The following is a 72,089-nucleotide window of genomic DNA, read 5'->3' as shown; positions in this document are numbered from 1 at the left end:
TGTGATTGGATGGTTAGGAGGACAATGGTATCCCCAGCCCACTGGGGTTCAACTCCTAGACTTTACATTGGTGCTCACATTTTTCTGGATTTATTCCAGGCCTTCCGACGGTGTGCGTTTAATGGGAGGAGACGTTCCCGTCGACTACGAAGGTGTCTGTGGCAACTTCATCAATCTAAAGATGATGTGTTGGCTTAGTCCCTCGGGTGCTCATAAGAGTAGGGTGTGCGTGCGTGTGTTGATGGTGGTGAGCGTATGTGCATATGTATGAGTGTTTGTGTCTCTGTGCCGTGTTCAAATAGGGGAAACCGTGGAACAATTCCTCTACGGAGTTGGATGATGGCGAGGAAGATGATGGTGATGGAGAGGAAAGGGTGGTTAAAAGTCCCACTCCACGTATGGTGTGGGTTGGACCGATGGAAGGAAGGGGTTGGAGGAGATGATAATTGATACGTCTCCGATGTATCTATAATTTTTGATTGTTCCATGCTATTATATTACCTGTTTTGGATGTTTATTGGCTTTATTTTACATATTTATATCATTTTTGGGACTAACCTACTAACCGGAGGCCCAGCCCATATTGCTGGTTTTTTTGCCTATTTCAGTATTCGAAGAAAAGGAATATCAAACAGAGTCCAAACGGAATGAAACCTTCGGGAACGTGATTTTTGGAACGAACAAGATCCGGAGAGCTTGGAGTGCAAGTCAAGAAACAACCGGAGCCTCCACGAGATAGGAGGGCGCCCCCCCTGTAGGGCGCGCCCCCTGTCTCGTGGGCCCCTCGGGCATCCACCGACATACTTCTTCCTACTATATATACCTACGTACCCCGAAAACATCCAGGAGCACCACGAAACACAATTTCCACCGTCGTAACCTTCTGTATCCGTGAGATCCTATATTGGAGCCTTCGCCGGCACTCTGCCGGAGGGGGAATCAACCACGGAGGGCTTCTACATCAACATCATAGCCCCTCCGATGAGTTGTGAGTAGTTTACCACAGACCTACGGGTCCATAGTTATTAGCTAGATGGCTTCTTATCTCTTTTTGGATCTCAATACAATGTTCTCCCCCTCTCTTGTGGAGATCTATTCGATGTAATCTTTTTTTACGGTGTGTTTGTCGAGATCCGATGAATTGTGGGTTTATGATCAAGTTTATCTATGAATAATATTTGAATCTTCTCTGAATTCTTTTATGTATGATTGAGTTATCTTTGCAAGTCTCTTTGAAATATCAGTTTGGTTTGGCCTACTAGATTGATCTTTCTTGCCATGGGAGAAGTGCTTAGCTTTGGGTTCAATCTTGCGGTGTTCTTACCCAGTGACAGAAAGGGTTGCAAGACACGTATTGTATTGTTGCCATCGAGGATAACAAGATGGGGTTTATATCATATTGCATGTGTTTATCCCTCTACATCATGTCATCTTGCTTAAGGCGTTACTCTGTTCTTATGAACTTAATACTCTAGATGTAGGCAGGAGTCGGTCGATGTGTGGAGTAATAGTAGTAGATGCAGGCAGGAGTCGGTCTACTTGTTATGGACGTGATGCCTATATATATGATCATGCCTAGATAATCTCATAACTATGCGCTTTTCTATGAATTGGTTGACAGTAATTTGTTCACCCACCGTAATACTTATGCTATCTCGAGAGAAGCCTCTAGTGAAACCTATGGCCCTCGGATCTATCTCTTATCATATTTGCTTTCAATCTATCTTTATTTGCATCTTTACTTTTTGCATCTATATTACAAAATACCAAAAATATATTATTATCTCTTTTTCAGATCTCACTTTCGTAAGTGGCCGTGAAGGGATTGACAACCCCTTTATTGCGTTGGTTACGAGTTCTCAGTTTGTTTGTGTAGGTGCGTGGGACTTTTGAGGAGCCTCCTACTGGATTGATACCTTCATTCTCAAAACTGAGGGAAATACTTACGCTACACTTGCTGCATCACCCTCTCCTCTTCGGAGAAAACCAATGCTAGCTCAAGACGTAGCAAGAAGGATTTCTGGCGCCATTGCCGGGGAGGTCTTCGCTCATGTCAAGACATACCAAGTACCCATCACAAACCCATCTCCCTCGCATTTACATTATTTGCCTCTCGTTTTCCTCTCCCCCACTTCACCCTTGCCGTTTTATTTGCCCTTTCTTTCCCAATCCCCTCTTCTCTTTTTCGCTCGCTTTCTTCCGCCTTGCTTTTTGTTGGCCGTTATGTCTGAAATTGGGAAGATTATCGTCGATATGGACAATAATGATAACATGGAAAATCCCGAGGCTCCGGCCGATGAACCCCCTATCTTGCATACTAAAAAGTTTCGAATCGGAAGTGGTAACATCATTGGCAAAGGCGTTATTCAAGATTTCTTTACTTGTGCCGGTGCTTTACCTTCCATGGGTTGTTCTATTCTTCATAGAACTAGTAGTCTTGCGGATGCTATCGCTATGCTTGTAGTTGAACTTGAAAGACAATTTATGCATATGCATCCTTGCATACCAAGGATTTTCCTAGAATTCTCTAATATTGAGCATTCTTCTATTAAGCGCGCTGTTACTATCTTTTTGGCTCACGAGTTTAGATTTATCATAAGAGAGGCCAAAGAAATATTTGCGCACTATAGGGTGGACGCCGATCGTCCTCCCATAGAGGCAATCCTCTATGATCAAGAGGAATTTAGGCGTTTTTAATCTTTGGACTACGTTTCTTTTAATGAAAACCTTAGAAAAAAGGTTCCCACCAATGTATTGGTTAATTGCATTAACGAACTTAATAATGATTTTGCTCTTCGAAACAATGAGCTAGGATACTCTCTTGAGTATAGGCTCACAAGATTTTGCCAAAAGAATTCTCTTAGTGATGAAATAGTTGTGCACTATGAAGGGCCAAAGGAAGAACCCGTTCCTCCTGTGATTGATCTTGGGGACATTTGTCCCACTAAATTTATCCCTTTTGATTACTTTTGCTTGCCTCAAAGAAAACTTGCCGCCGAACGTAGAGAATATGATATGAGCCTTCAAGATCTATCTTATTATTATGGCACTACCTAAATCTATCTTCGCTTTTATGCCTAGCTAGGGGCGTTAAACGATAGCGCTAGTTGGGAGGCAACCCAATTTTTCTTTATGTGTTTTGTTTTTTATCCTGTTTAGGAATAAATCTTGCATCTACTCTCTGTTTAGATGTGTTTTTATCTTTTAGTTAGTGTTTGTGCCAAGTAGAACCTATAGGATAACCTACGATGATAGTTGATTTGATTCTGCTGAAAAACAGAAACTTTGCGCTCACGAGAAAAAATTCAATAAATCACAGAAACGTGCTTTTGCATTGATTCTTTTTGCTGCTGATCAATAGACAAATTGTACAGTACGTCCTATTTTGGTAGGATTTTTGGAGTTCTAGAAGTTTGCGTTAGTTACAGATTGCTACAGACTGTTCTGTTTTTGACAGATTCTGTTTTTCGTGTGTTATATCTATGGCTAGTAAATTAGTTTATAAACCATAAGGAAATTGGAATAATATAGGTTTAACACCAAAATAAATAAAGAATGAGTTCATTGCAGTACCTTATGTGGTGGTTTTGTTTTCTTTCACTAACGGAGCTTATAAGATTTCCTGTTGAGTTTTGTGTTGTGAAGTTTTCAAGTTTTGGGTAAAGCTTTTATGGACTATGGAATAAAGGGTGGAAAGAGCCTAAGCTTGGGGATGCCCATGGCACCCCAAGATATTCAAGAATATCCAAAAGCCTAAGCTTGGGGATGCCCCGGGAAGGCATCCCCTCTTTCGTCTTCGTTCATTGGTAACTTTACTTGGAGCTATATTTTTATTCACCACATGATATGTGTTTTGCTTGGAGCGTCGTGTATTATATTAGTCTTTGCTTTTTAGTTTACCACAATCATCCTTGCTGTACACACCTTTTGGGAGAAGCCTATTTGATTAGAATTTGCTAGAATACTCTATGTGCTTCACTTATATCTTTTGAGCTTGATAGTTTTTGCTCTAGTGCTTCACTTATATCTTTTTAGAGCACGGTGGTGTCTTAATTTTGAAGAAATTGCTAGTCTCTCATGCTTCACTTATATTATTTTGAGAGTCTTTTAGAACAGTATGGTATTTGCTATTATCATAAAGTTGGTCCTAGAATGATGAGCATCCAAGTTGGGTATAATAAAAACTATCATAGGAAGTGAATTGGATACTATGATCAACTTGATACTTGATAATTGTTTTGAGATATGGAGGTAGTGATATTAAAGTTATGCTAGTTGGGTGATTATGAATTAAAAGAATGCTTGAGTCGAAGTTTGTGATTCCCGTAGCATGCACGTATGGTGAACCGCTTTGTGATGAAGTTGGAGCACAATTTTATTTATTGATTGTCTTCCTTATGAATGGCGGTCGGGGATGAGCGATGGTCTTTTCCTACCAATCTATCCCCCTAGGAGCATGCGCGTAGTGCTTTGGTTTTTGATGACTTCTAAATTTTTGCAATAAGTACATGAGTTCTCTTGTTTAATGTTGAGTCCATGGATTATACGCACCCTTTCACCCTTCTACCATTACTAGCCTCTCTTGTGCCGCGCAATTTTCGCCGGTACCATACACCCACCATATTCCTTCCTCAAAACAGCCACCATACCTACCTATTATGGCATTTTCATAGCCATTCCGAGATATATTGCCATACAACTTTCCACCGTACCGTTCATATGACACATATTACTTTTGTCATATTTCTCTTTGCATGATCATGTAGTTGAAATCGTATTTGTGGCAAAGCCACCTTCATAATTTTCATACATGTCGCTCTTGATTCATTGCATATCCCGGTACACTGCCGGATGCATTGATATAGAGTCATATCTTGTTCTAGCTTTGAGTTATAAATCCATAAAAGTGTGATGATCTTCATTATTATAGCATTGTCCTCGTGAGGAAAGGATGATGAAGGATATGATTCCCCCACAAGTCGGGATGACACTTCAGACTTTACAAAAGGAAAAAAAAGAAAAGAAGGCCAAAGAAAAAAAAGATAAAAAGAAAAAAAGAAAAAAAATATAAAATGAGAGAAAAAGAAAGAAGGGACAATGCTACTATCTCTTTTTCCACGCTTGTGCTTCAAATTAGCACCATGATCTTCATGATAGAGAGTCTCATATTTTTTCACTTTCATATACTAGTGGGAATTTTTCATTATAGAACTTGGCTTGTATATTCCAATGATGGGCTTCCTCAAAAGTGCCCTAGGTCTTCGTGAGCAAGCGAGTTAGATGCACACCCACTTAGTTTCTTTTGTTGAGCTTTCATATATTTATAGCTCTAGTGCATCCATTGCATGGAAATCCCTACTCACTCACATTGATATATATTAATGGGCATCTCCATAGTCTGTTGATACGCCTAGTTGATGTGAGACTATCTTCTCCTTTTTTGTCTTCTCCACAACCACCATTCTATTCCACATATAGTGTTATGTCCATGGCTCACGCTCATGTATTGCGTGAAAGTTGAAAGAGTTTGAGATTATTAAAGTATGAAACAATTGCTTGGCTCGTCATCGGGGTTGTGCATGATTAAATACTTTGTGTGATGAAGATAGAGCAACAGCCAGACTATATGATTTTGTAGGGATAACTTTCTTTAACCTTGTTATTTTGAGAAGACATGATTACTTTGATTAGTATGCTTGAAGTATTACTATTTCTTATGTCAATATGAACTTTTATTTTGTATTCATTTGGATCTAAACATTCATGCCACAATGAAGAAAATTACATTATGAATTATGCTAGGTAGCATTCCACATCAAAAATTCTCCTTTTATCATTTACCTACTCGAGAACGAGCAGAAATTAAGCTTGGGGATGCTTGATACGTCTTCAATGTATCTATAATTTTTTATTGTTCCATGCTATAATATTACCTGTTTTGGATGTTTATGGGCTTTATTTTACATATTAATATCATTTTTGGGACTAACCTACTAACCGGAGGCCCAACCCATATTGCTGTTTTTTTGCCTATTTCAGTATTTCGAAGAAAAGGAATATCAAACGGAGTCCAAACGGAATGAAACCTTCGGGAACGTGATTTTTGGAACGAACAAGATCCGTAGAGCTTGGAGTGCAAGTCAAGAAACAATCGGAGCCTCCACGAGATAGGAGGGCGCGCACCCTCCTGTAGGGCACGCCCCCCTATCTCGTGGGCCCCTCGGGTGTCCACCGACATACTTCTTCCTCCTATATATACCTACGTACCCTGAAAACATCCAGGAGCACCACGAAACACAATTTCCACTGCCGTAACCTTCTGTATCCGCGAGATCCCATCTTGGAGCCTTCGCCGGCACTCTGCTGGAGGGGGAATCGACCATGGAGGGCTTCTACATCAACACCATAGCCCCTTCGATGAGTTGTGAGTAGTTTACCACAGACCTACGGGTCCATCGTTATTAGCTAGATGGCTTCTTCTCTCTTTTTGGATCTCAATACAATGTTCTCCCCCTCTCTTGTGGAGATCTATTCGATGTAATCTCTTTCTGCAGTGTGTTTGTCGAGATCCGATGAATTGTGGGTTTATGATCAAGTTTATCTATGAATAATATTTGAATCTTCTCTGAATTCTTTTATGTATGATTGAGTTATCTTTGCAAGTCTTTTTGAATTATCAGTTTGGTTTGGCCTAATAGATTGATCTTTCTTGCCATGGGAGAAGTGCTTAGCTTTGGGTTCAATCTTGTGGTGTTCTTACCCAGTGACAGAAAGGGTTGCATGACACGTATTGTATTGTTGCCATCGAGGATAACAAGATGGGGTTTATATCATACTAGATCATTGATGGCGCGCGTTGCTACGCCCGTCTATTTTTATGATAGAAGGACATGATTTTCAAATATGTGGATACATGAAAAAATATAGTAAAGGATAGTAGGTTAGGACTTTTTTTCTTGGGTCTGATGGGCTTAGAATTGAACATTAAAACCGACATTGTTGCATATGAGCAGTTCACACTGCAGTGTGACATTACATGCTAGGTATGATTGATCAGAGTGCTATGTTTGATAATAGTTGGGGTTGCAATAAGGGTAGTCTAGGAAATTGTTGCAAATATGTTAGGACCATTTGAATATATAAGACATGGGAATGATGTGATAAAATAACATGGCAAAAAATTTAACCATGGTATGAGTAAAACAAGCATGGAGAAGAATGAACATGAATTCACACTGAACAAGTAGCACATAATCAAATTTTGTATTGCCTGAGAAGAGCACACCAGTTCAATACATTTAGAAATGAACAATTAATCCGCGGAAATGGTTAGGAATGTGTTCATGGTACAGTTGTTTGAGCGCTCTATTTTTATTTCCATGCATCATGGAGAGTTATGCCCTCTAATGCACAGGATTTCCTAAATAACACTAAAAGTGAACTTGGATCTGTCTTGAGACATCGAAACTGAAGTTGTACTTAAATGACAGAGTGAGACAAAATAAGAAGGACAAAGAAGTGAACATGAGGATATTAGATGCTCCCCAAGTTTCATCTTAGATGTCTATTAGATGAATTCAGGTTGATTGGGAGTTCTGGGATGGCTGGACACAGGCATCACAGCACAGGGAGTCATGGGCACAAAGGGGAGGGCTGCGTTGAGCTGCCGATCTCAAAAATCCCATACCAAGCTCGTGTTGGAAATATGCCCTAGAGGCAATAATAAATTAGTTATTATTATATTTCCTTGTTCATGATAATCGTTTATTATCCATGCTATAATTGTATTGATAGGAAACTCAGATACATGTGTGGATACATAGACAACACCATGTCCCTAGTAAGCCTCTAGTTGACTAGCTCATTGATCAATAGATGGTTACGGTTTCCTGACCATGGACATTGGATGTCGTTGATAACGGGATCACATCATCAGGAGAATGATGTGATGGACAAGACCCAATCCTAAGCCTAGCACAAAGATCGTAGTTCGTATGCTAAAGCTTTTCTAATGTCAAGTATCATTTCCTTAGACCATGAGATTGTGCAACTCCCGGATACCGTAGGAATGCTTTGGGTGTACCAAATGTCACAACGTAATTGGGTGGCTATAAAGGTGCACTACAGGTATCTCCGAAAGTGTCTGTTGGGTTGGCATGAATCGAGACTGGGATTTGTCACTCCGTGTGACGGAGAGGTATCTCTGGGCCCACTCGGTAGGACATCATCATAATGTGCACAATGTGACCAAGGGGTTGATCACGGGATGATGTGTTATGGAACGAGTAAAGAGACTTGCCGGTAACGAGATTGAACAAGGTATCGGGATACCGACGATCGAATCTCGGGCAAGTACTATACCGCTAGGCAAAGGGAATTGTATACGGGATCGATTGAGTCCTTGACATCGTGGTTCATCCAATGAGATCATCGTGGAACATGTGGGAGCCAACATGGGTATCCAGATCCCGCTGTTGGTTATTGACCGGAGAACGTCTCGGTCATGTCTGCATGGTTCCCGAACCCGTAGGGTCTACACACTTAAGGTTCGATGACGCTAGGGTTATAAAGGAAGTTTGTATGTGGTTACCGATTGTTGTTCGGAGTCCCGGATGAGATCCCGGACATCACGAGGAGTTCCGGAATGGTCCGGAGGTAAAGATTTATATATGGGAAGTCTTATTTTGGTCGCCGAAAAAGTTTCGCACTTTATCGGCATTGTACCGGGAGTGCCGAAAGGGGTCCGGGGGTCCACCGGGGGTCCACCTGCCCTGGGGGGTCACATGGGCTGTAGGGGGTGCGTCTTGGCCTATATGGGCCAAGGGCACCAGCCCCAAGAGGCCCATGCGCCAAGGAGACTTGGGGAGGGGAGAGTCCTAAAAGGGGAAGGCACCTCCGAGGTGCCTTGGGGAGGATGGACTCCTTCCCCCTTGGCCGCACCCCTTCCTTGGAGGAAGGGGCAAGGCTGCGCCCTCCCCCTCTCCCTTGCCCCTATATATAGTGGAGGGGAGGGAGGGCAGCCGCACTTGAAGCCCTGGAGCCTCCCTCCCTCCCGTGACACCTCCTCCTCTCCCGTAGGTGCTTGGCGAAGCCCTGCAGGATTGCCACGCTCCTCCACCACCACCACGCTGTTGTGCTGCTGCTGGATGGAGTCTTCCTCAACCTCTCCCTCTCTCCTTGCTGGATCAAGGCATGGGAGACGTCACCGGGCTGTACGTGTGTTGAACGCGGAGGTGCCGTCCGTTCGGCACTAGGATCTCCGGTGATTTGGATCACGACGAGTACGACTCCTTCAACCCCGTTCTCTTGAAAGCTTCCGCTTAGCGATCTACAAGGGTATGTAGATGCACTCTCCTTCCCCTCGTTGCTGGTTTCTCCATAGATAGATCTTGGTGACACGTAGGAAAATTTTGAATTTCTGCTACGTTCCCCAGCCAGTCTCTCCCACTTTAGTCGGAACGGATTCGATGAAAAGGGTCCTTATGAAGGGTAAATAGCAATTAGCATATCACGTTGTGGTTTTGCGTAGGTAAGAAATGTTCTTGCTAGAAACCCATAGCAGCCACGTAAAACATGCAAACAGCAATTAGAGGACGTCTAACTTGTTTTTGCAGGGTATGCTATGTGATGTGATATGGCCAAGAAGAATGTGATGAATGATATGTGATGTATGAGATTGATCATGTTCTTGTAATAGGAATCATGACTTGCATGTCGATGAGTATGACAACCGGCAGGAGCCATAGGAGTTGTCTTAATTTATTGTCTGACCTGCGTGTCATTAAACAACGCCATGTAATTACTTTACTTTATTGCTAACCGCTAGCCATAGTAGTAGAAATAATAGTTGGCGAGACAACTTCATGAAGACACGATGATGGAGATCATGGTGTCATGCCGGTGACGATGATGATCATGGAGCCCCGAAGATGGAGATCAAAAGGAGCAATATGATATTGGCCATATCATGTCACTATTTGATTGCATGTGATGTTTATCATGTTTATGCATCTTATTTGCTTAGAACGACGGTAGTAAATAAGATGATCCCTCATTAAAATTTCAAGAAAAGTGTTCCCCCTAATTGTGCACCGTTGCGAAAGTTCGTCGTTTCGAAGCACCACGTGATGATCAGGTGTGATAGATTCTTACGTTCACATACAACGGGTGTAAGCCAGATTTACACACGCGAAACACTTAGGTTGACTTGACGAGCCTAGCATGTACAGACATGGCCTCAGAGCACAAGAGACCGAAAGGTCGAGCATGAGTCGTATAGTAGATACGATCAACATGAAGATGTTCACCGATGATGACTAGTCCGTCTCACGTGATGATCGGACACGGCCTAGTTGACTCGGATCATGTAATCACTTAGATGACTAGAGGGATGTCTATTTGAGTGGGAGTTCATAAGATGAACTTAATTATCCTGAACATAGTAAAAAGATCTTTGCAAATTATGTCGTAAGCTCGCGCTTTAGTTCCACTATTTAGATATGTTCCTAGAGAAAATTTAGTTAAAAGTTGACAGTAGCAATTATGCGGACAGTAGAAAGCTTATGTCCTCAATGCACCGCTTGGTGTGCTGAACCCCAATCGTCGTCTGTGGATGTTGCGAACATCGGACATACACGTTTTGATAACTACGTGATAGTTCAGTTAAACGGTTTAGAGTTGAGGCACCAAAGACGTTTTTCGAAACGTCACGGAACATATGAGATGTTTCGAGAGCTGGAATTGGCATTTCAGTCTCGTGCCCACGTCAAAAGGTATAAGACCTCCGACGATTTTCTTAGCCTGCAAACTAAGGGAGAAAAGCTCAATAGTTGAGCTTGCGCTCAGATTGTCTGAGTGCAACAATCACTTGAATCGACTGGGAGTTGATCTTCCAGATGAGATAGTGATGTTTCTCCAAAGTCATTGCCACCAAGCTGCTAGAGCTTCGTGATGAACTATAACATATCAGGGATAGATATGATGATCCTTGAGGTATTCGCGATGTTTGACACCGCGAAAGTAGAAATCAAGAAGGAGCATCAATTGTTGATGGTTGGTGAAACCACTAGTTTCAAGAAGGGCAAGGGCAAGAAGGGACACTTCATGAAACGGCAAATCAGTTGCTGATCTAGTAAAGAAACCCAAGGTTTAACCCAAACCCGAGACTAAGTGCTTCCGTAATAAGGGGAACAGTCACTAGAGCAGAATTACCCTAGATACTTGGTAGATGAGAAGGCTAGCAAGGTCGATAGAAGTATATTGGATATACATTATGTTAATGTGTACTTTACTAGTACTCCTAGTAGCACCAGGGTATTAAGATACCGGTTCCGTTGCTAAGTGTTAGTAACTCGAAATAAAAGAGCTACGGAATAAACGGAGACTAGATAAAGGTGAGCTGACGATATGTGTTGGAAGTGTTTCCAAGTTTGATGTGATCAAACATCGCACGCTCCCTCTACCATCAAGATTAGTATTGAACCTGAATAATTGTCAGTTGGTGTTTGCGTTGAGCATAGACATGATTGGATTATGTCTATCGCAATACGGTTATTCATTTAAGGAGAATAATGGTTACTCTATTTATTTGAATAATACCTTCAATGGTCTTGCACCTAAAGGAATGGTTTATTGAATCTCGATCGTAGTGATACACATTTTCATGCCAAAAGATATAAGATAGTAATGATAGTACCACTTACCTATGGCACTGTCATGTAAGTCACATTGGTGTAAAACGCATGAAGAAGCTCCATGTTGATGGATCTTTGGACTCACTCATTTTTGAAAAGTTTGAGACATGCGAACCATGTCTATTGGTGTATACGCATGAAGAAACTCCATGCAGATGGATCGTTTGGACTCACTTGATTTTGAATCACTTGAGATATGCAAATCATACCACATGGGCAAGATGACTGAAAAGCCTCGTTTCCAGTACGATGGAACAAGATAGCAACCTGTTGGAAGTAACACATTTTGATGTGTGCAGTCCAATGAGTGCTGAGGCATGCAGTGAATATCGTTATGTTCTTACTTCACAGATGATTCGAGTAGATGTTGAGTATATTTACTTGATGAAACACAAGTCTGAATTATTGAATGGTTCAAGTAATTTCAGAGTGAAGTTGAAGATCATCGTGACAAGAGGATAAAATGACTATGATATGATCATAGAGATGAGTATCTGAGTTACGAGCTTTGGCACGCAATTAAGACATTGTGGAAATTGTTTCACAATTAATACCGCCTGGAACACCATAGTGTGATGGTGTGTCCGAACATCATAGTTGCACCCTATTGGATATGGTGCGTACCATGATGTCTCTTATCGAATTACCACTATCGTTCATGGGTTAGGCACTAGAGACAACCGCACTCACTTTAATAGGGTACCACGTAATTCCGTTGAGACGACACCGTTTGGAGAAACCTAAGTTATTGTTTCTTGAAAGGTTTGGGGCTGCGACGCTTATGTGAAAAAGTTTGAGGTTGATAAGCTCGAACCCAAAGCGGATAAAATGCATATTCATAGGACACCCAAAACAGTTGGGTATACCTCCTAATTCAGATCCAAAAGCAATAGGGATTGTTTCTTGAAACGGGTCCTTTCTCGAGGAAAAGTTTCTCTCGAAAGAATTGAGTGGGAGGATGGTGGAGACTTGATGAGGTTATTGAACCATCACTTCAACCATTGTGTAGCAGGGCACACGAAGTTGTTCCTGTGGCACCTACACTAATTGAAGTGGAAGCTTATGATAGTGATCATGAAGCATCGGATCAAGTCACTACCAAACCTCGTAGGACGACAAGGACGCATACTGCTTCAGAGTGGTATGGTAATCCTGTCTTGAAGGTCATGTTGCTAGACAACAATGAACCTACGAGCTATGGAGAAGCGATGGTGGGCCCAAATTCCGACAAATGGTTAGAAGCCATGAAATCCGAGATAGGATCCATGTATCAGAACAAAGCATGGACTTTGGTGGACTTGCCCGATGATCGGCAAGCCATTGAGATAAATGGATCTTTAAGAAGAAGACGGACGTGGACGGTAATGTCACCGTCTATGAAGCTCGACTTGTGGCGAAGAGTTTTTCACAAGTTCAAGGAGTTGACTACGATGAGATTTTCTCATCCGTAGCGATGCTTAAGTCCGTCGGAATCATGTTAGCATTAGCTGCATTTATGAAATCTGGCAGATGGATGTCAAGACGAGTTTCCTTACCAGTTTTCGTAAGGAAAGGTTGTATGTGATACAATCAGAAAAGTTTTGTCGATCCTAAGGATGCTAAAAGGTATGCTGGCTCCAGCGATCCTTCTAAGGACTGGAGTAAGCATCTCGGAGTTGGAATGTGCGCTTTGATGAGATGATCAAAGATTTTGGGTTTATACAAAGTTCATGAGAAACTTGTATTTCCAAAGAAGTGAGTGGGAGCACTATGGAATTTCTGATGAGTATATGTTGTTAACATATGGATGATCGGAAATGATGTAGAATTTCTTAAAAGCATACAGGGTTATTTGAAAAGTGTTTTTCAATAGAAAACCTGAATTAAGCTGTTTGAACATTGAGTATCAAGATCTATGAGGATAGATCAAAATGCTAAATGGTACTTTCAAATGAGCACATACCTTGACATGATCTTGAAGGTGTTCAAGATGGATCAGTCAAAGAAGGAGTTCTTGCCTGAGTTGTAAGGTATGAAGTTAAGAGTTAAAGCTCGACCACGGCAGAAGAGAGAGGAAGGACGAAGGTCGTCCCCTATGCTTCAGACATAGGCTCTGTAGTATGCTATGTTGTGTACCGCACCGTAAGTGTGCCTTGCCATGAGTCAGTCAAGGGGTACAAGAATGATCCAGGAATGGATCATTGGACAGCGGTCAAAATTGTCCTTGGAGTAAATAAGGACATGTTTCTCGATTATGGAGGTGATAAAGAGTTCGGCGTAAAGGGTTACGTCGATGCAAGATTTAACACCTATCCGAATGACTCTGAGTAGCAAACCGGATACGTATAGTGGAGCAACCATTTGGAATAGCTTCAAGTGGAACTCGGAAGCAGCATTTACAATATGACATAGAGAATTGCGAAGTACATACGGATCTGAATACTGCAGACCCGTTGACTAAAACTTCTCTCACAAGGAAAACATGATCAAACCCCAGAACTCATTGAGTCTTAATCACATGGTGATGTGAAATAGTTTAGTGACACTAGTAAACTCTTTGGATGTTGGTCACATGGCGATGTGACATATAAGTGTTAATCACATAGCGATGTGAACTAGATTATTGACTCTAGTGCAAGTGGGAGACTGTTGGAAATATGCCCTAGAGGCAATAATAAATTAGTTATTATTATATTTCCTTGTTCATGATAATCGTTTATTATCCATGCTATAATTGTATTGATAGGAAACTCAGATACATGTGTGGATACATAGACAACACCATGTCCCTAGTAAGCCTGTAGTTGACTAGCTCGTTGATCAATAGATGGTTACGGTTTCCTGACCATGGACATTGGATGTCGTTGATAACGGGATCACATCATTAGGAGAATGATGTGATGGACAAGACCCAATCCTAAGCCTAGCACAAAGATCGTAGTTCGTATGCTAAAGCTTTTCTAATGTCAAGTATCATTTCCTTAGACCATGAGATTGTGCAACTCCCGGATACCGTAGGAATGCTTTGGGTGTACCAAACGTCACAACGTAACTGGGTGGCTATAAAGGTGCACTACAGGTATCTCCGAAAGTGTCTGTTGGGTTGGCACCAATCGAGACTGGGATTTGTCACTCCGTGTGACGGAGAGGTATCTCTGGGCCCACTCGGTAGGACATCATCATAATGTGCACAATGTGACCAAGGGGTTGATCACGGGATGATGTGTTACGGAACGAGTAAAGAGACTTGCCGGTAACGAGATTGAACAAGGTATCGGGATACCGACGATCGAATCTCGGGCAAGTACTATACCGCTAGACAAAGGGAATTGTATACGGGATCGATTGAGTCCTTGACATCGTGGTTCATCCGATGAGATCATCGTGGAACATGTGGGAGCCAACATGGGTATCCAGATCCCGCTGTTGGTTATTGACCGGAGAACGTCTCGGTCATGTCTGCATGGTTCCCGAACCCGTAGGGTCTACACACTTAAGGTTCGATGACGCTAGGGTTATAAAGGAAGTTTGTATGTGGTTACCGATTGTTGTTCGGAGTCCTGGATGAGATCCTGGACGTCACAAGGAGTTCTGGAATGGTCCGGAGGTAAAGATTTATATATGGGAAGTCTTATTTTGGTCGCCGAAAAAGTTTCACACTTTATCGGCATTGTACCGGGAGTGCCGAAAGGGGTCCGGGGGTCCACCGGGGGTCCACCTGCCCCAGGGGCCACATGGGCTGTAGGGGGTGCGCCTTGGCCTATATGAGCCAAGGGCACCAGCCCCAAGAGGCCCATGCGCCATGGAGACTTGGGGAGGGGAGAGTCCTAAAAGGGGAAGGCACCTCCGAGGTGCCTTGGGGAGGATGGACTCCTCCCCCCCTTGGCCGCACCCCTTCCTTGGAGGAAGGGGCAAGGCTGCGCCCTCCCCCTCTCCCTTGCCCCTATATATAGTGGGGGGGAGGGAGGGCAGCCGCACCTGAAGCCCTGGCGCCTCCCTCCCTCCCGTGACACCTCCTCCTCTCCCGCAGGTGCTTGGCGAAGCCCTGCAGGATTGCCACGCTCCTCCACCACCACCACGCCGTTGTGCTGCTGCTGGATGGAGTCTTCCTCAACCTCTCCCTCTCTCCTTGCTGGATCAAGGCATGGGAGACGTCATCGGGATGTACGTGTGTTGAACGCAGAGGTGCCGTCCGTTCGGCACTAGGATCTCCGGTGATTTGGATCACAACGAGTACGACTCCTTCAACCCCGTTCTCTTGAACGCTTCCGCTTAGCGATCTACAAGGGTATGTAGATGCACTCTCCTTCCCCTCGTTGCTGGTTTCTCCATAGATAGATCTTGGTGACACATAGGAAAATTTTGAATTTCTGCTACGTTCCCCAGCAGCTCGAAGATCACAAACGACCACCACCAGCACGCGACATCACATGTATGTACAATTTTTGGAATGAGAGGATGTCAGGACAATGTAATTGCTTGGTGCAAGAATGAATCATACCACTGAAATGAATACCAAGCATCATGCTGAAGGATGTTGTGAAGTATATCCCAACGAGAGTGCTTGCAGTAAACCATGTCTTAGACCATGCAGTACAGCAGTAGGGAGAAATCCGTACTGTTTTGCAAAACAGGTTGAAAAACACCACGTTTTGTACGGTTGTACATGGCTTCAGGCAACTTTTTTTATCCCAAGAAGTTGCCCGAGGTGAAAATTTACCCTTGTGAAGAGCACAAAGTGCTTACATATGGTATCGAGATGTTTATCTTCCTTAAGCTTCACAATCATCTTAAAATGCTAAGTGCTATGTGTACATACAGCCCCTGTATTTTAAGACTGTCTAGATGCACCACAAAAGTTTAGAGGAAAGGGAATCCCTATTGTCACAACAATACATGGTCTAACAAAAATCTTGAACCAAATCAGTGTTTGTTTTTCAAGTACTCTGCCATTAAACCTAATTACCAAGCAGTTGACAAAATATAGGTTCATGGTCGGGATGGGTATTGATCTAGACCATATGGTACTCAACTTGCTTTAACGTTGCTACATCATATACGCCTCTTGACAGCGACTTCATAAACACACCTGCACAAGTACCTGCTTCAAAATTTCTTCAAATTCAGTAAGCATGGCTGAAATTCACTATGCATGTCATATAAATGAAAATCAACAGTTAGAGGCTTCGGAATTATATGTCAGTTTGTTGTTTAATAGCATGATAAACAGAAGGAGTGACTCCATGTGCCATCACTATATGAATATGACGGATACTAACCTGACCTTTAACCATTGGAGATGCAATGGAGAACCTAACCCAGCAAAAAGTTCAAACTCGTCACCTCAGAGCACATGTCTTCAGTTGGGAGTGGGAAAACATCTTCCATAAATAAAAGTTATATACTTGATGGAGGAAGAACAGAGAAGAACTAATTGAAGAACACGGATCAAACAACAACAACGCAAGGATCGACATGGTAACTGACATGCAATTATTTGTGTATTTTGATTATTTCAAACAATCATAGAGACTGAAATCATATCATACGAATAAAAGGTACATAGTACAACACACAGATATTGAGATGAGACATAATTAAAGGGGGCACAAGAGCACACTATACTGACCTGGCTGTTAGACATTGGATACCGGCAGTTTCAACTGGAAGAACGAAAGAAACCAATCAGTACATAGCTTGAATTCGTCCTTGTAGAGAACCTGCAATCATTTGAAATTCTAAATTGGACAGAGAACACATCTGTATATATAGAAAACAATTGAGAATTGGAACCAACGCATCACCTTTAACCCAGCTGAAGCAGGCTGAGCTGCGTTTCTTTAATACAAAGAATAGTACGAGGGAGAATTGGAACAATTGGAGACCTAAGCATCACCATCGCTATTGTGCTGGAGAATCGTTTCCAATTGAGCATAATGGGAAAGGAGTAGCGATAAGGTTGGGATTATATGGGTTGCATGAATTGAATGAAAAATATGAATTGCCAATGGAAACTGACCTGCCCTGAGCTAAGACAGACATTAATGGCCAATGAAACTATCAATCAATCATCCTTCGATTGAACTTCATGGTTGTTCGTCGCCGCACACCTCCTTCCATGTTGTGGAACTGAATGGATCGAGGAGCCGTTGTCCGTCGCGTCCATGCAACCGAACGGACCGAGTAGGCTATATCCGTCGCGTCGATAGAAACCCAGCGCAGTCCCCATGGCAGTCCAAGCCCCCGCATCGGTTGGCACCCAGGTCGGAGGCGCCGCCACGGCTGGGGCGAACGAAAACAGGCTACGAGAGAAAGAGACCAGGGTCGCGGGTGTTTAGTGTTTTAGGGTTCACCACTTTTGCGCTGTGCGGGATCCTTATACAGGCCCAGTAGGCCCAAATGAATTTCGGATGCCCAAAAAAACCACCGGAGCAGCGGCCCGAGAATGTTAGCGCTGTGATGAAGCCTGTACGCGCGATTTGGGTTAGATTAAGAGCAGATCGGACGGTAAGGAAGCCTAAAAGTGACTATCCAACAGCTAGAATTGCTAATGGCCTGAGAGGGCTGGAAAAGTGCTCAGTTATAATGTATCTAAATTGCATGTGTTTATCCCTCTACATCATGTCATCTTGCTTAAGGCATTACTCTATTCTTATGAACTTAATACTCTAGATGCAGGCAGGAGTCGGTCGATGTGTGGAGTAATAGTAGTAGATGCAGGCAGGAGTCGGTCTACTTGTTATGGACGTGATGCCTATATACATGATCATGCCTAGATAATCTCATAACTATGCGCTTTTCTATCAATTGGTTGACAGTAATTTGTTCACCCACCGTAATACTTATGCTATCTCGAGAGAAGCCTCTAGTGAAACCTATGGCCCCCGGGTCTATCTCTTATCATATTTGCTTTCAATCTATCTTTATTTGCATCTTTATTTTTGGCATCTATATTACAAAATACCAAAAATATATTATTATCTCTCTTTCAGATCTCACTTTCGTAAGTGGCCGTGAAGGGATTGACAACCCCTTTATTGCGTTGGTTGCGAGTTCTCAGTTTGTTTGTGTAGGTACGTGGGACTTTTGAGGAGCCTCCTACTGGATTGATACCTTGATTCCCAAAACTGAGGGAAATACTTACACTACACTTGCTGCATCACCCTCTCCTCTTCGGGGAAAACCAACGCTAGCTCAAGACGTAGCAATAATGAGATAAGAAGAGGTGGTGCCGATGAAAATCAATATCGGTGAGTTGATCAATTCAAGGATTTAGTACGCGGAGAAGAGAAATCAGGAAAAGTTGGAGATGGAGTAGAATAAATTACAAAAGAATGGGGTGGTATTGGATGCTATGCACCAGAGTACAAGGTGTAGGGAAGAGATGGATGCACGCAGGCTTAATCTTGAGGAGGACCGGTGATAGGAGAGGAAAATCGGTTCATGCTATTGGATCTGTCCGGTGGGAGATGGTAGCACGGGATATCTTCAACCGGTTTGGATGGCGGTCATGTAATAGGATAGGCGATTAGTTTTCCTATCATTGTTTTGCCAGCCGGTTGTGGCTCTGTGGCATTTTTGTCTTTGGCGTTGAGGCTCTCTGTGAGCTAGCCTTTATCTACATTTCAAGACTTTGAGACCTTGTTGAACCTATTTTATTTATAAATGTGGCCGTATGCATCGTTCTGATGCAGAGGCCGAGGAGTCCCCCCTTTTCGAAAAAAATGCTATTGGATCTAAATGCTATGCGTCTAATTGCGAGATCATTTTGGGAGTTGGCCCTAGAAAAGATCATGTGTTATAGTATGACATGGATCACCCAACAAGTCAGAAGAGGGAACACTATAAACGCAGGAGGAGGGGACAATGCACACGCCAGAGGAGGGCACGTGTTGGGGAACGTACTAATTCAAAAAAATCCAACGATCACGCAAGATCTATCTAGGAGATGCATAGCAACGAGATAGGAGAGTGTGTCGACGTACCCTCGTAGACCGAAAACGGAAGCGTTTAGTTAACGCGGTTGATGTAGTCTAACGTCTTCACGATCCAACCAATCCAAGCACCGAACGTACGGCACCTCCGCGTTCAGCACACGCTCAACCCGATGACGTCCCTCGAGCTCTTCATCCAGTTGAGGACGAGGGAGAGTTCCCTCAGCATGATGGCGTGGTGACAGTGTTCATGATCTTACCGGTGCAGGGCTTCGCCTAAGCACTACGGCGATATGACCGAGGTGTGTGACTGTGGAGGGGGGCACCGCACACGGTTAAGAGAACTTGATGTTGTGCTTTGGGTGCCCCTGCCCCTCTATATAAAGGAGGGAGGAGGAGGAGGCCGGCTAAGGGGGAGGCGTGCCAAGGGGGAGAGTCCTACTAGGACACCAAACCTAGTAGGAATCGGCCCCCCTTTCTTTTCCTAATCCAAGAGGGGGAAGGAGGGAAGGAGAGGGAGAGGGGAAGGAAAGAGGGGGCCGCGCCCCCTCTCCCTAGTCCAATTCGGACTGCAAAGGGGAGGGGCACGCACCACCTTATGGCCTTCCCTCTCCTACTCCCTTATGGCCCATGTAGGCCCATGACTTCCCCGGGGGGTTTCGGTAACCCCTCGGTTTCCCGAAAATTGCCCGAACTCTTTCGAAACCTTTCCGGTGTCCAAACATAGTCATCCAATATATCAATCTTTATGTCTCGACCATTTCCAGACTCCTCGTCATGTCCATGATCTCATCCAGGACTCAGAACAAACTTTGGTCATGAAAAACACATAATTCATAATTCAAGTCGTCATCGAATGTTAAGCGTGCGGACCCTGCGGGTTCGAGAACTATGTAGACATGATCGAGACACATCTCCGATCAATAACCAATAGTGGAACCTAGATGCTCATATTGGCTCCTACATATTCTGCGAATATCTTTCGGTCGAACCGCACAACAACATACATTGTTCCCTTTGTCATCGGTATGTTACTTGCTCGAGATTTGATCGTCGGTATCATCATACCTAGTTTAGTCTTGTTACTAGCAAGTCTCTTTACTCGCTCCGTAATGCATCATCCCGTAACTAACTCATTAGTCACATTGCTTGCAAGGCTTATAGCGATGAGCATTATCGAGAGGGCCTAGAGATGTCACACGCAACGTGATCTTTCCCTTAGGATGACTCCTGTCGGGATTAACTCCTTGAAATGTGCCAGCGATCTTTAAATCCTCTTCTGCTATCTGAAGTTTGCTGATAACCTTTGGGGAAATCAGATTCAACCTGGCCCCGCCGTCCACCAACATCTTAGTGACCTTGAGGTTGCGAATTGTCGGAGAGACCAACAATGGAAAACACCCTACCGCAGTGGTACGGTCAGGATGATCCTCTTTGTCAAAGATGATGGGCGTGCATGACCATTTGAGCGGTTTCCGGGCCTCTGGTGCTGGTTCCATGGCATTGACCTCACGTGCCCACCATTTGAGTTGGCGGTGAGAGGTGTGCAGGGATGCGCCCCCATCAATGCACAGGGCGTCAGTGGCCTTCTGAAACTCTTGCTCGCTGGTTTCCTCTTCATCCCCTCCATCACTCTCACCATCACAAACTTCCTTCTCTTGATCTCTGGTGGGTTTTCCTTTGTTCTGGAAGGGTTTGCGGGGCGATTTACTTCACCGCCTCGACACTTACTGCCAGCGACATTCTGACGCTTTTCCTTGTCACACTTCTCATACTCAGCTCTTTGTCTCTTGACGAGTTGCTCAACCTGATAACACTCTTGAAGGTCGTAGCCCTTGGTTTGATAAATCTTGCAATATCGCCCGTCCCCCTTCCCGGCCTTCTCGGCAGCCGCAGCCTCCCGGCAGTCGTCGCACACGGCAGCTTCCTTGCCCGGGGCTTCGGCCTTACCTGTCTTGCCGGTACTAGGTGTACCCGGTCCTTCAAAAATCATCACTGCCTTATCCTTGCGCCTCTTATTGCGCTTCTTGCTCTTCTTCTGACTGGTGGATTCGTCATCATCCTTTGAATCGACATTGATGCAGTCCTCCTCTCCGGGTAATTTCCTTCCTTCCTCCATTCGAGCACACTTATCCACCAAGTTGTAAAGCTCCTTCACAGTCTTGGGCAACCATACGTTCATCTTGGAAAGAATCCCGCGGTTGCACACATTGGACTGGAAGGCGGCTATCACAGCTGTCGGATGGATGTTCGGGATGTTCCTTTGGACTCTGCTGAATCTCTACAAATACTTCTGGAGAGTTTCTCTTTCTTTCTGTTGGAGAAGCTGCAAATCACTAGGCCGACCTGGTTCTTGATGGCCGCAGTGAAGGCGCCAATGAACTCATGGCACAGGTCAGCCCATGACGAGATGGAGTCCTCCGGCAGGTGCATCAGCCAAGACCTCACATTGGACTTGAGATCCAAAGGGAAGTAGTTGGCGAATACCTTCTCATCTCTTCCCCTGGCAGCCTGAACAACGATGGTGTAGATGCTCAGAAACTCTACCGGGTTTAGCCTCCCATCATGCTTCTCGGGTATCTCTGGCACGAACGGCCAACAGACTTGCCGCAGCTCACGAGTAAAGGTAGGGCACCCAACCTCGAAAGATAGGCACCCGCCAATATCGAGCTCAGGCTCGTCGATGTCAGGACCATCGCACACATCGGTCCGATGGTGGTCGCCGCGACATCGCTCAATGACAACGCGTGTGTCTTCCCTCAACCTGCCCTCCGGGGCTTGCCGCCGATCTGGACGCACTCAAGGATCAGAAGAGGCTATCGAGACGTTGTCAGGTTCTTGATTCTGCTGCGCTCACCCTGGCTGCCATGGCGGGGACCGTACTGTGGGGGTGGCCCCTCCCGTACGACCAGAAGCATGATCCGCCGTTGTCGCTTGGGGAGGCCGTGGTGGGCCAGCTTGCCGCGAGCCCCCACCCTCGATGAAACCGAGCAGGCTCTGGATGGCGGCACATCACTCATCCATTTGCTTGGCCACTGCTGGGAACCTTAGCAGCAGCTGAGCCCACGCCATGGCCTCCGTAGCCGTGCTCGGCATGGGTGATGACGATGCAGATCGTACCGTCGGTCGGCTCCTGACGGTGCCAGATGTGACAACACCACGTCCCCGATGTTGCGGGGCGGCCACTTGGATGGCATGGTGGCGTGGAGAATGCGCTTGAGGGCCAGTGGATCCGTCGGGTGTAGCGACTTGGTCGACTCGCCCCGGGGGAGGCGCACGTGCTGCGGTCGCTCCCGTGACCGGGCCGGCCGGAGGGCGGCGATTCTTCCCGGACCGAGCGCCATCGCTGCGGCTATGCCAGTTGGTGAGAGGAAGGAGTGTGGATGGAGTAATCCCGTCACTTGTACCTCGTGGAGCGTGGCCATCGGGGTGTTGCTGATGTTGCTCTCCTCCGGTATCTCTTGCTCCTGCTTCGGCCACGGGGGAAGTGGTGATGGTGCCGCCTGCTCCAACCACATCCCCAGCAGCGCCCACATCCTCACGCGCCTCCGCACCTCCCGTAGCATTGGTGACTGCGGGCAGCAGAGCCTTTGAGGTGGACGGGTGGGCCGAAGCACCAGATTTCTTCTTGGGTGCCATGGTTGATGGCACCATTGAAGACGAAGATGGCGATGAAGATGACGTGCTGCACACGCATTTAGGTTCTCACAAGCGATCCCCTTACCTGGCACGCCAAAGATGTCGTGGGAAATCACGACCACCTATGGGACCAAGGGTCCCTTGCTAGTTTGGCAGGGGGATGTCACGTTGTACAAAGAGCAGAAGAGCGTGGGGCAGCATGACAGAAATCACATGGGCAATTTTACCCAGGTTCGGGCCGTCGCGAGGCGTAAAACCCTACACCTGCTTTGGCGGATTGATGGTGGCAGAATGGTGGTGGAGCGCAGTTCACTTGCCTGGCAGGGGCGACAGTGGCTACGCGCGTATGAATGTGTGGGTATCCAACGTTCTAACCCCTTTCTAGGGTTGCCATGGGCCTCCTTTTATAGATTAAGGGGTCACCACGATGGAAAATCAGTCATTATGCACTGATAAGATAGCAAATAGTGCTATCAAACCTAACTCTATAGGCTGATAGAGCGCATTAAATGCGCCGCTCAACGTCACATCGTTGCTCGCCTGACAAGTCTTGTCGAGCTATTTTGCCAGCTTCACACCTGCTTGCTTGACACGTCGCTGGACGGCTATCATCTATAGGTATTCCTGTAGAAAGATGCTGCCATGTGGCGAATGGCTGCCACTTAATCACTTTGCGGCTTGACACCGCATTGATTGATGACGTGGGTCGTGGCGGAGTGGTTGATGAGGTGGTTTTCACCTCCGTGAGTCCTGGCAGACCCATCCGGGCCGTCTTGGATGTTCTCTTCCGGGGGCGGCCCTGCCCTCGCCGAGCTCGTCTGCCCGAAAAGGGAGGTGTTTCTCCTTGTGGTATCTTGCTTCTCGGGCTTGACATTGGTCCTCTTGATCTGCATGTTGGTCCTTCGAAGACCTTGATCTCTTGTACTCTGGCATGGCCTGGTGCCATACTCTTGTTCCCGTGCCTGTGCACAGTCTGGGCAACAGACCCAAGGTTTGTTGCACCGACATCGGAGAAGTGTCTCGATCATGTCTACATCATTCTCGAACCCGTAGGGTCCGCACGCTTAACGTTCGTTGACGATATAATATTATATGAGTTATGTGAGTTGGTGACCGAATGTTGTTCAGAATCCGGATGAGATCACAGACATGACGAGGAGTTCCAGAATGGTCCGGAGGTAAAGATTGATATATAGGACGATACTATTTGGTCTCCGCAAAGGTTTCTGAATGCACCGGAATTTTATCGGAGTGTCGGAAGGGGTTTTGGAAGGCCACCAGTGCTTGGTAGGGCGTCATGGGCCAAAGGAGGGAGGCGCACCAGCCCACTAAGGGGCTGGGCACACTCCACCTCCCCTGGCCACGTGCGAAGGAAGGAAAGGGGGCGACCAAGCCAGGGCCGCCGCTGGCCTCCCCTGTCATCTCCTCCACCCGTAAAGAAGGAAAGGGGGAGGTGCCTAGGGCAGGATCCAGGGCTGGCCGCCGCCCCCCTTGGGGCGCTCTAGGGCTGCCTCCCCTCCTCCGCCCACCTATATATATGTGAGAAGGGAGAGGGGCAACACACACCACGAACCCAAGCCGTGTCCGGCGCCTAGTTCCTCCTCTGTCCACGTCCGTTGTGCTTGGCGAAGGCCTGCGGATAGTTTCACCACCACCGTCACCATGCCGTCGTGCTGCCGGAACTCATTTACTACTTCGCCTCTCTTGCTGGATCAAGAAGGCAAGGACGTCATCGAGCTGAACGTGTGCTAAATGCGGAGGTGCCGTACGTTTGGTACTTGATCGGACGGATCGTGAAGGTGTACGACTACATCAATAGCATTGATAAATGCTTTCGCTTACTGTTCTACAAGGGTATGTAGATGTTCTCCCCCTCTCGTAGCTATGCATCTCCATGGATAGATCTTGCGTGTGCGTAGAATTTTTTTGCTTTCCATGCAACGTTACCCAACATGATCTACATAGTTTGTTTCATGTTGTATGCATAGTATGAATTTAGGGTACCACGTACAAGGATCACGGCTACGGTGATTTGAGAGGCGACCTCTGCGGACGCGTCATAGGGTTTCAGATTTGGTATGCCATGCTCTAAGAGCTCCTCCAACGTCTGACTCAAACGGACGCACGATTTGTTCGTATTTTGCCATTTAGGTCGGCGTGTCCACCGCCTTCCGCGTTTGATTTGGCAGTGCGCCCAACGCGCGGACGAATTTTCGTCCACGCGACCGGTATGCGGCCATTTTTTTGCTCTTTTTGTGTACATATCAAAAAATTGCCCCAAGTTAACATAATTCAAACAAATACAAATATCTCATAGTTTCACAACTAAATAATATATCGTAGTTTACAAGCCAAATAAAATTTAAATTTTGAAAATATAGTTGAAAGAAAAAATAGCCGATAGTTCTATTGGTTGTTAAGGTGATCCCACATATGCTCAACCAAATCATTTTGTAGTTGAATGTGAGTTTCACAACCACACATTTGATGATGAAATCCGATGAATTATGCAAACGTTGCCGCTCCTCCATGCTTAGGAACAACATTTTCAGTTGAAATTGAAATCCCTGATCATATATTTTTATGCCCACGCTCATCCTCTACGATTATGTTGTGCATGATCATAAAAGCAGTCGCTCTCACAACTTCTTGGCGCTCCAAGTTTTAGCATGATACCGAATGATGCCCCATAGAGATTGAAGAACACCGAAAGCATGCTCCACATCCTTTCTAGCACTCTCTTGTGCTTGTGAAAATCTCTGCCTCTCCTCTCCTATGGGGTTGGGGATTGTCTTGACAAGAGTAGTCCACTAAGAATAGATACCATCAGCTAGGTAGTATCTTCTGTTGTAGTGGTGGTCTTTGATCTCAACATTAACCTCTGGGCAGTTGACTTCTGCAAGCCTTGCGAACACCGGAGAGTGCTGAAAGCATGTTGATGTCATTGTAAGAGCCAGCCATGCCAAAAAAAGAGTGTCAAATCCATAGAACTTGTGAAGCCACGGCCTCAAGTATGATAGTGCAAGCTTTCACATGGCCCCTATACTGTCCCCGCCAAGCAGAAGAGAAGTTCTTCCACTCCCAGTGCATAGAATCTATGCTATCAAGCATCCCCGGAAAGCCCCTACTAGCATCGATCACCAACAAGCGGGTTGTACCTACAGGAGTTGGCTCTCTCAAGTACTCCGGGTCAAATACTGATACCACAACCTTGCAGAACTTATAAGTCTAGGCACGTGAACTCGCTCATTCGGACATATTCATCAATGAGATCATCAGGTACTTCATATGCAAGCATCCGAATAATTATAGTGTATTTTTTATAAGAGGAGAAGTCAACCTTTCCCAGAGCATCCTCCTTGCACTCGAAATAGTTATCGTACGCCACCAACCCCTCCCGGATATGGTTGAACACATGTCTAGAAATCCGGAAGCGGTGCCGGAATAGGTTGTGTTTAAAGAGCAGGTTCGTGTACTAAAAGTAGCCCTACCTGGGCAGCCGTCCTGGGCGCCGGAACTGGTGGGCGGCGCGAGGGGGCGCGGCCGAGTGTGGTGGCTGTCGATGGGAGGAACGGGGAGAACAAAAACAGGGGTCGCGCGCGTCCGCTCTGTGTCCGCGCCGACGTAAACCCGATCAAAATTTGGGCTTAAAATGGGTTGCGCCGTGGACAAAAAAGGAAACGCTGCATCGTCGTGTTGGGCCATCGTTTGATCCGAACGGACACGCGCTTGTGTCAGCGCGTTGGAGTTTGCTGTAAGGCCCAAGAAGAAGAGCCAGACACGCGGACGGCCACCGCGCGGCCGCCGTCGACGCATAGAACCCACCCTACAGACTGACCGCGGCGCACACGCCAAGACGGCGGCGCTCCCCCACATCCCCAGTCTACTTCCTCTGTTCCGTCCAGGCAAGTAATCTCTCCTCGCTTCTCCGGCTTCGATCCCCGCATGCATCTCTGTTTAGTCACCGCGGTTGGGCGTACTTGTGGTGTGGACTCTGCTAGAGCGGCGTGAATCGGCGGTTGATCCTATGCTGTTACGCCCGTTTATTTTCTTATTAAATCAGTCGCCTTTCGTGGTTACCTTTGCTCGAATGAGCAGCGGAGTAGTAATATTTTCTCCATGATTTAGGTCTTGGGAGGCGGGCGGTTTCGGAAAAGAAATTCAGATGACCGACTGCTTTGTCATACTTGACCTGACATTGATTTAATCTGGTGGTATTCACTGTTTGTAATCGAAGAACGACATAATTTTTGGTTATTCCGTTGTAAGTAATGTACAGATATACTCCAATCCTGATCAACGGAGACTGATGTGAATTCCCTTTCCCCCACCCTCGTTTTGCAGATAATATATCTCACACTGTTTACTGAAGCCCCAACGCCCGTGCAGACACCTGTGTGCTCCATTGTGAACGAAGTCCCAGCAGCTTTTGCCACCGACTCGAAGCCGAAGAAGAAGATACGCTGTGCTTGGCCTGATAACAAGAGGATATTGGTAATTGTTCATCCTTTTTTGTCCCTCGCTCCTTTTTTGGCACGCGAGATGCATTATTCTTGATGCGGAAATTTCATAGTGATAACTGATCAGACAACATCGAGAATAGAGCCCTCAAGTTTATGTGCTAGTTGCTGCAATGCCAATGGTTGCCATGGCATAAGCACCCTCATTTTCTTCTCATCTTTTCCACTGAACCAAATCAATCACTCCTCCATCCATCTCACACTGTTTTCAGTCCCTTTTACTGAAAAAGGCTTTCGCCCCGCTTTATATATAAAGCACCAAACAACAGCACCCGATACAAACGCACGCCCCCACAACACACACCCAAGGCAGGATACATAGGTAGTGAGCACAGCAACACCAACCCTAGCACTACGCGAAGAGGTGAAGCGACATATGACTGAACCGTGGGCTCCTAGGCGGCGACTTCAGGAAGGGGACAACGCCGGAGCACCGCCGCCGCCCGATCCGAAGATCAGAGTTTCCCCTCGAGCAACACAATGGGGAATGAGGACCGCGACGACGCCTTCAAAAAGGGAACGAACTTCGCCGCCGCCCGTCCGTCCGAAGATAGAGCGGGTTTTCACACCGGCCACCATTCACCGCCGCCGAACGCCACACCCCGGCTACCACGCCGTCCACACGGCCATGGCAACCGGGCAGCACCGAGCCACGGGCTCTGCCCATGAACACCACGGACCCACCACCAGGGCCGCCGCCCCGGCATCGAAGACCTTCACCACCACACCCGAGATCCGCCGCTATCCCCACCAAAGACACGAGAGGAAAGGACCCGTCTTTCGCACCCTTGGGCCGCCCCCAGTGCCGAGACCCGGTAGGCCGGCCGAAACTGGCCTCCATCGCCTCGTCCTGCGGCACCGGGCGTGAGACGAGCTCGGTCCTGCTGCCGGGCGCGAGACGAGAATGGTCCTGCTACCGGGCGCGAGACGAGTTCGGTCCTGCTGCCGGGTGCGAGACGAGTGATAGATCGCAGCAGGGAAGGGCCCATCCTTCGACGAATGTCCCGCTCGGATGACGAGGAGAGAGCTCAAAGGTCGCAACGGGCAGCCTACAGACGAGCCGACACAGGAAATCCAGTCGTCGCCGCAACCGACCTGCCAAGGACAGCAGCCACGTCGGGCCACTGCCCACCCGGCGAGCTCCAAGCATCGGAGCCGCTGGGCACGCACTGCCGCACTACCAGGCCGCTGCTACCTCCACCGAGCTGCGAGGAGGAAACAGCCGACCGTGGCCCAGGCCAAGCGCAGCCCGTGGCACCAGGGAACTCAGCCTGCAGCAAGAACGCCGCCCGCCGCCGCCCCAGTCCACCCCACCACCACAACCGACCCCTGCCAGCGACATGAAGAGGTCAACTGTGGCCAATGCCGCCCACAACCCCCGCTGAAGGACGAGCCGCCGGCGCCGAATCCGGCCGGATCTGGCCCGGGTCGCCCCACGCGCCACCACCTGGAGAAGATGACCCACCGCAGCCGCCGCGCGCCGTCCAGGCCCCAGGGCGCCGGAGCGCCGTTGTCCCGCGCTCCCAGCGCCGCGCCGCCGGGCCCGCGGCCACCCGACGCCCCCGCGCCACGCGCTGTCCCTCGACAGCAGCTGACCACGCCGAGGGGGAGAGACTCCCCGCTGCCACCCACGCCGAACGAGCTTTGCCCGGCGGCGCGTCGCTGCGGCGGCGGAGGTGGGAGGCCGGGAGGAGGGGACAGGGAGGAGGCGGCTAGGGTTGCCCCCGAGGTCGCTCGCGGGAGCGGCTCGGGGGAGTTTTCTCAGACCCTTTTAGCTAGGCATCACGCTACACATCAGTAGTCCATGGCAGGCAACAACCTTCAGGATGTGGGCAATGGCTTCCCAGCGAGGAATGGCACGAACATCCTAAGCGCTCTCCTTGCTGGAACAATGGCACCTCATGCCCGTATTCTAGAAAAAATGACACCTCATGCCCCGCGCCCCTCACCGACGCAAATGGCAGCCCTTCATACACCTCAGACCATCCTCCTACCTGCAAATGCAAAGATGTTGCCCTGTCACGGCAAACAAAATTGTTGTATAAACTGCAAGTGAAGAACAGCTATCTCGTCATGAGTACCATGGGTACCAACGAATTTTAGTCTTCTGACCGAGGTGGTTGAGCGAAAACCTCGTCGCGATCACCGAATCCGTGCCGCAGCTGCACTCAACAGTGAAAACATGCTACACCAACTGAAAACATTGTGTGCTGCATGTCTGCACTGGAAAAAGAAGTTCAGACGACTTTCCCGGTTTCAGAGCCTTCAGCTTACCTGAACACCTATATCTTGATCCCAGCCTTGATCAGCATCCTGTACGTCGGCAGCATTGACAACTCAGAGTCGTTCCATGTCTTGATGAGCACATCTTTGCCAATGTCAAAACATCCCCTGCTTGTTAATTAATCTTCAATGCCCCAGGCCCCCAGCCATGACAAGAACGAAGAAGAAAAGTTTGTCTGGATCTGGAACTGAACCTACAAGCAGTCCACCTGTAGTGTTGGCGTGCATGTGCACGTCGAGCCAGTTGTAGTACTTCTCGGCGTAGGTCTCCGTGCAGGGGTCGTAGCTGTTGGACCTCTGGCGGATGAGGGTGTCCTTGGACCTCGGCACGGCGGTGGAGCTGCGGGATGCCGCCGACGAGGCATGGCTGGAGGGCGTGTAGATGTTGTAGTGGCCGATGGTTGGCATAGCTCATGATGCGGTTGCAGGCATTCGAGACGTTAGCACTGCTGAAGCTGCACAACTTAAGGAAGGCCCGGTATAATGGCGTGCATCCAGCCGTCCACCAGTAGTTCACCGTGCCGACGTTGTCGTAGTAGTTGTGGGCTTGTCGGTCACCGCATTCCCCACCTGGGTGCATCACGACCAACAGAAATATGGAAGATTCAGTGCGATCAATCCACCGGTGGAATGCTGTAGCAGAGCTTTTGAGTGTGGTGCTCACAAGGATTCCCTTCAGGTTGATGAAGGGATTCAGCAAATAGTGAATGGAAGTAGTACAATCTTCCTCGCCAACTGGGGCACGTAGTGGCCTGGAGGCAGAAGGAGTTGAGCCAAGAGTGAATGGAAGTAATACTTGTCAGGTGACAATGGTAATAATTCCTGTCATGGTGCGAGTGTGACGGTTATCATAGAATTTTTCTTCTGGTGCTCTGAAAGCCAGAGAACTATGGAAAGAAGGCTACCACACTTACACAGAGTTCCCAGTGCTACACACACTCACCGGTGTAGCTTTCTCCGGCAGTATAGAAATCCCGTTGCCGGTACTGCGGAAACCGCGACATCCAGCTGATCAAGAACTACAGCGAGCCTTGAGCTGCGGCTCATTCGACGGGCACATCAAAATCACTAGATTCTAACAATAAAAAAGATATACATAACCGAAACTTGTTATAGAATGGAGGACTACCGTACTGGTCCTCTTGTCGCCGGAAGTCTTGAGACTGGAGGAGGTGTTGAAGCAGGCGGTTTGCCTCTGCATTCAGTTAGTTCAGCGAATCACCTGTGCTGAACGCATCATAAGAACAGCAGCAGTGGTATGGTATCTGAGGCTGCTGGCCGGCTCACTTCTGCCATGAGTACTTGTTGAGGTAGAGCCCCGTCCCGTTGGGTTTGATCTGGAACGGGCCGATCTCCTCGGATGCGTCATAAGCCACCGAAGAGCATCCAGGTCCTGAGAACAAAGTTATTCAGAACCCCACTAGTGGAAGTAAGTATAAGAAAATATGGTTACACCCTCAGAGGAGAATTAATTGACACAACCTCCATACAATGTCCTAGTGGAAGTTAATGATGCAGAAGTGTAATGTGGGCATCTCAAGTAGGGCCATGCAGGCAAAACCACACTGTAGTCGACAGAGCATAAAGGCAAAAGCTATGGCCAGAGACAGCCAACAGCAGTGGCAGATACTATTCAGAGCGGACCACAATCATTAACGGTGCCGACGGATGATAAACAGGCTACAGTGACACTCACTGCGTGCCTGTAGAAGGAGTTGGGAAAGTTTCAGATCATACTGTATCACATTAGCTGTCGATGACAGGTTTCAGTCACTCGAGCAGTGCTACTGGTTGTCGAATCAAGGGTTACAGCAGCGTAGAACTGTAATTTTCAGCTCAAATGCGTCCTCCGATGCAGCGTAAATAATTTCCAATGCGGTAGTAGTCTAGTACTCCCTCCGTTCCAAATTACTTGTCGCAGGTATGGATGTAACAAGTAATTTGGAACGGAGGGAGTAGATGGCACCATCGAGTTAGGCAGCTCTCTTCACCAGCCTTTACTCGCTTCTCACGCGCACACTGCACACAAACGCAGCTAGCTCCCGATCGAGTGAACCCACAGAGGATTAAAGGAAGGGGATGGCGACGAGCGCCGCGTCGGGGGTGATGAACCCCCTCATCGGCAAGTTCACCAAGCTGATGGGAGACGAGTACAAGAAGCTCAAAGGGGTGAGGAAGGGGGTGGCTTTTCTCAGGGACGAGCTCAGCGCCATGAACGCTGCCCTTGAGAAGCTGGAGTTCATGGAAAAGCTCGAGCCAGGTACAAAGGACTGGAGGGACCATGTGAGGGAGATGTCATACGACATGGAGAATTGCATCGATGACTTCATGAAGGATATTGGAGGTGCCGACGCCAGCGCCAGTGCAGACTTCGTGAAGAGGATGTCTCGGCGCCTCAAGACGCTGAAGGTGCGCCACCGGATTGCCGGCGAGATTCAGGAGCTTAAGGCTCGTGCAGTAGAGGCAAATGAACGGCGATTAAGGTACCACAAGATCCTGGCACTTTACCTATGTTTCCTTTGTCCCCCTTCTTTCTCCTTCTCTCCAAGATCCGGCGGCCTCGCCGGCCGGGGTCCCGTGCTCCTCTTCGTTAGTTTAGTAGTAGTAGTTTTGGTTGTTGCATCCCTGGTGATTTTAGGATTTCTACACTCCCCAAAAATAAACCAGATCTGGGAAGCAGATCCATGCTCCTCTTCGTTAGTTTAGTAGTACGTAGTAGTTAGGAAGCAAATCCGAGGCCCTGCGCTGGGCTATTGCAGGCGATACTTGGGATCCTTGGTCATGTGCCCTCCTCCCCCGTGAGTTTTGGTGCAGGATTGCCGTTGCTTGTCCATGGATCTGAACCCTTTTTCTTTATCCTCTTCTTTCTTTGGTGTGTTTGTTCATCATTCCAACAACATCCCCTGTTCTCTTTTCATCCTTCAAAATCCCTTCAGTTCTTCAACTCTGTATCCTTCAAAAAAAGTTCTTCAACTCTAGATGTCGAAAATCTGGCACAGAGGGTTTGGGACCACTGTTATGGTTATGCACTGAAGGAAGGACCTTCTCTGTCCATGCATGGACTGAACAATTTGTGAGGTGCATCTTCATCTCACAAATTTGGGGTTCCCTAAAATGAAGATGTGGGTGGCGGGGAAGGGTTGGAGTGGGTATTTGGGCCATAATCTCCCAAAACAGAGGACATTATGGACACGTGTAACATGTTTGAGGTGCAACACCATGTGATAAATATATGCAATTGTAACTCCCTCCTTTGACATTCTAATCAATTCCAGGTACAAGATTGACGATTGCAATACTAGTTGTGGCTCTGTGGATATTGATCCGAGGATTTCAGTGATGTACAAGGACGCTGCTGGACTTGTGGATACTGATGGCCCAAAGAAGGAGGTTGCCAGTCTGTTAGCAGTCACCGAGAAGAAGCTGAAGGTGGTGTCCATCGTGGGATTCGGAGGACTGGGTAAAACTACCCTTGCTAATCAGGTGTATGATGATCTCGAAGGGCAATTTGACTGCAAGGCATTTATTCCTGTCTCTCAAAAACCAGACATGCCACGGCTTCTCAATAGCCTAAGATTAAAGCTTGGGATAAATGAGTCCTCTGGTATTTGTGAGGTGCAAGACATCATCGGTCAACTTAGAAAACACCTTGCAAACAAGAGGTATAGTTACATCTTTACTTCTACAAGCATTCTTTCATTTCTGCACAATAGTTTTGAGTAATAGTTTAACTAGATTTAAGTTTACGCCCTATGTTTCCAAACGTATTTTGGCTGTCCACATATTAGCTTTACTATGAATGTTTTTTTACAATGAAAAGACAAATCATTATAAAATCATCAGAATTGGAAAGTGTGTTCCAACACAGATCCAACGGTATCAATTGGTTGTAACATTACTCACATAATATTAGATTAATTCTCTATCAAAGAATTTGAGAAATCAAAATGTACCTGACATACAGAAAAACCAAGGGAGAAGTGCAAGAATGCCTTACAGTCAAGTTGCCCTCCAAGATCATCAGCCAACCGATGTGTCATTTACACAGAACTAAAGTTTAGATCAGTTTGCAGAATTCATCAATGCCATAGAGAATTATAAAGTTCCATCCCCTAGGTTATTTGTCCCGGATCTACATGTTAATGATACCAGATTAGAACACAGAAGGGAAATTTTAATTGCGAGTTCTCCGCCCTTTTGAACATGATACTTAATTAGTGTGCAGAATTATAATTCGCACTGCCAAATGATCATTGGTTTGTTCATTATAGTAGTCATTTAAACGTGATATTAGACAGCTATGCAAAATCAAAGTCTAAATCATGGACTGCTCGCCTGCCACTGTACTGAACTTGTAGGTTCTTAGTAAATACTCCCTCTGTCCCAAAATACTTGTCCCAAAAATGAATAAAAATGGATGTATTTAAAACTAAAATACGTGTCGATATATCCATTTCTTCAACAAGTAATTCCAGACGGAGGGAGTATTTCGTATAAACAAAGTTGTCAATGTGATGAAGTAGGTTGCTTGTATGTAACATTAAAGAAATATGTGGAGTTGATATCTGGATCAGCAAATGTTTATATTAGACCTGTAGGAAGACCTACAGTCCAAACAGCATTTTCATGCGGTGTTAAATTAGGAATATGCCAGTGATCTGCAAATAAGAAATACAATGTATACCATATTGACCGCTCTCAGTACTGAATGTGTCATCATACAGCAGCAAAACAGTTGTTATGGAAAGTTGGCAATGATCTGTTTTGATGAAAAAATAAATGTAAAACCTGTTATTTTGAAGTCAAATTTTAACACGCCACGCAAGCTGTTACTGTTATTTTGGCTTTAATATTACACCAATATGTCTAACTTATCCATAAGAATGGCATTTGCATGGCGTGTTTTTCCCAAGGTTATTTGATTTTATTGATGCTTTAACCTGCAATATTTTTCGATGCCTCCTAATGCAATTTATTACACCATATTCAACAGGTACTTTATTATAGTCGATGACTTGTGGGATGAAGAAGCATGGGACATTATAAGATGTGCCTTTCCAGAAGATGGTAACGGGAGTAGAGTAATAGTAACCACACGAGTGGAAGCCGTTGCAATCTCAGCATGTTCTTATCACTATGAACACATCTACAAAATGAAGCCCCTCAGCTCTGAAAATTCGAGAAGGTTATTCACGAGCAGAGTATTTGGGTCTGAAAACAAGTGTCCATCTAATTTTGAGGAAGTTTCAAATGAAATTCTGAAGAAGTGTGGCGGATTGCCACTTGCAATCATTACTATAGCTAGCCTATTGGCTTCCCGTCGAGAAAGATCAAGGAATGATTGGGAGAACATACGGAATTCTTTGGGTGCCCAGTTTTCCATAAACCCCACACTGAAAGGGATGAGGAGTATATTAAACCTCAGCTATATGAATCTTCCTCTTCATCTCCGCACTTGTTTTCTTTACCCTGGCATGTATCCAGAGGACTATGAGATTTTGAGGGATGAACTAGTCCGACAATGGATGCCGAAGGCTTTGTCAGTAATTTGCATGGAACAAATTTGGAGGACGTTGGGATAAGTTATTTCAATGAGCTAGTCAATAGAAGCCTGATTCAGCCTGCAGACAAATACGGGCAGGTGTGTTGCAAAGTACACGATATGATGCTGGATTTGATCCTAAGCAAGTGTGCAGAAGATAATTTCAGTAGTGTGGCATATACTTCTGAAGACATAGCAAGACTGTGTGACCGCACGTACAAGATCCGTCGGTTATCCCTGATATCACGTGCTGACATAACATCAAGTGAAACAATATCATGGACAGTTTCGGATAGCACATCACAAGTTCGGTCATTGGTATGTTTCGGAGGTTGCAAGTCCATACCTCGTCTTTCTCAGTTAAAGTATATATCCGTGTGTTATCCTTTGAATGCCCAAATTCATTTGGGGATTCACATTTGGACCTCACTGCTATCAGCCAATTGTTTCAACTGAGGTATTTAAAGGTTTCAGAGCATTACTATCCAAAGCTTCCCACTGAAATTCGGGGGCTTGTGCATTTGGATACATTGGATGTAGCACGTGGAAGCATCCCGTCAGACATAGAGCACTTGCCCCGCTTGTCTAATCTAGCAGTGGGTTGGTATGGGGAGATAGGGCTACCTGAAAGGATCGGGATCATGGAATCACTTCGCACACTCCATGGTTTCGAACTGCAGAGGAGTTCGCTGGAGGCTCTTCAGGGCCTTGGTAACCTGACTAATCTGAGGAGTCTGAAGCTTTTTAACTTGGATGATGATGAGTGCAATCTGCTGGAGAAGGGCGGCGAAGTTTGATGCTTTGGTCTCTTCTATTTTTAAGCTACGCAACCTCAAATATCTCATGATGAGAGGCCATCATGATGGGATTACTATTCTTGGAGGACTGCCATCCCTCGTCCACCTCGAGCTTCAAGTTGTGACATTCCCTAAAGAAGAGGCTGTAATCATGAGCAAGGGATTATTCCCAGTTCTGGAGCGCCTTACATTCCTCTCTGACGAAGATGTTATAGCATATCTGCGGTTCGAGGCAGGAGCTATGCCCAAGCTACAAGAGCTCAATCTGCATCTCAGAGTGCCGCAGTGGGGTGGAGCTGCACCAGTTGGTATGGAGCACCTCTTAGCCCTCCAGCAAATCAGTTTACTTGTATTCGGCACCAAGAAGGAATCTCGTGAACAAGTGAATCTTGAAGTCCAGTCTGCGTTTAGGAACGCCGTGCAACTGCACCCAAGACCTCCTTCCGTGGATATTACCTGTTTATTGTGAGTGAAGCATGAACGGATCACGTGCACTCAGCAGTCTGTCTCTGGACAGGACAAGGCTACAGCCTCTACTGTAACTCACATCATTTCCTCTGCTATATGCTGTACACTTTTTCCATTCAGTTTCTCCGGTGTTTGATTTCTTGAGTGTTATAATATCAATATTTCCTTAGGGCCTCTTTGATTCGTAGGATTTTGAAAACGTAGGAATAGGAAAAGTATAGGATTCGAGTGGGATGCCCACTTGAATCCCATAGGATTAGCAATGAGTGTTTGATGGCACAGGAAAAACAAAGGAATTGTAAAAAGAGGTTGGGGTGGATGTTAGATTTCCTACGAAATGTAGTACAAAAGATTTCATAGGAAAAATTCCTATGAAATTCAATCCTATGAATCAAAGGACCACATAGGGAAAAAAATTCTAAGGATTTCAATCCTCCAGTAATCTTATAAAATTCTTTTGAATCAAAGGAGCCCTTAGTGTTGAGGGGGTATGAAACCTCAACCATTGTGTTGTTGTATATCCAGAAAATCACGTTAATAATGAGGTATTATTTGGTTTGTGAAATGGCTAGGGAAACGGATAGTACCTTGCAGGGACAACCATAGAACTGGTCTTTAAAAATCCCCAAACTAATTTGAGCCCGATTTTTTTCCAAATCTTAGTTTCTGTCTTTTTTAGTATATCTTTCGCTTCTGCTAAAGCTAACGAGCTGTCACCTACCTACTGATTACTGCATGCAAAGATGTTACCCTGTCACGGGCTCACGGCAAACAAACTTGTTGTACTCCGACCGAGGTGGTCGAGCAAAAACCGTCATGAGAGCATCTCCAACAGCCACGCTAAATTAGCGCCGCACCGCAAATTAAGCCGTTTTAGCGCGCACGCAACACGGCGGGTGGCTCCAGCGGGCGCGCAAAAATTGCGCGCGCGCTATAACGAGTTGGACGCGCGGTCGGATACGCTATCCCGCGCGGTGTATTTGGGGCGCCCGCTTCCGGGCGCGGCACACTCGAGCGCTCGCGCCGCACTCTCTGCTCTCCGCCTCCTACGCCCCGCGCGCGCCGGTGCCGGCGAACTTCACCATGGACGCACACTCCAGCACCCCGCTCACCCCATTGTACAGCCGCCCCCCTCCCCCGCCGCCGCCGGAAACCCTAGCGCGGGAAGCGTTGGCGTCGTCACTGAGGGAGTCCTGGATTAGGAGGTATCCGGACAGCTGGACTATATACTTTGGCCGGACTGATGGACCGCGAAGATACAAGACACAAGATCTCGTCCCGTGTTCGGATGGGACTCTCCTTTGCGTGGAAGACAAGCTTGACGATTCGGATATTATATTTTCTTCCTTGTAACCGACTCCATGTAAACCCTAGCCCTCTCCGGTGTCTATATAAACCGGAGAGTTTAGTCCTTAGAGGGACAATCACAATCATAATCATCATAGGCTAGCTTCTAGGGTTTAGCCTCTACGATCTCGTGGTAGATCAACTCTTGTACTACACATATCATCAATATTAATCAAGCAGGAAGTAGGGTTTTACCTCCATCAAGAGGGCCTGAACCTGGGTAAACATTGTGTCCCTTGCCTCCTGTTACCATTAGCCTAAGACGCACAGATCGGGACCCCCTACCCGAGATCCGCCGGTTTTGACACCGACATTGGTGCTTTCATTGAGAGTTCCTCTGTGTCGTCGCTGCACGGCTTGATGGCTCCTTCAATCATCAACAACAACGCGGTCCAGGGTGAGATTTTCTCCCCGGACAGATCTTTGTGTTCGGCGGCTTCGCGCTGCGGGCCAATTCGCTTGGCCATCTGGAGCAGATCGACAGCTACACCCCTGGCCACCAGGTCAGGTTCGGAAACTTGAACTACACGGACGATATCCGCGGAGACTTGATCTTCAATGGATTCGGGCCCGCGCCAGGGGCGCCGGACAGTCACGACGGGCTCGGCCTAGACCTGTTGTCGGACAATACTCGGGATATCGCCCCTGCAGGAGCCCCAGACCAAAATTCGGAGCAGATTGCGTCGCCCGAGGACAGGTGGATGGACCCCGCCCCAGAGGCCGCACACTCACCGGTGGTAGAGCCGAACACAGACTTCACCACCAAGGAAGCCTGTGACACCGGACCCCCGGACTCGTATCCGGTTGTAGGTGCCAGTCCGCGCGCCTCCAAGCCCGCCGAATCTGGTTGGGCTTCGGTAATGGAGTTCACCGCTGCGCATATCTTCCAGCACTCGCCCCTCGGCGACATGCTGAACTCTTTAAAGTCCCTCTCTTTGTCAGGAGACTCTCAGCCGAACTATATCCGGCTCGAGTGGGAAGCAGGCGACGAAGGAATTCGTTGCCCACCCACCACCTACTTCATTGCCACGGTCGATGATTTAACCGACATGCTTGACTTCGACTCCGAAGACATCGACGGTATGGACGACGATGCAGGGAAAGAACAGGAACCACCGCTCACGGGGCGGTGGACAGCTACCTCCTCATATGATATATATATATATATATATATATATATATATATATATATATATATATATATATGGTGGACACTCCGAAGGAAACCAACGGCGATGAGGCAACGGAGGATAACCCCTCAGGGAAGAAAGCAAAGCATGGGCGTCGTCGGCGCCGCTCCAAGCCCCGCCACAGCAATACCGGCACAGGAGACAAAAACAATCCGGATGGTGCCGAAGATGAATACAACCCTGATCAGCCTGCCTTCGAACAGGCCGAGCAGGAAGACGGGCAGGTCAGCCCGGATGAACAGGCGACGGACGGGTATCCGGAGGAGGACAACTACATGCTATCCTCCGAAGATGAGATTAGCATCGGCGACTACGAGTTCGGCGTGCCTGAGGACCCCGTGGAGAAGGAGCGCTTCAACCGCCGGCTTATGGCCACTGCAAGGAGCCTGAAAAAGAAGCAGCAGCAGCTCCAAGCTGATCAAGACCTGCTCACAGACAGATGGATTGAAGTCCTGGCAGCTGAGGAATACGGACTCGAGCGCCAGACGGCTGACCGGCCACATCGTGGCCGGGATAAAACGGCATACTATCCCGAATACCAGCCCGCACCCCCACGCCAATACACTACGGCCCGGGGCAATAGGCAGGACCTGCAAGATATAATGAAAACAAAGTAGGACAACCAAGATCGATCTACGGATCGCGGGGGCATGCCCCAACACGCGACGATGATCGTCACGCCGGATACACCATGAACAAGTCCGGACGGGCCAAACACAGCCACCCAGACTCATTCGAACTGCGTAGCCACATAGCCCGGCATAGAGGCGCCGCACACCCCCTCTGCTTCACTGACGAAGTGATGGCTCATGAATTCCCAGAAGGGTTCAAACCCGTAAACATCGAATCGTACGATGGCACAACAGACCCCGCAGTATGGATTGAAGATTTCCTAATCCACATTCACATGGCCCGCGCAGACGATCTACACGCCATCAAATATCTTCCCCTTAAGCTCAAAGGACCTGCCCGACACTGGCTAAACAGCCTGCCTGCAAATTCCATTGGCAGTTGAGAAAACCTGGAAGACACATTCCTCGACAACTTCCAGGGCACATATGTGCGACCACCGGAGGCCGATGACTTGAGACACATTACTCAACAGCCCGGAGAGTCAGCTAGGAAATTCTGGACTCGGTTCCTAACCAAAAAGAACCAAATCATCGACTGTCCGGACGCCGAAGCCCTGGCGGCCTTTAAGCATAATATCCATGACGAGTGGCTCGCCCGACACCTCGGCCAGGAAAAACCAAAGTCCATGGCGGCTCAAACGACACTCATGACCCGCTTTTGCGTGAGCGAGGACAGCTGGTTAGCTCGCAGTAGCACCACGCCTCATTCCGGCACCTCGGATGTCCGCGACAATAACGGCAAGCCACGGCGCAACAGACATAAGCGACAGAACAACGGCGATAACACTAAAGACACGACAGTCAACACCGGATTCAGTGGATCGAAATCCGGTCAGCGGAAAAAACCGTTCAAAAGAAACAATCAGGGACCATCCAGTCTGGACCACATACTTGAACTCTCGTGCCAAATTCATGGCACCCCGGACAAACCAGCAAACCACACTAATAGAGACGGCTAGGTGTTCAAACAGGCCGGTAAGATAAATGCCGAAAACAAGGACAAGGGGCTGCACAGTGACGATGACGAGGAGCCCTGCTACGTCTTGAGCTTGCGTTGGTTTTCCTCAAAGAGGAGAGGGTGATGCAGCAAAGTGTAGCGTAAGTATTTCCCTCAGTTTTGAGAACCAAGGTATCAATCCAGTAGGAGGCTCCTCAAAAGTCCCACGCACCTACACAAACAAAATGAGAACTCGCAACCAACGCAATAAAGGGGTTGTCAATCCCTTCACGGCCACTTGCGAAAGTGAGATCTAATAAAGATAGTATGATAAGATAAATATATTTTTGGTATTTTATAAGATAGATGCAAAAAATAAAGATGCAAATAAAGGTAGATGAAAGCAAATATGATAAGAGATAGACCCGGGGGCCATAGGTTTTACTAGAGGCTTCTCTCAAGATAGCATAAGTATTACGGTGGGTGAACAAATTACTGTCGAGCAATTGATAGAAAAGCGCATAGTTATGAGATTATCTAGGCATGATCATGTATATATGCATCACGTCCATAACAAGTAGACCGACTCCTGCCTGCATCTACTACCATTACTCCACACATCGACCGCTATCCAGCATGCATCTAGAGTATTAAGTTCATAAGAACAGAGTAACGCATTAAGCAAGATGACATGATGTAGAGGGATAAACACATGCAATCTGATATAAACCCCATCTTGTTATCCTCGATGGCAACAATACAATACGTGTCTTGCAACCCTTTCTGTCACTGGGTAAGAACACCGCAAGATTAAACCCAAAGCTAAGCACTTCTCCCATGGCAAGAAAGATCAATCTAGTAGGCCAAACCAAACTGATAATTCAAAGAGACTTGCAAAGATAACTCAATCATACATAAAAGAATTCAGAGAAGATTCAAATATTATTCATAGATAAACTTGATCATAAACCCACAATTCACCGGATCTCGACAAACACACCGCAAAAAGAGTTTACATCGAATAGATCTCCACAAGAGAGGGGGGGAACATTGTATTGAGATCCAAAAAGAGAGAACAAGCCATCTAGCTAATAACTATGGACCCGTAGGTCTGTGGTAAACTACTCGCAACTCATCGGAGGGGCAAGGATGTTGATGTAGAGGCCCTCCATGGTTGATTCTGCCTCCGGCAGAGTGCCGGCGAAGGCTCTAAGATGGGATCTCGCGGATACAGAAGGTTACGGCAGTGGAAATTGTGTTTCGTGGTGCTCCTGGATGTTTTCGGGGTACGTAGGTATATATAGGAGGAAGAAGTACGTCGGTGGCCGCCCGAGGGGCCCACGAGACAGGGGGGCGCCCCCCTATCTCGTGGGGCCCTCGGGAGCTTCTTGACTTGCACTCCAAGCTCTCCGGATCAGGTTCATTCCAAAAATCACGCTCCCGAAGGTTTCATTCCGTTTGGACTCCGTTTGATATTCCTTTTCTTCGAAATACTGAAATAGGCAAAAAACAGCAATATGGGCTGGGCCTCCGGTTAGTAGGTTAGTCCCAAAAATGATATAAATGTGTAAAATAAAGCCCATAAACATCCAAAAGGGATAATATAATAGCATGGAACAATAAAAAATTATAGATACGTTGGAGACATATCAAGCATCCCCAAGCTTAAGTCCTGCTCGTCCTCGAGTAGGTAAATGATAAAAAGAGAATTTTTGATGTGGAATGCTACCTAGCATAATTCATAATGTAATTTTCTTTTTTGTGGCATGAATGTTCAGATCCAAATGAATACAAAATAAAAGTTCATATTGACATAAGAAATAGTAATACTTCAAGCATACTAATCAAAGTAATCATGTCTTCTCAAAATAACATGGCTAAAGGAAGTTATCCCTACAAAATCATATAGTCTGGCTATGCTCTATCTTCATCATACAAAGTATTTAATCATGCACAACCCCAATAACAAGCCAAGCAATTGTTTCATACTTTAATAATCTCAAACTTTTTCAACTTTCACGCAATACATGAGCGTGAGCCATGGACATAGCACTATATGTGGAATAGAATGGTGGTTGTGGAGAAGACAAAAAGGAGAAGATAGTCTCACGTCAACTAGGCATATCAACGGGCTATGAAGATGCCCATTAATAGATATCAATGTGAGTGAGTAGGGATTCCATGCAACGGATGCACTAGAGCTATAAATATATGAAAGCTCAACAAAAGAAACTAAGTGGGGTGCATCCAACTTGCTTGCTCAGGAAGACCTAGGGCACTTTTGAGGAAGCCCATCATTGGAATATACAAGCCAAGTTCTATAATGAAAAATTCCCACTAGTATATGAAAGTGACAACATATGAGACTCTCTATCATGAAGATCATGGTGCTATTTTGAAGCACAAGTGTGGAAAAGAGATAGTAGCATTGTCCCTTCTCTCTTTTTCTCTCATTTTATTATTATTTTTTCTTCTTTTTTTCTTTTTTTCTTTCTTTGGCCTTTTCTCTTTTTTTCTTTTTGGCCTTTCTCTTTTTTCCCTTTTTTTTCTTTTTGTAAAGTCCGAAGTCTCATCCCGACTTGTGGGGGAACCATAGCCTTCATCATCCTTTCCTCACTAGGACAATGCTCTAAAAATGAAGATCATCACACTTTTATGGATTTACAACTCAAAGCTAGAACAAGATATGACTCTATATGAATGCCTCCGGCGGTGTACCGGGATATGCAATGAATCAAGAGCGACATGTATGAAAATTATGAAGGTGGCCTTGCCACAAATACGATGTCAACTACATGATCATGCAAAAAGCAATATGACAGAATTAGTGCGTGTCATATGAATGGAACGGTGGAAAGTTGCATGGCAATATATCTCGGAATGGCTATGGAAATGCCATAATAGGTAGGTATGGTGTCTATTTTGAGGAAGGTAGATGGTGGGTGTATGGTACCGGCGAAAGTTGCGTGGTACAAGAAAGGCTAGCAAGGGTGGAAGGGTGAAAGAGTGCGTATAATCCATGGACTCAACATTAATCAAAAGAACTCATATACTTGTTGCAAAAATTTAGAAGTCATCAAAAACCAAAGCACTACGCGCATGCTCCTAGGGGGATAGATTGGTAGGAAAAGACCATCGCTCGTCCCCGACCGCCACTCATAAGGAAGACAATCAATAAATAAAATTGTGCTCCAACTTCATCACAAAGCGGTTCACCATACATGCATGCTAAGGGAATCACAAGCTTCAACACAAGCATTCTTTAAGTTCATAATCACCCAACTAGCATGACTTTAATATCACTACCTCCATATCTCAAAACAATTATCAAGCATCAAATTGATCATAGCATCCAATTCACTTTCTATGATAGTTTTTATTATACCCAACTTGGATGCTCATCATTCTAGGACCAACTCTATGATCATAGCAAATACCATGCCATTATAAAAGACTCTCAAAATAATATAAGTGAAGCATTAGAGACTAGCAATTTCTTCAAAATTAAGACACCACCGTGCTCTAAAAGATATAAGTGAAGCACTAGAGCAAAAACTATCAAGCTCAAAAGATATAAGTGAAGCACAAAGAGTATTCTAGCAAATTCTAATCAAATAGGCTTCTCCCAAAAGGTGTGTACAGCAAGGATGATTGTGGTAAACTAAAAGGCAAAGACTAATATAATACACGATGCTCCAAGCAAAACACATATCATGTGGCGAATAAAAATATAGCTCCAAGTAAAGTTACCAATGAACAAAGACGAAAGAGGGGATGCCTTCCCGGGGCATCCCCAAGCTTAGGATTTTGGCTATTCTTGAATATCTTGGGGTGCCATGGGCATCCCCAAGCTTAGGCTCTTGCCACTCCTTATTCCATAGTCCATAAAGGCTTTACCCAAAACTTGAAAACTTCACAACACAAAACTCAACAGGAAATCTTATAAGCTCCGTTAGTGAAAGAAAACAAAACCACCACATAAGGTACTGTAATGAACTCATTCTTTATTTATTTTGGTGTTAAACCTACTGTATTCCAAGTTCTTTATGGTTCATAAACTAATTTACTAGCCATAGATGCATTGAAATAAGCAAACAACACACGAAAAACAGAATCAGTCAAAAACAGAACAGTTTGTAGCAATCTGTAACTAACGCAAACTTCTGGAACTCTACAAATCCTACCAAAATAGGAAGTCCTGGAAACTTTGTCTATTGAACAGCATCAAAAAGAATCAACGCAAAATCACGTTCCTGTAATTTAGAAAAATTATATTCGTGCGGACAAAGTTTCTGTTTTTCAGCAAAATCAAATCAACTATCATCGTAGGTTATCCTATAGGTTCTACTTGGCACAAACACTAATTAAAAGATAAAAACACATCTAAACAGAAGGTAGATGCAAGATTTATTACTAAACAGGAGCAAAAACAAAAAAATAAAGAAAATTGGGTTGCCTCCCAACTAGCACTATCGTTTAACGCCCCTAGCTACGCATAAAAGAAAGGATAGATCTAACGAGTGCCGTCTTTGGCACTAAATTCATAAGTAGCACGCATGATAGATTCATAAGGTAATTTGACTTTCTTTCTTGGAAAGTGCTCCATGCCTTTCTTTAATGGAAATTGGAATCTAATGTTCCCTTCCTTCATATCAATAATCGCACCGATCATTCTAAGGAAATGTCTTCCAAGAATAATAGGGCAAGAAAGATTGCAATCTATATCAAGAACGATAAAATCTACGGGCACCAAATTTCTATTTGCAATGATAAGAACATCATTGATCATTCCCATAGGTTTTTTAATGGTGGAATCCGCAAGGTGCAAATTTAAAGAGCAATCATCAAGATCATGGAAACCTAGAATATCACATAAAGTTTTTGGAATCGTGGAAACACTAGCACCCAAATCACACAAAGCAAAAAACTCATAATCTTTAATTCTAATCTTTATAGTAGGTTCCCACTCATCATTGAGTTTTCTAGGTATAGAAACTTCCAAATTAAGTTTTTCATCATAAGATTGCATCAAGTCATCAACAATATGTTTGGTAAAAGCTTTATTTTGACTATAAGCATGAGGAGAATTAACAATGGATTGCAACAAGGAAATACAACCTTTTAAAGAGCAATTATCATAATCAAATTTCTTGAAATCCGAGATAGTAGGTTCAATATTATTAGAAGTTGAGGATTCTCCAATCTCACTTTTACCAAATTTAGCATCAAGATCTAAAGACTCCAAATTTTTGGGACGCCTTCTAGGCAAAGTTGATTCATCATCACTCCCATAATCATCAAAATTCATATTGCAAAACATAGATCTAATCGGAGACGCGTCAATAACTTTAAGATCCTCATCATTATTTTCATGTAATTTTTTTGGTTTAGCGGCCATCTTATTGACTAAGATGGCTTGCTTGTCAGAAATTTTGGCTATAGCATTTTCAAGCTGGGTAATTTGAGCATTAACACCATAGAATTATTTATTCATATCATCAAGCTCTTTATTCATAAACCCCAAAAAACTCTTTTGTTCCTTAAGCTCTTTTCTGAAGAAATTATTATGCTCAAATTGCAGATTCATAAAGCTTCTAATATTTGATTCAATCTCATCCATCCTTCTGAGAAGGTGGTCAGGACCCTTGGGTGCAGCCATAAGGTCAACAAGCAAACAAGCACACCAAAGAAGGCAAGCAAAAAGAGAGGAGGTTGGGAAAGAGGGGGCGAATAAAACGGCAAGAGTGAAGTGGGGGAGAGGAAAATGAGAGGCAAATGGCAAATAATGTAAATGCGAGGGAGATGGGTTTGTGATGGGTACTTGGTATGTCTTGACTTGAGCGAAGACCTCCCCGGCAACGGCGCCAGAAATCCTTCTTGCTACGTCTTGAGCTTGCGTTGCTTTTCCTCGAAGAGGAGAGGGTGATGCAGCAAAGTGTAGCGTAAGTATTTCCCTCAGTTTTGAGAACCAAGGTATCAATCCAGTAGGAGGATCCTCAAAAGTCCCATGCACCTACACAAACAAACTAAAAACTCGCAACCAACGCAATAAAGGGGTTGTCAATCCCTTCACGGCCACTTGCGAAAGTGAGATCTAATAAAGATAGTATGATAAGATAAATATATTTTTGGTATTTTATAAGATAGATGCAAAAAATAAAGATGCAAATAAAGGTAGATTGAAAGCAAATACGATAAGAGATAGACCCGGGGGCCATAGGTTTCACTAGAGGCTTCTCTCAAGATAGCATAAGTATTACGGTGGGTGAACAAATTACTGTCGAGCAATTGATAGAAAAGCGCATAGTTATGAGATTATCTAGGCATGATCATGTATATAGGCATCACATCCATAACAAGTAGATCGACTCCTGCCTGCATCTACTACCATTACTCCACACATCGATCGCTATCCAGCATGCATCTAGAGTATTAAGTTCATAAGAACAGAGTAACACATTAAGCAAGATGACATGATGTAGAGGGATAAACACATGCAATATGATATAAACCCCATCTTGTTATCCTCGATGGCAACAATACAATACATGTCTTGCAACCCTTGCTGTCAGTGGGTAAGAACACCGCAAGATTAAACCCAAAGCTAAGCACTTCTCCCATGGCAAGAAAGATCAATCTAGTAGGCCAAACCAAACTGATGATTCGAAGAGACTTGCAAAGATAACTCAATCATACATAAAAGAATTCAGAGAAGATTCAAATATTATTCATAGATAAACTTGATCATAAACCCACAATTCATCGGATCTCGAAAAACACACTGCAAAAAGAGTTTACATCGAATAGATCTCCACAAGAGAGGGGGAGAACATTGTATTGAGTTCCAAAAAGAGAGAAGAAGCCATCTAGCTAATAACTATGGACCCGTAGGTCTGTGGTAAACTACTCGCAACTCATCGGAGGGGCAAGGATGTTGATGTAGAGGCCCTCCGTGGTTGATTCCCCCTCCGGCAGAGTGCCGACAAAGGCTCCAAGATGGGATCTCACGGATACAGAAGGTTACAGCGGTGGAAATTGTGTTTCGTGGTGCTCCTGGATGTTTTCGGGGTACATAGGTATATATAGGAGGAAGAAGTACGTCGGTGGCCGCCCGAGGGGCCCACGAGACAGGGGGCGCGCCCTACAGGGGGGCCTATCTCGTGGGGCCCTCGGGAGCTTCTTGACTTGCACTCCAAGCTCTCCGGATCAGGTTCGTTCCAAAAATCACGCTCCCGAAGGTTTCATTTCGTTTGGACTCCGTTTGATATTCCTTTTCTTTGAAATACTGAAATAGGCAAAAAAAATAGCAATATGGGCTGGGCCTCCGGTTAGTAGGTTAGTCCCAAAAATGATATAAATGTGTAAAATAAAGCCCATAAACATCCAAAAGGGGTAATATAATAGCATGGAACAATCAAAAATTATAGATACGTTGGAGACGTATCAAGCCCCGGCGTCCGAACACGGCGGAACAGAAGAAATCCCCCCCCGGTGAAAACGGTCAACATGATCTACGCCACCCATATTCCCAAACGGGAACGGAAGCGAGCACTACATGACGTCTATGCGATGGAGCCAGTCACCCCAAAGTTTAACCCATGGTCAGCCTGTCCGATCATCTTTGATCGTAGGGATCACCCTACCAGCATCCGTCACGGCGGTTCAGCCGCATTGGTCCTAGACCCAATCATCGACGGATTCCACCTCACGCGAGTCCTTATGGATGGCGGCGGCAGCCTGAACCTGCTCTATCAGGACACAATGCGCAAAATGGGCATCGACTCTTCGAGGATCAAGCCCACCAAAACCACCTTCAAAGGTGTAATTCCAGGAGTAGAGGCCCGTTGCACGGGCTCCATAACACTGGAAGTGGTCTTCGAATCTCCGGATAACTTCCGAAGCGAGGAGTTAATCTTCGATATCGTCCCCTTCCGCAGTGGTTATCACACATTGCTTGGACGAACCGCATTCGCTCGATTCAATGTGTTACCACACTACACATACCTCAAGCTCAAGATGCCAGGACTTCGGTGGGTCATAACAGTCAACAGAAACATGGACCGCTCTCTCCGTACAGAAGAACATACTACAGCCCTCGCGGTTGAAGTACAATGCAGCCTTCTCCGACAAACCACCAATCCGGCAACGACAACCTCAAACATCGTCAAGCGAGTCCAGAGCACCCCGCAACAGGATCGCCAGGCACGCCAAGAGCGCGACTAGCAGTCCGGCCTCAGGTCAAGCCCTATCAAAGCAGCATTCATGCCACGCGTAGACAATTACGCACTCAAAATACCATGCGCATAGGCGGAGACGTAACAGTGACTCAGTCAACAACACGATATAGCCGCAACATACTTTAATAACCCCCTCTCCCCTTATCTTTCAGGACACTGCTTTCAGGCAACCTCTTCAGAAGAGTCGGATTGTCGGACTTCCACAGGAGAGAAAACCAAGGAGGCAACAGGCTTTTCGCACAAAGGAAATACCCAGGTGGCGTCTGTTCACGATCGTTATACCCGTTTTACATACCTACATGCAGCCCGCCCTTGGATAGGACATGTTAAATAGTCCCATTATCTTCTGCTTAAACGCACTCATTGTAAACATACGCTTAAACATATTATTCATCAATGGGAGATAATATATAGCGTCAGCTTATTATTTCTATTTGCACATTTTTCCTATAAATGTTTATTTAATATTGCATCCGTACATTTTGGTACGTTCAGTTTGCCAGGGGCTTCTTATGGCGCCCCATAATACGGCAAGACAAGTCCGAACACTTTCAACAGTGCGACACCCCAAACTTACAACACTATATGCATCAGCTCCGAATAATGTCTTGGGTCAATAGTTGGGTTTGCCCGGCTCCCTTGTTTTGGTACCTTATGTTCCTTTATATCGGCTAAGGTAGCGCAAGGAGAACTACTGTGATTGTGTCCCGGTTCTTCCGAACGAGCATCTCAGTAGAGAAAGCCGAAAACTGACCGGAATGATGCGGCGAGAGATGGTCGTTGTTCGAGAGGTCTTAAAATCCTTAAAGATTTTTTCCGCTTTAGGCGAGGAATCGACTTCGTCCGATCTAGGCGTATATAGCGGCCCAATTTGGCTCTCTGAATTCTAGGGGCGTCGCCGAAATTTAAAATTATAGACTTCTATGGCTAAGTGAAAGTTATAAAGCCGCATAGTCTGATTGCCTTGTTCGCTGCGCCAGACACCTCCTTAAGGGACCAAGCATTTGGATAAAGAATGTCCGGGTTTTTCCAGGAACACCCCGGTACTAGTTACGTGGGGGCGGAAGCCGACGACTGGCCTACTTTCAGAATTTTATAAACAGCTACACAGAAGTTAATATTTTAAATCAAAAAGCGCTATATAGCGCAAGTAGCTTCGTTCTTATATTACAACAAAGGTACATTTACTCAAGGATCGTGTCCTTGGTACACTCATCGGCCACGAGACGAGTGCCTTTCATAACACTATCATAATATTTTTTGGGATAGCGATGCGCCTTGCCCTCCGGCGGCTCGTCCTTCACCAGCTTCTCCGCATCCAGCTTGCCCCAATGCACCTTCGCACGGGCAAAGGCCCGGCGGGCACCCTCAATGCAAACGGACCGCTTGATCAACTCAAGTCGGGGGCAGGCGTTTACCATCCGCTTTATCAGGACGAAGTAGCTGGTAGGCAAGGGCTCACCAGGCCACATCCGGACTATGAAATCTTTCATAGCCACTTCGGCCGCCCTGTGGAGTTCAACAAACTGCTTCAGTTGGTCACTCAGAGGCACCGGGTGTTCAGCTCCAGCATACTGGGACCAGAACAGCTTCTCCGTTGAGCTCCCCTCCCCGGCACGGTAGAACTCCGCAACATCAGATACGCTGCATGGCAGATCTGCGAATGCCCCTGGAGAGCTCCGAATCCGGGTAAGTAAAATAAATGTCTCCTCCACATGCTTGCTTTGCATAAAGAATGTCTTACCCGCCGCTATCTTCTTGGCCGCCTGGATTTCCTGTTGTGCCTTTTCGGCTTCGGCCTTGGCATCTTTCACACTCGCAAGGGCCTTCGCAAGCTCAGACTCTTTCATCTTGAGATCATGCTCCAGGGACTCGAACCTCTTGCCGAGCTCCTGGAGATCTTGTTGTACCTCGCCCACTCTAGCATCTTGCTTTTCATGCTCTTTGCGCTCCATGGCCGCCTTGTCTTCGGCCTTGGACAACGCTTTCTTCAGGGATGCCACTTCGGTTGTGGCCCCTACTACAAAGTCACGACGCTTTGTCATTAGAATCACCAATTTTGTCTATTCTTTATCATATGTGAACGGGGTATCACTCACCTTTGTTCTCTTCGAGCGGCCTCTTCGTGAGGCTGAGCTCTCCCTGCGCCTGCTCCAAGTCCCGTTTAAGTCAGGCGACCTCGGCTGTGCGGGCAGCAGCGGCAAGCAGCACTACCTGCTTATTCACATGCACCCTACTATTAGACTCCTGCGGATTATAATTGACCCTCCGTTTGGCTTTTCGTTCCGAACACCAAACAGAGTCTCAGGGGCTACTACCTATCGGGTGATAATTTCACACATTTTTATTACTTACCTCAAAGCCTGTCAGGAGGCTGGTGCAGGCTTCGGTTAGTCCGCTCTTGGCAGACAGAACCTTCTGAATCACCGCACTCATAAGAGTACGGTGCTCTTCATCTATGGAGGTGCCGCGAAGCGCTTCCAGTAGACTATCCGATGCCTCTAGCATAACGGAAGTTATCGGCACGGACGGCTCGCCCTCCCTAGCGAGGGGCCGCCTGCCCAAATCTGAAACCATTGGAGGTTCCGGTACAGTATCCGGCTGAGAGCCCGGCTTGCTGCGGCTCTCGTCGGCACAATCCGCGGGGATCTTGTACCCCGTGTGCCCGGCGTCTGGAGTTACACCTTGGGGCGTCTCCAGAGTCACCTCCCCCAGCTCTGGGAGCCTTTGGGACAACACCTCCGTGTCATCCGCAAGCCGAGGAGTAGTGGCCATCGGGAGCGAATTCATCGCTGAATCACTCAAGGACCCATCCGAAGATGATACCTCGGGATGGACCCTGGCCGGACTGCATATATGTGTTCGGCGTTATAACAGACTATGAAACAAAGTCGCACTAAAGTATAACAGAGTGCGGATACTTATGATCTCTCTAGGGGCTTCCCCCTGGGCAACCACTCCTCCTCGCTATAGGCGGCCGTGGTGGAGTAGTTTGGAAGGGACGCCTTTCCCTTCTTGGGCGTCCTAGCCTCCCCCTCCGGGGTGGCTTTCCTCTTCCTCTCCTCCCCAATATGGGGAGGCAGAGTTTCTTCGTGTTTCCCCCCGCCTCCGCGGGAGGATTTTGCCTCGTCGTCTTCGGACGACGAGGGTATGACGGCCTTGTGCCGGGGACCCTTCCCGGTCCCCTGGCCCGCCTTCTTATGCCCCCATCCTCCACAGATGGGGCAGCTCCTTCCTCTTCGTCCTCCCCTTCGGGGGAGGAGTGTGCCTCGTCGTCTTCGGACGAGGCGTCCGGTGCAACCTTACACCGGAGACCCTTCCTGGTCCCCGGGGCCTTCTTTTCGGCCTTCTTCTCTGGCGCCTTGTAGGGCGCTGGGACTAACATCTCCGTCAAGAGAGCATCTGCTGGACCTTCTGGCAGTGGAGCCGGACAGTCAATCCGCTCCGTCGTCTCCACGTACTCTTGATCAAATACACACAATGACTTAAGATTCCCCCATGAGTACACTGGGAAAAACCGCATCCGGTTGTAGTCAGAAAACTCACCGGACGGGGGAGCCGCGTGGCGTGAAGTCCGCGGTCCTCGGATGTGGGAGGAGGTACTTCTGAGGCCTTGAACAGAACCTTCCATGCGCCCTTGTGCATCATGCCGTAGAGCTTTTGAAGCGTCTGGTGTTCGGCCGGGACAAACTCCCACAGATTAAAGGCCCATCTTTCGCACGGAAGGATCCGGCGGATAAGCATGACCTGGACCACGTTGACAAGCTTGATGTTCTTGTCCTTTATATTCTTGATGCAGTTCCAGAGTCCGGTCAGCTCCGCAGGCTCGCCCCAGGCCAGCCCCTTCTTTTCCCAGGAGGTGAGCCGCATGGGGATTCCGGATCGGAATGCGGGGGCCGCCGCCCAGTTGGTGTCGGGCGGCTCGGTGATGTAGAACCACCCCGATTGCCACCCTTTCATGGTCTCCACGAAGAAGCCGTCAAGCCAAGTGACGTTGGGCATCTTGCCCACCATGGCACCTCTGCACTCCGCTTGCTGGCCGCTCACGATCTTCGGCTTCACGCAGAAGATTTGTAGCCACAAGCCAAAGCGAGGCTTGATGCGGAGGAATGCCTCGCACACGACGATAAACACCGAGATGTTGAGGACGAAATTTGGGGCTAGATCATGGAAATCTAGCCCGTAGTAGAACATGAGCCCGCGGACGAAGGGATGAAGTGGAAATCCCAGTCCACGGACGAAGTGGGCGAGAAACACGACCCTCTCGTGGGGTTCTGGAGTTGGAATGATCTGCCCTTCGTCTGGTAGTCGGTGCGTGATGTCTGCGGCCAAGTATCCGGCCGCCCGGAGCTTCGCAATATGCTCCTCCTTCACGGTGGAGGCCATCCACTTGCCTCCTGCTCCGGACATGTTTGGCTGTGCGGAGAAAGCGTGAACGGGGGCGCTGGAGCTCGAGGGTGTGAGAATGGATAAGCAGAGGAGGAAAAAGGCGTGGGTGAAAGTGGGGAATCCTTATCCCTTTATAGAGGCGACGATAACGGTGCGCCTCCCCACTTTCCTATTGAGAATCGCTTATTTTACAAGCGCCACGATTGATTGTGCGGTTGAGTTACCCATACCCGTATTGATGGGAATCCCGTAATAAGGGAACATGATCTCTGCTGTGACAAGACGTGCCAAGGAGACCGCCTCGCAATATGCGCTAGGGCTGGTTGTGGAAAAACGGTTCGAATAATGACTCGACCGTAGTGTCATGTCGTTTTGTCTAAAGTTGTCAGCAGATTATATTTGTGAAATATCATTCTCTCTACGATGGTGTATGAGGATCATCTTGCAGATCCGGACACGGTCTAAGTGTTCGATAATTACCTTGGAGTATTCGGAGATGGAACCCGCCTTGCAATGCCGAAGACAAAACTGCGCGCCGGACTCAACGTCATTGAAGCCTGGTTCAGGGGCTACTGGGGGAGTCCTGGATTAGGGGGTATCCGGACAGCCGGACTATATACTTTGGCCGGACTAATGGACCATGAAGATACAAGACTCAAGATCTCGTCCCGTGTCCGGATGAGACTCTCCTTTGCGTGGAAGACAAGCTTGGTGATTCGGATATTATATTTCCTTCCTTGTAACCGACTCCATGTAAATCCTAGCCCTCTCCGGTGTCTATATAAACCGGAGAGTTTAGTCCTTAGAGGGACGATCACAATCATAATCATCATAGGCTAGCTTCTAGGGTTTAGCCTCTATGATCTCGTGGTAGATCAACTCTTGTACTACTCATATCATCAATATCAATCAAGCAGGAAGTAGGGTTTTACCTCCATCGAGAGGGCCCGAACCTGGGTAAACATTGTGTCCCTTGCCTCCTGTTACCATTAGCCTAAGACGCACAGATCGGGACCCCCTACCCGAGATCCGCCGGTTTTGACACGGACAGCCACCGCCGGAGCTCCGCCGAGCATCGGCCTCGCACGCAGCCTCTTCTTGCCGCCGTGGATGACCATGTCGACGGGGGGCGTCGCGCCGACGCCGTCCTGTGCCGCCACCGCACCCTCGAAGCTCCCCAATGCGGCGCGGCTGAAGAAGGGCAAGACATCCGCGAAGAAGAAAAAGGCGGCGGACGGCTCCGGCAGCTCGAAGGCGAGGGGAAAGAAGCTTGCAGGGCATTCGACGGGCGCGGCGGCTACCGAAGCGCCGGCGAGCTCACTCGTTGAGCCGGCCGCCAACGCGCACCACGTGTTTGACGAAATGCCCCCAAGGTAAAAAAAAAATCCAACTTTTCTTTTTTTTTTTGTTATTTTTTCAATGCATCATCATATAGATAGCTTATTTGCATTGTTCAAAAAACTTTGTAGTCTCAACGATGATGCATACATGTCAACTATGGGTGTTGGGTCCAACAATTCACATTGGTCTCAAACCAATGACATCCATTTCGAAGACCATGAGTTTGAGGTGGACGAGTAGGGTGAGGGCATTGTCGACGCGCCGAAAGGAAGAGCGGGCAATTACAGCAACAAAGATGACATCTTACTATGCAATACTTGGTTGCAAGTGTCGAGGGATCCATCCGTTGGAGGTGATCAAAGTAGAGATGCTTATTGGGGGCCAATGAAAAAACACTTTGATGCTCACAACGTGAGTGGAATTGACCGCTCTGAGAGATCACTTCGGTCCCGATGGTCGACAATCAACTCGGATTGTCAAAAGTGGGCGGCCGCACAAAAGGCAGTTGACAAGATTAACCCAAGTGGCACAAGGGTGGTGGTGGCCTTGGCGGCATGGGTGGCGGTGGCCTTGGCGCCATGGGTGACATGGGTGGCTTCGGAGGTACCATGAGCGGTTTAGGTGCCATGGGAGGGATGGGTGCACCTCCGGCCGCCATGGGAGGCATGGGTGGCTTTGGAGCACCCCCGACGCTATGGCCGTCATGGGAGGCATGAGTTTTGCTTCTCTCATGGGAGGTATGGGTGCACCTCCGGCCACCATGGGCGGAATGTCCTTCGATGTGCCTCCTCACACACATTTCCATGAAGATGCCGTTGAAGATCTTGCCAACACCGTCGGAGCTTCACATGATGTGGTGCGTGATGAGGAGAGGGAGGAAGATTCATCTTCGGAGGCGGAAGAATCGTCTTCGAAAGATGACGAGGACGAAGACGAGGAAGAGGATTGATGTGTCTTTCATTTGTGTCTTGAACTTTGTTTGCATTTTGAACTTGGTTGGATGAACTTGTGGGCATGATTTTGAACTTGTGGGCATGAACTTTTATTCATCAACTTGTTTGTGTGAAATTTTATATGTCATGTTCATTACATTTTGAATGTTTCAAACTCATTTTGGGTTCAAAATGCCATATATGTAATGCCTAGCGAGTCGCGCGCGCTATATTTTTGCGCGCTGCTGGAGCGGCGTGCGCGCTGCATTATAGCGCGGCTGTTGGAGTCAGCGCTGCCGGCCGCGCTAAACCAGCCGAAATGCGCGTGACATACTATTTTTTTGCGTGCGGCGCGAAGCGCAGTTGTTGGAGATGCTCTGAGTACCTGACCGGCGGCTGAGTACCATGGGTACCATCGAATCTTGGTCTTCCGACCGAGGTGGTTGAGCGAAAACCTCGTCGTGGTCACCGAGTCCGTGTCGCCGCTGCACTCAACAGTGAAAACATGTTACACCAACTGACAACATTGTGTGCTGCATGTCTGCATCGGAAAAAGATCTTTCCCGGTTTCAGACTCTTCAGATTACCTGAACACCCATACCCTGATCCCAGCCTTGATCAGCATCCTGTACGTCGGCAGCACCGACAACTCAGAGTCGCTCCATGTCTTGAAGAGCACGTCATTGTCAATGTCAAAACATCCCCTACTTGTTAATTGATCTTCAATATAATGGCCCAGCCATGACAAGAACAAAGAAGAAAATTTTGTCCGAAACTGAACCTACAAGCAGTCCATGTGTAGGGAATCCTTGTAGTCTTGGCGTGCATGGCACCTCTGCATGTCGAGCCGGTTGTAGTACTTCTTGGAGTAGGTCTCGGTGCAGGGGTCGTAACTGTTGGACCTCCGGCGGATGTGGGTGTCCTTGAACCTCAGCACGGCACGATGGTGGCGACAGGTTGGGGCGGTGGAGCTGCCAGATGCCGCCGCCGAGTCAGAGGAGTGGCAGGAGGGCGTATAGATGTTGTACTGGTCGATGTTCCCGAACTCGTGGTTCATGGTGTAGCTCATGGCATTCGAGGCGTTAGCGCTGCTGAAGTTGCACAACTTAAGGACGTCCCTCTAGGTGCGCCACCAGTAGGTCACCGTGCCGACGTTGTAGTAGTAGTTGTCAGCAAATTGTTTCAACTGAGGTATTTAAAGGTTTCATCTTATTTCTATGCAAAGCTTCCAACTGAAATTCGAGGGCTTGTTCATTTGGATACGTTGGATGTAGCAAAAGGAAGCATCCCGTCAGACATGGAGCACTTGCCCCGCTTGTCTAATCTGACAATGGGTTTGTATGTGGTGATAGGGCTACCTGAAAGGATCGGGATCATGGAATCACTTCGCACACTCCATGGTTTCAACATGAAGAGGAGTTCGCTGGAGGCTCTTGAGGGCCTTGGTAAGCTGACTAATCTGAGGAGTCTGAAGCTTTGTAACTTTGGTGTTGCTGAGTGCAATCTGCTGGAGAAGGCGAAGTTTGATGCTTTTCCCTATTCTTTTTGTAAGCTACGCAACCTCAAATATCTCCTGATGATGAAAGGCGGTCATGATGATAAGGACGACATTTCAGGCTCACTTTCAGATCCTCCCGCCCTTATCGAGGAAATGGACCTTAGAGGGTGGAAGATGTTCGGAGTTCCTAAATGGATCGGTGATCTCAATTGCCTGCATAGCCTGGAATTATTTGTTAGGGAGGCGAAAACTGATGGGATTTCTATTCTTGGAGGACTGTTATGCCTCGTCGACCTCTACCTTAGAGTTGACACATGCCCTAAAGAAGAGGCTGTGATTGTCAGCAAGGGATTATTCCTAGTTCTGGAGTGCCTTAGATTGTTCTCTGAGGAAGAAGATATTACAGCATATCTGGGTTTTGAGGCAGAAGCTATGCCCAAGCTACGACAGCTCCATCTGGAACTCCGCTTGCCGTCGTGCCGTGGAACTGCACCAGCCGGCATGGAGCACCTCTTAGACCTCCAGCAAATCAGTTTTACTGTAGTCGGCAAGCACAAGGAATCTCATGAACAACTGGAACTCGAAGTCCTGTCTGCGTTTGGGAACACCCTGCAGCTGCACACAACTACCCAAGGCCTCCTTCCTTGGATATTAAGTGTTACACCTGGTGAGTGAAGCATGAACGACCACGTGCACTGAGCAATCTGTCTCTGGGCGGCCTCTACTGAAACTTTGATCGTTTCCTCTGCAATATGTTGTATACTGTTTTTCATTCATTTCTCTGGTGTTTAATGTCTTGAGTGTTGTTATTACATATCAATATCTCCGATGATCTGTGAGAGGGTATCAAACCTCAACCATTCATTTATACCTCAACCATTCATTTATGCTTTCTACATGTTACTGTATACTCGGAAAACCACGTGATTAATGAGGGATTATTTGGTTCGAGAAATGGCCGGCAAAACGGTTAGTTTATTACACAGAAAACCTTAAAACTGGCCTTTTATACGTTTCGCTTCTGCTAAAGCTAACAAGATGCATGGTTATTGATCGCTGCACACTGATGTCTGCACTTACCTCGTCAATAAGATGTCTGCACTTGCCTCGTTGCTCAGTTGCAGCATGGATCTCCTGCACATCCCAGCACCAACAAGGATGAGATAAAGACGTCGAGCGATCGAGCTGTTGAGTGACGAGTAGCGGTGAAACCTGAGTACTGATTACATGAGGCTTAGTAGCTAGCGTCTTCCATGAGTGTTCTCTGTTCGCTGACTAACTGAATTAACAATTGAGATATAAACATGACCATCAGGCTCTCAACGCAAAACCAGGGGAAGCAGAGGGCATTGCGGCCGTTGTAAGTGCTCTTCAGGCGGTGAATGCAAGTTTGCAGAAGATTGAGAGTGTTGGCCAGGTCAGGACAAGATTGAAGTGGCGGCGTGTTTGTGAGTATGGTTGACTCAAGGCAAAAAAGTATGGCTCATTTCATCCACTTACATTCAAGCTGTCGGCGAGACTGCCGATGTCGCCGCCGTCGCCCGGTGTCGCCTGACGTTGGACACCCGGTGGCTGCGCTCGTACGCGTGCACGTGACCGTCGACGACGAGGTCGACCCTGGCGCCGACGGCCCACTGCTCAAACTGCGCGCGCATCGGCAGGTAGTGGAAGCTGTAGCTGTGCTACAGTAGCTCTTGTATCACGGCGAGTGAATGAGTACGACGGTCCACGGAGTCAGTTTCCCGGTCAGCGTGCGTCCTGCAGCCACATCCACTGCGGCGTGTAATTGCTACTATTTTCCTTTCAAAGTAGAGGACAAAGGCCTCGTCTATTCATTACAAAAAAAATTTAAATACATAGAGCAACTTTTAGAGTGATCATATGTGTTGGATTGATAATAACCACGCGCATACCCATTTCGGTTAAAAAAGGTTGATCCATCCAAGTCGCCAATCACTGACGATTTCCACAACTCATTGTGGCGCCGCCTCCGGCCGTCCCCGGTCCCCGCAGATGACCGCCATGGACATCACATCGACCCCCGCATCTCATTCCCTTGGTTTGGAGGTGGATCTCACGACTTCCTTGTCTGTCGCGCCTCTTGCTCCTCCATGGGCCTCAAGGGCAGGCCACCACTGCCTAACTTGTATGTGCTACCACCGATGTCGTCAACTTAGGGCGATGGCCTCCCCCGCAGCGCCCCACAACGAAGAAACATAGGTAGACGACGGCGGCGCCCCACATCCGCCTCCTCCACCCTTCATCTCGGTGGAGGGCGAAACTCAAGCGCCTACCTAGCCGGACGCACTCGAAGATTTACTGATGAGGTTATGAAAAACATCCACCATTGTCTTTTGTTTTGATTAGTTTGATTGAATGCAAAGTGACCGTGGAAGAATGCTTGTGTTTAATGATGATTTCACGCATTTGGGAGTATCTGTGGCAGATAATGAGTCATTCCTAGATAGTATGATGCGCGATATTTTTGCGACTAATGATGTCGATCTTGATGGCCCAATGGTGTGGCACTTTGAACAATAAGATGTCGAGGGCAAAGATACCAAATTGGATCAATCCCAGCCCTCTAGTTTGTCAAGGAAGAAGAAATTTGGGTCGCAAACTGCGCCGCGGAAGTAGATATTTCTCTTGTGAGGGCATGGCAAGGCATCACTCTTGATGCGATCTTCGGGAAAGATCAAACAGGTGCAAACTATTGGGGGTACATCGAGCAGCATTTCCATCAAGGCCTTGAGCATAACTCGAATTGTACCCTAAAATCTCGCACAAACCGATGGGGCATGATTGAAGCGATGTACAACCGTTCGACGGGTTTTCTGGACCAAGTGAAGCATGCACCTCCTAGAGGTGTCACCATTGACCAATATGTTAGCACTCTTTATTTTAATTGGCACATTTGCATCAATTTTAATATTCAATTTAGCATTTGTATGTTGTACGATAATACATCGCAAGAGAGGTAGCGGCAAATGACCAAGTCTAAGGACAAATCATTTGTCCTCCAACATTGTTGGAATGTGTTGGAAGAATGAGAAGTGGAAATCAAGGAATGATGCGGATCCTCCAATCACAGTAAGTCGTAGAACAATTCCTCTCTAGAGTTGGATGACGCCTAGGAAGATGATGGTGATGGAGAGAAATGGTGAAAGTGCAACTCTCTTCCTAAGTGTGTTAAGAAGCCCACCATCATTCATGAAGTAGTTGCATCACAAGAGCTATGGATTTGGCACGTTTTCTTTGGCATGTCCGGGTGTCACAATGACATCAGATGTGCTACAGTGATATCCAGTGTTTGGTAGGTTGACTGAAGGACAAGCTCATCTATGCAATTATACTGTCAATGGTCATGACTACAACATAGGCTATTTTGATGATATCTATCCTTTGTGTGTGACCTTCATCAGAACTATCTCTAAGCTAGTTGGTCATAAAAAACTCAGGCCTCATTTGGTTTCTAGGAATTTTATAGGAATGTTATAGGATAGGATTTGCAAAGAAAGAAATCCTTTGAAGCCCTTTGGTTTGTAGGAATGGATTCCTATTCCTATGTAGGATAGGAATCAATTCTTCACATTTTGGAGGAAAAAAACATTAGCTTAGACTCAATGGAAAAATCACTATCCTATGCATCAAATGACATCTCTTTCTCTATAGGAATTGAGATGCATGTCATCTCACTTCTTATGATTTTCCTATTCCTATAACATTCCTGTCCCATGAACCAAAGGAGGCCTCACTTTGCCCAAATACAAGGAGGTAGAAATGACGTGGATAGGTCATTTGGAGTGCTCCAAGCCTATTTTGCAGTTGTTCGCGGACATGCAAAAATATGTTGTTTCATCATGCATAACATGATTGTGGAGGACGAGGGTGAAGGAGCCGTCGGAGGTCTGAAATTTGAGAACATGAGTGATGTACCCAACTTGCAATTCAAAGTCCGGCAACGTTTGAGGAGTTTTTCTTTTGGTTAACGTTTTAGGAGTTTGTCCAGATGAATAAACAGATTCGGCGTCGAGCAACCCATGAGCAGTTTAAGAATGATCAGACGAGTATCTATGAATGATTAATGGAAACACTAACGCTCACACGTGTGGGCGTTCCCCAACACGCCTGGATCGTTGTTCACTGTCTTTTGCACGAATCTTGACATGAAAAGGTGGATTTGGTGTGCCACGTAGGACGGGGCTAGTGTGTGGGCGTTGGAGAGTTTTCCCACATGCCCGCACCATGTTGTTTGCCAGCTGCGCTATGTCCGCGAACTAGTTTCTGCCCACACAAGCACTGTCGGTGTCAAAACCGGCGGATCTCGGGTAGGGGTTCCCGAACTGTGCGTCTAGATGGATGGTAACAGGAGACAAGGGACACGATATTTTTACCCAGGTTCGGGCCCTCTCGATGGAGGTAAAACCCTACTCCTGCTTGATTAATATTGATGATATGGGTAGTACAACAGTAGATCTACCACGAGATCAAAGAGGCTAAACCCTAGAAGCTAGCCTAAGGTATGATTGTCGTTCGTCCTATGGACTAAAACCCTCCTGTTTATATAGACACCGGAGAGGGTTAGGGTTACACAGAGTCGGTTACAATGGTAGGAGATCTACATATCCGTATCGCCAAGCTTGCCTTCCACGCCAAGGAAAGTCCCATCCGGACACGGGACGAAGTCTTCAATCTTGTATCTTCATAGTCTAGGAGTCCGGCCAACGGTGATAGTTCGGCTATCCGGACACCCCCTAATCCAGGACTCCCTCAGTAGCCCTTGAACCAGGCTTCAATGACGACGAGTCCGGCGCGCATATTGTCTACGGCATTGCAAGGCGGGTTCCTCCTCCAAATACTTCATAGAAGATTTGGAACACAAGGATAGTGTCCGGCTCTGCAAAATAAGTTCCACATACCACCGTAGAGAGAATAATCTTTACACAAATTCAATCTGCTGACGCATTTTGCGGTGTGACGTCACATCACAGCCAAGCCTTTACTGGAATCGTTTTTACTGTCCCGCCTCAGCACGTTTAGCGAGGCGGTTTCCTTGGCACGTCTTGTCAAAGCAAAGATCGTGTCCCCTTATTCCGGGATTCTCATTAATACGGGCGTGGGTAACCCAGTCGTGCCCGTTGGCGCACCTCCTCTATCGAAAGCGAGTCCCGAACGGTCACGGGGAGGGCTCTTGGTATTCAACCTCTTTATAACGAGGCCAAGGCCCGCTCCTTTCTTTCAATCCCAAGCGAATCCTCCCCTCGCCTCGAGTTCCAACACCCAAAGCTCTAGATTCAGGCGCTTTGGACCTCCGAGGATGTCCGGCTCCAACCAGCAAGGCCGGTGGATGCCTTCCTCCGTCACGGAAGAAGACGTGCTAAAGCTGAGAGGCGCCCGATATCTAACCGGCGAAATTTCGCACAGGCTGCTTGCTCAAGGGCAGGTTATTCCCACTCCCAAGCCTGGTGAGAGCGTGGTGTTCATGTCTCACTTCCTTCGGGGGTTAGGCTTCTTGATGGACCCCTTCGTGAGGGGGCTCATGTTTTATTATGGGCTGGAATTCCATGACTTGGATCCGGAGTCCATCCTCCACATCTCATCGTTTATTGTCGTATGTGAAGCCTTCCTCCGCATTACCCCTCACTTCGGGTTGTGGCTCAAAACCTTCAAAGTGGAACCGAAGATGATCAGGGGGCAGCTGGCAGAGTGTGGAGGGGCTGTCATAAGCAAGAATGTTGAAGCTCCATGGCCCGAGGGCTCTTTTCAAGAGGAGCTCAGACTATGGCAACAAGAGTGGTTTTATATCACCGCTTCCAGGGACACCAAATGGGTGGCGCCACCTGCCTTTCACTCGGGTCCTCCACCGCGGCTGGCGTCATGGGTCAACAAAGGGCTCGACTGGGGGCTGTCCAAGGACGTGCCCTTGTTGCAGGGCCGCATTCGAGACCTCCTAGAGAGGGAGATCAATCTGGTTGTAGTAGCGCAGGTCATGCTGATTCGTCGCGCCCCGCCCTGCAAACGTTGCCCCCTCCGCCTGTGGGAGTTCAATCCGGAGGGACCATGAGTTCTCCAACATTTTATGGGCGCGACACCCGTGGAGATGTACCAACTGTTCTTCGGATCACAAACAACGTGTCCGGAATTGACCGAGGATGCAGGTCTAAGCTGCAATCGCCTGGATACTCAAGTAAGTAGTCCTGTACCCGGACATGCTATCCGTTATATCTATCATAAACTTGCCTTTAAAAGAGTTGTCCCTTGAACATGAGTGGATAGCGAAAGCAAAACTGATCCGCTGTCCGCCCCCCCTCCCCGAGACCATGCTGGATCCTGTGTTAACCAGGATGCCAGAGGCTGCGCCTTTTGAAGAAGGCGAAGGGGGGAACAGGGGAGCTACTGCCTCCGCGAAGGAGTTTATCAAGAAAGTAGGGATCGAGAATCCCTCCCTCCAAGGGGAGAAGAGGACCGCTTCTGAAGATCCGGCGACCAAGGCCTCGAAGCGGGGGAAGAAATCCTCGCCAGAGGGTCCTGCGCCGGGAGATGCCCCGGCCGCACTATTTCCCCAAGGAGATCAGCCCTCCAGCGAGCCGTAAGTAAAGAGGGGCGTTTTCTTAAAATGAGAGACATCCCTGTTTTATTTCTGAAGATAACTGAAAGTTTTCCTTGTAGTTCGGATCTCAACCCTTCTCAGCAGAGCTCGTCTTCAGGGGATCTTGATCCGGAGATGATGGAGAGTGAAACGCCTCCGCCTGCCGTACCGTCATGCGAGGCGGACGATCCTGAGGTGTCGTCGCGGAGGGTTTCTCCGAATTCGGCGGGGCCCGAAGGCAGTCGTATGTCCCCTCAAAGCCCTTCGCGTCCGGCCTTCGAAAAAGGCCATCGGACGAGTCCGACACCGACTGGTGTATGGTTGGAGGAGCTGAAAGATCTGCTCAGGCGAGCATCTATCTCGGAAGATCACCATGCGCTAATGGGTACGGTGATTAAAAGGATTTCATCCACTGAAAGCGGATTGCATGACGCCGTCATAAGTTTACTGACGGGTTTTAGGTACGCAAAAATGATGTACCTTCTAATACTTTGGCATGTAGAATGCACCCTGTATAGATAGTAGCCCCTGAGACTCGGTGCGTTGTCAAAAATGACAGCGCGCTGAGGATCATAATCCCAGGTATAATATGTGCTCTTCCTATGTAGGTGGCGAGGCGTCCGGTGGCAAGCCGGACTGATGAATTTGCCGAACTAAAGCGGCAACTTGACGTGGAGGATTCTGACATCGCGCTTGTCAATAAGCGGCTTGACGAGTCACAAGGTATGCAGCTTCTCCGCGGACACCCTGTAAGGTAGCTTAATGTATGTGCCTTACAACTTGTATGCTTGATGCAGATGGTGCCGCTGCCATGGAGAACCTTCGGGCGGAACTCGCCCGAGCCAAGGAGCAAGCCCGAAAAAGTGATGCGGCTGCCTTAGAAGCGGCCGAAGAGCTGAAAGCCGAACAGGTTGCTCACTGCTGAAGCAAGAAAGAGATGGCCGAGATGGCCGTAAACTTGAAGAATGCTACCGACCGTTGCGAGCTTCTTGAAAAAGAAGGTCGAGCGGAACAAGAGGACCTGAAAAAGGCCGCTGCTGAGGCCAAGGATGCTCGCTCTGCAATGAGAGCTATGAAAGAGGAGCTACGTCAGGCCAAAGATATTGCGGCTGGAAAGCCTTTTCTGCTGCGGAGAAAATTCACGGATCCCAAGTATGCTCAGTTGGGCCAGCCGTGGGGTGCGGAGGATGCTTATCTGGATTTGGCAGCGAGTGCCGCGGACGCGACCGAGGATTTCCGAGGCCAAAAGGATCACGGAATGGAAGAGCTTTTTTGGTCGCAGTTCCATAGTCCAGAGCATCCGCTTCCATTGACCGATCGTTTGGCCGAATGGGCTGAGCTGAATAGGTTGTCCGGACTTGCCATAAAGTCTGTCGTGACTCATTTGTGGCCAAAGAGGCCCGAGTCGAAGAGTTATTTTGACTTGGTGCAACAGTTCCTTGGTGCGGTGCCGCATATTAGTGCAATGAAGCGGTCAGCATGCATAGAGGGTGCGCGGATGGCTCTCGCCCGTGTCAAGACATACTGGGCAGAGATGAAGGCCACCGACGTTGCATCCCAGGATTCGGACAGAAGCCGAGTACCTGCCGAGCACTATTTTGAGAAAGTCCTGCAGGGCGCTCGTTTAATAGAGACGCAGTGCTCGAAGGATGTTATGTTCAAATGACATGTATGATTTGTGAAACAATGTTTCGATATAATATAAGGGCTTTTTATACTTGTGCGTGCAAGTAGTAACGTACCTCATGTGTGGCCGTTAATGTATATGTGTATATAACCTGAAAGATGGCAGTCCTTGGCTTCAGCCCCCACGCACATAGTGCGGGGGTGTTTGCAAAAAAGCGCATCTTCACACTTAATCCAACGTATTGGTCCTGTAAAGGAGGTGGTAGCGTAGCAAACTAGGCAACCGGACTATGATGCTTTATCACTTTCACTTAGCCATAGGAGTTCGATGGTGGGGCTACTATATAGCCCCTAGGGGCACCGCGCTCTCCCGAATTCGGGGCGCGTATGTGCCTGACCGGGAAACGGTCCTTCGTTAATGCGGAGGAATTCTAAACATTCCGGTGGGTCATCGAGTGGTTGACCAGTCTCACACTATATCATGACAGTCAGTTTTCGACTTTCTCTACTGAGGTGCTCGCCAGGCCGAACCGGAGCACAATCGCAGTAGTTCTTCTAGTGCCGCGTTAGCCAATAAAACGGAACGTAAGACAACAAAACACAGGAGCCGGGCAAACCCAACATTTGACCAAAGACATGATTCGGAGCTGATGCATATAAGGCCTATCTCGAGACGCCGAACACTCCCTAAAGTATTCGGTCTTTATGAAAACGGGCAAAACAATGCCCTAAGCCCTTGGTGTCCAGGTACGCGCAAAAATTTCTGACACGGCCGATGCCAAAACGCCAGCCTCCTCCTCGGTTATAGCAAGAAACCGGGGGATGTGTATCAACAAGAGACAGTAAAAAAGGTTTACGCAGGGTCTTAATCTGAACAGAATCCTTGCAACGGGTCCCTACTGCACGTCTGCGCTTGTGTCTCCGTTGTGCCGTATCCTGGACGGGTGTAGCACGGTGTTCATCTGTAAAGGAGAAGAACTTAGTTGAAGAAAGATCATGCGAAAAATGTACTTTATGTTTAAATAAAAGGAGGATGATTTGAAAAGCGAATAAAATTGAGCTTTATTATCTCGTGTTGTACATGCATGCAGCCCCTTGTACGGGGGTGTGCGGTTATTAGGCCTTCATATGATTACGCCGGACTCGTCTAGCCGTGTCCGGGGTCCGAATGACCTGTTCAGGTGCTTGGTTTAGCGGAGCCGGATTAGTGTGTGACTGTCCAAGCAGTCTCACGTTCTTCCATGCTCGAGTGACACTTGATATTCCCCTTAATGAGATGATGCCGCGTGGACCGGGCATTTTAAGTGTAAGAGATGTATAATGCGGTATTGCATTAAAGCGGGCGAAAGCTTCACGTCCCAATAGTGCTTGATGACTACTTTTGAATGGGGCGATATGGAAGGTTAACTTTTCGCGGCGGAAGTTGTCGGATGAGCCGAACACAACTTCTAGCAGTAGGGAGCCCGTGCAATGGACATATAGGCCTGGCATTACCCCCTTGAAGGAGGTGTTGCTGTGGCGAATTTTGGTTGGGTCTATCCCCATTTTGCGGATTGTGTCCTGATATAGCAGGTTTAGATCACTACCGCCGTCCATTAGGACTTCTGTGAATTGGAGTCCGTCGATTATAGAACCTAATATCAGGGCAGTCCATCCTGCGTTCCGGATACGTCCGGAGTAATCCTGATGATCAAAGGTGATTGGTTTTGACAACCAATGTCGGGACTCCGCTGGGATAGGCCGTGCGGCGCATATTTCTATGGGCCCCGTTCTGATTTTCCCTTTTGTCACTTGAAGTGAGTTTACTGTTTTGACTTCTTGTGGGAATTTTTTTTGTTTTCCGGTGCTCTGCTTGTGGGGTTCGTCATCGTCTTCGCTTGGTGTGTCGAGCCCCTTGTGTCCGGCGTTGAGTTTGCCGGACTGCTTGAAGACCCAACAATCTCTGTGGGTATGATTTGCAGGCTTCCCGGGGGTACTGTGGATTTGGCATATTTTGTCCAAGATTTTGTTTAAGTTGGATAGCTCGTGGCTGTTATCCTTGAGGGGCAGTTTTTTATAATTCTGCCGAGAGCTTTTGAATCCGGCGTTGACTGCCGTGCTCTTCGGACTGTTTCCCCTTGTCCGGCGTTGGTCCTTGCTGCGTCGTGGTTTCTCGTATCCATCTCTGACTTCGGATGTACTTGGGTCGCTGGTACTACATCTTGCCGGCCAACTATCCTCTCCCGCGCAAAAGCGGGTCATGAGGCTTGTTAGTGCGGCCATTGTTCTTGGCTTTTCCTGGCCAAGGTGCCTGGCGAGCCATTCGTCTCGGACGTTGTGTTTGAAAGCTGCTAAGGCTTTGGCGTCCGGACAGTCGACTATTTGATTCTTTTTGGTGAGGAACCTGTTCCAGAATTTGCGGACTGACTCTCCGGGTTGTTGAGTTATGTGACTTAAATCGTCTGTATCCAGAGGGCGGACACAAGTCCCTTGAAAATTTACCCGAAAAGCATCATCGAGCTCTTCCCAACTTCCAATGGTATTTTCAGGGAGGCTTTTAAGCCAGTGCCGTCCTGGCCCTTTGAGCTTGAGGGGTAAGTATTTTATGGCGTGGAGATCATCTCCTCTAGCCATGTGTATGTGGAGGATGTAATCCTCTATCCAGACTCCTGGGTCTGTTGTTCCGTCGTATGCCTCTATGTTTACGGGTTTAAATCCCGCATGGAATTCGTGATCCAGCACTTCATCGGTGAAACATAGGGGGTGTGCGGCTCCCCTGTATTTGGGTGTGCCGTGATATCCGGATATTTGGCGTGTTGCATTGCTTAGAAGAGCTTGCTTTCTTGGCCCATAGATGGATCTAACTGGGCCGTCCTTTTGATGCGAATCCTTATGCGGATCGCGTGCCGGTTTGTGTGCGGCGCCGCTTGCCGCTCTATGCTTGTCATGTGGTCGTCTATCCGACCGGGCGGCCTCTTTGTTCTTTGATTGTGGGGGCTCTAGGGCCTCCTCATCGAATTCGGGCAGTAGTTTGCGCTTCGGGTAACTCTTTGTTTGGCGACTGTCGCCGTATTTGTCTGCGGTGTTGAGCACTTTGCTCCATCTAATTCGGAGTGCATCTTCCACTGTTTTGAGCTTCCGCTTCTGCTTTTTCAGGCTACGCGCAGTGGCAACGAGCCTTTTGTGGAGGTTCTTCTGCTCCAACAATTTGTCCGGTGTGAGATCGTCCGGACTGTTATCTTCGCCGGGGACGGGTTGCTTATCCAAACTGTCCTGTTCGGACGGTCGTTCAACGGCATGTTCGTCGTCCACCGGTTCGACCTGCTCTATGGCTGGGTCTGTATGGTCGCCGTCTTTGTCGAGGCGGGACTTTGTGTGGCGCTTTCGTCGCTGTCTTGATTGCTTTTCGAGGGATTTATCCTTCGTAGCGTCCCGTTGTTCCTCGTCGTCACTTCCTTTAGGTGTATCCACCATGAATACATCGTGAGATGGGGTGGCTGTCCAATACCCTGTAGGTGCTGGTTCGTGGTTATCTCCTACATCATCGTCCATACTGTCGATGTCTTCGGAGTCAAAAATTAGCACGTCGTTTAAACTTTCGATAGTGGCTATGAAGTGGGTGGTGGGTGGGTGTTGAATTTCTTCGTCGTCCGCATCCCACGCTTCCTGACCATAGTCCGGCCAGAGCTCTCCTGATAAAGAGAGAGACTTTAGTGAATTCAAGATGTCGCCAAAGGGCGAGTGCTAAAAGGTGTCCGCGGCAGTGAACTCCATAACCGGCGCCCAATCGGATTTGATTGGTAGGGGTGCGGGAGGTTCGGAGTCCGGAGAGGAGTCCGACACCTCGGAGTCACGGCCTTTACAAAGGACAGGGATGGTGTTCGGCTCAATCGTCGTAGAAATCGTAGCCCCCGAGGCGGTGTCTAGCCACTCGTCCTCGATCGGTGAAGTCGGCTCCGAGCTAAGGGTCGGAGCGGACGCTGGTGCGGCCTCCAGGGCACTGTTCGGCGGCAGAGCTAGATCATACCCATCGAGACAGTGCGGCGCGCTTGGCTGTAGCTCGAATCCGTCGAAGATCAAGTCTCCGCGGATATCAGCCGTGTAGTTTAAGCTCCCACATCTGACCTGATGGCCAGGGGCGTAACTTTCGATCTGCTCCAGATGGCCAAGTGAATTGGCCCGCAGTGCAAAGCCGCCGAACACGAAGACCTGTCCGGGGAGAAAAATCTCACCCTGGACCACGTCGTTGTTGATGATCGAAGGAGCCATCGGGCCTAAAGGTGACGACACAGAGGAACTCTCAATGAAAGCACCAATGTCGGTGTCAAAACCGGCGGATCTCGGGTAGGGGTTCCCGAACTGTGCGTCTAGGTGGATGGTAATAGGAGACAAGGGACACGATGTTTTTACCCAGGTTCGGGCCCTCTCGATGGAGGTAAAACCCTACTCCTGCTTGATTAATATTGATGATATGGGTAGTACAAGAGTAGATCTACCACGAGATCAAAGAGGCTAAACCCTAGAAGCTAGCCTATGGTATGATTGTCGTTTGTCCTACGGACTAAAACCCTCCGGTTTATATAGACACCGGAGAGGGTTAGGGTTACACAGAGTCGGTTACAATGGTAGGAGATCTACATATCCGTATCGCCAAGCTTGCCTTCCACGCCAAGGAAAGTCCCATCCGGACACGGGACGAAGTCTTCAATCTTGTATCTTCATAGTCTAGGAGTCCGGCCAACGATGATAGTTCGGCTATCCGGACACCCCCTAATCCAGGACTCCCTCAGCCACCATCTAGTTCATGCGCGTGTGGGCGAACGACACTCCTACGTTGTGGATGGCAACTGCAGTTACGCGAACGTGGCAACTAGTTAAACACACATGGCAACTGTGATTCTTTGCTAGACGACAACTGCAGTTGCACGTACGTGGCAACCAGATAAACACACATGGGAACTATGATTAACAATACATGGCAACTATGGTTGGACCACACGTGGTAACTAGGTAAACACACATGGCAACTACTGTTTGACCATATGTGGCAAGTAGTTAATCACATACGGCAACTACGGTTTGATTACACGCAGCAACTGCCATAAATTAGACATGACAACTATAGTTAACCAAAACAGATAGAGTTGCCATGTTTTTACAACTAAACTTGCCATCCCGGATAACTACATCTGTCAACCAGGATGGCAACTAAATCATCATCCCGCGGGATACCTAACGTAGCTGTCAGGACGTGTGGGCATTTTTGCTTCGTGCCACATGCGCGGGGTGAAGATGAGTAGTACTTGTTGGGCGTGTGGCACGAAGTAACCGCGCCCACACGTGTGGGCAGTTCTAATGTCCGTCCACACACAGCCCGTATGGGCTGCCTCCTGCTCACACCAGACACGATGTGTGGGCGCATGTCAAATATACCACACGTGTGGTGAATATCGGCGTCCATGATTAAAGGGGACAACTAGAATATAAGTTGAATTCAAGTTTAATTTTTTTATTTGAAACTTAATGTTTGGATTGTACTCCCTCTGTAAACTAATATAAGAGCGTTTAGATTACTATTTTAGTGTTCTAAATGCTTTTATATTAGTTTACGGAGGGAATAATATTTAAATTTGAACTAGTGTTGTACTTAGATATTTTCGCTGCTTGAAGGATTATGCTCATCTATAGTTATTTTGGAGTGCTGCGGACTTGAGAAAGCAGAGACAAACATGGGCGAAAGTTTGATGCATAGGGTACATGGCCGACTTGAGTATTCGTGTCTGCGAACCCATAGTGAGTCCGATTCGAAGGCGGCGTTGAAGACGGACTTAGACTTATCTGTTTGAAGCATTTGACTGTAATCTTGGAGTTTCGAAGTGCTTCCTGCAAGTACGGCTATGGTGGTATCTCTGTTGTCCATTCCGGGCATCTGGTCGTGCATTCATGAAAAGTTCAGAGACGAAAGGAGAAACGATCAACCAACCCAACCAAAACGCCGTTGCAATCACATTGTGTACAATAAGTGCTATGGCCACTAGTACATGATTGGTATTCACAACCGACACAGCAGTTGCGTTCGCTCTGCATCACACAGACAGGAGTGTCCCCGCGGAGCACGAGCTAGTGGAGCGCGCAGGAGACGTCGCATCCGTCCACCTGCTCCAGCTCGTCATGTTTTTGTTTTGTGTCCCGCGTCGAAAAGGTGGCGAGTGGTCTACCGTTGCGCTCGCTGTCGCCGCCCCGCCCACCGTGTCGCTTTCGCGTACGTGCCCGCGCGGTTCTCGTACGCTTCACCGGAGGTCGGCGACGAGGTCGCCGTAGAACGCGCGGAACGCCTCCATCTCCCCGCGCGGCAGCGCCACCCCGACCTCGATGCCGCCGCCGCCGTCGGGGTTCTCCGCCAGGGCCAGCGCGCCCGTCCGTTCCACCGAGACGATCTCCACCTTCCGCGGCCGGCCCCAGGGCGCGCCCATGTCCGCTGCCGCGTAAATCCCCAGCTTTGGCGACCCGGCCACGGTCACCGCGCGCGCCGCCGCG

The 72,089-nt window shown here is 47.5% G+C and overlaps 2 pseudogenes; one reads left to right on the top strand and one right to left on the bottom strand.

The window, feature by feature from the left end:
* Positions 1-28,719: 28,719 nt before the first annotated feature.
* On the bottom strand, positions 28,720-30,628 carry LOC123139580 (serine carboxypeptidase 24-like; annotated as a pseudogene).
* Positions 30,629-32,013: 1,385 nt separating this feature from the next.
* LOC123139091 (disease resistance protein RGA5-like) lies at positions 32,014-58,029 on the top strand (annotated as a pseudogene).
* The last annotated feature ends 14,060 nt before the right edge of the window (positions 58,030-72,089 follow it).

Source organism: Triticum aestivum, chromosome 6B (assembly GCF_018294505.1).
Source record: "Triticum aestivum cultivar Chinese Spring chromosome 6B, IWGSC CS RefSeq v2.1, whole genome shotgun sequence".
Lineage (NCBI taxonomy): Eukaryota > Viridiplantae > Streptophyta > Magnoliopsida > Poales > Poaceae > Triticum > Triticum aestivum.
This window is presented reverse-complemented; position numbering and strand designations above follow the sequence as displayed.